Source organism: Ascidiella aspersa, chromosome 3, assembly GCF_963924565.1.
Source record: "Ascidiella aspersa chromosome 3, kaAscAspe10.2, whole genome shotgun sequence".
Classification (NCBI taxonomy): Eukaryota; Metazoa; Chordata; class Ascidiacea; order Phlebobranchia; family Ascidiidae; genus Ascidiella; species Ascidiella aspersa.
The window spans coordinates 18,995,812-19,049,612 of NC_139449.1; the positions used below are offsets into that span (position 1 = coordinate 18,995,812).

General features: G+C 35.9%; 6 protein-coding genes across 6 annotated transcripts; 3 read left to right on the forward strand and 3 right to left on the reverse strand.

Annotated features, from left to right (window-relative positions):
- Positions 1–1,032: 1,032 nt before the first annotated feature.
- Positions 1,033–20,802, forward strand: LOC146160581 (protein diaphanous homolog 2-like). Its single transcript, XM_083383398.1, has 23 exons — positions 1,033–1,195; positions 1,256–1,420; positions 2,227–2,334; positions 4,729–4,880; positions 5,797–5,941; positions 6,357–6,487; positions 6,650–6,932; positions 7,809–7,927; positions 8,287–8,403; positions 8,854–8,931; positions 9,440–9,545; positions 10,927–11,052; positions 11,112–11,802; positions 11,884–12,077; positions 12,213–12,349; positions 12,869–12,971; positions 13,094–13,235; positions 13,404–13,528; positions 15,031–15,195; positions 15,902–16,040; positions 16,168–16,269; positions 16,693–16,896; positions 19,859–20,802. Exons 1-23 carry the CDS (start codon positions 1,157–1,159, stop codon positions 20,122–20,124), a joined length of 3,837 nt encoding a protein of 1,278 aa, XP_083239524.1. The 5' UTR covers positions 1,033–1,156; the 3' UTR covers positions 20,125–20,802.
- Positions 20,803–24,364: 3,562 nt separating this feature from the next.
- Positions 24,365–25,146, reverse strand: LOC146160582 (uncharacterized). Its single transcript, XM_083384558.1, has one exon. The coding sequence runs from the start codon at positions 25,066–25,068 to the stop codon at positions 24,613–24,615; it is 456 nt and encodes a 151-aa protein (XP_083240684.1). The 5' UTR covers positions 25,069–25,146; the 3' UTR covers positions 24,365–24,612.
- A 7,916-nt stretch (positions 25,147–33,062) lies between these two features.
- Positions 33,063–34,601, reverse strand: LOC146160583 (uncharacterized). The gene has a single exon (XM_083383404.1). The coding sequence runs from the start codon at positions 34,585–34,587 to the stop codon at positions 33,229–33,231; it is 1,359 nt and encodes a 452-aa protein (XP_083239530.1). The 5' UTR covers positions 34,588–34,601; the 3' UTR covers positions 33,063–33,228.
- Positions 34,602–34,626: 25 nt separating this feature from the next.
- Positions 34,627–37,303, reverse strand: LOC146160584 (natural resistance-associated macrophage protein 2-like). The gene is made up of 2 exons (XM_083383403.1): positions 36,120–37,303; positions 34,627–36,050 (listed from the first exon to the last, which is right to left on the reverse strand). Exons 1-2 carry the CDS (start codon positions 37,174–37,176, stop codon positions 35,419–35,421), a joined length of 1,689 nt encoding a protein of 562 aa, XP_083239529.1. The 5' UTR covers positions 37,177–37,303; the 3' UTR covers positions 34,627–35,418.
- A 6,146-nt stretch (positions 37,304–43,449) lies between these two features.
- LOC146160585 (ubiquitin-like modifier-activating enzyme ATG7) lies at positions 43,450–46,053 on the forward strand. The gene has a single exon (XM_083383464.1). It carries the CDS (start codon positions 43,688–43,690, stop codon positions 45,716–45,718), a length of 2,031 nt encoding a protein of 676 aa, XP_083239590.1. The 5' UTR covers positions 43,450–43,687; the 3' UTR covers positions 45,719–46,053.
- Positions 45,975–52,992, forward strand: LOC146160586 (mannose-1-phosphate guanylyltransferase regulatory subunit alpha-like). The gene is made up of 10 exons (XM_083383465.1): positions 45,975–46,150; positions 46,234–46,331; positions 46,398–46,501; positions 46,836–47,028; positions 49,023–49,207; positions 49,552–49,689; positions 50,351–50,448; positions 50,918–51,057; positions 51,504–51,675; positions 52,145–52,992. The coding sequence occupies exons 1-10, from the start codon at positions 46,090–46,092 to the stop codon at positions 52,243–52,245; spliced, it is 1,290 nt and encodes a 429-aa protein (XP_083239591.1). The 5' UTR covers positions 45,975–46,089; the 3' UTR covers positions 52,246–52,992.
- The last annotated feature ends 809 nt before the right edge of the window (positions 52,993–53,801 follow it).

Sequence of the window (53,801 nt, forward strand, 5' to 3'; positions counted from 1 at the left end):
TGCACACATAAATTAAATAAAGTTGAGTTGTGCTAGTTTCCCGAACCTCAGGGTGGCCTTTATGGGACCTTAATTACATACCTGTACACCTCAAAATTTGGCCCTGCACACCCAAGATGTCGACAGGAAGTGACAAGAAATCCAGACTGGGCTACATGAGTATAATATTACAAATAAATCAAATTTAATTTCGGTGTAAATGATATTCGTTTATCAAATTATCTGCTTCTTTGATATCATAAATATACATTCTCAACCAGCCAACCTGGGTATAAAGGAAAAGTCATGCCTAAGAACAAATGGTTTGAGTCAACTAATTTTATTCAAAAATAAAATTGATCAGTTTTTATTTGCTTCAGTAAGTGGCAGTGCAACTCTCAGTGGCCTTTAAACTTGTATTTGTTTAACGGAGTGTTGCTCTTCCAGCAGAATATATAATGGATCGACGTTTTGACGTGCTATACAGAACGTCTTCATCAGGATACTGACGTTACATATAAAACAGATGCCTTATAAATCAAAAAGTAACAATTCATGCGATTGAAAACTCGCACCAACGCTCATTGGTGTAAGAGCGCACGATAGCATAACGGAGTGTTGCTCTTCCAGCAGAATATACTATCGCGCGCTCTTACACCAATGTGCGTTGGTGCGAGTTTTTAATCGCATGAATTGTTATTTTTTGATTTATAAGGAATCTGTTTTACATGTAACGTCAGTATCCTGATGAAGACGTTCTGTATAGCACGTTGAAACGTTGATCTATTATATATTCTGCTGGAAGAGAAACACTCCGTTATATTTGCATTTGTTTATTGTATGAGGGATTTTTTTTCAAACTAGGCTTTAAGAATTACTCTTATCGCTTAGGAATTTACTTTGAGTTGCTTGTTTGAATCTGGAAGTTGCTTGCTTGAAATCTTGAATCAGGTACACGTTTCCAAGTCGTATAAAAGGTTGCACTTATCTGTTGAAGATTCAACTTAGTTAAACCTTAACATTACCACATAATGTTTTATAGTTGTAAACAAGAGTTGCTTTAACAGATAACACATTTTATTAAATAGTACAATTATATTGGTAAATATTTAACATTATTACCTGGGCTGTTGTAAAAATATGAGTTGACCATTACCAACGATAAAAAAGACACAGCATGGGAGACGTGACAAGACAAAGAGGAAAATCTAAATTTGTAAGTGCATGTTTTTTTTATTACTATTAAAACATTGATTCTAACTCAACAATTTTACAGTTAGATAGATTTACTTCCACCAACACCAAGGGTAAAAAGCCAAAAAGTGGACAAAGGGGTGGTTTTCCTGCAGGAGAAGAATCCAACGTTGAGAATGTCTTTCCAACAGCAATGGCTGACAAACTCTCTGAGCATGAAGTGCTTACTCTTTTTGAAAAAATGCTGGTATGTAATAAACTTATTGAGGATTTTCTGTGATATAGCTTTGTATTCTCGGTTTTCCATTTATTATAAGTGTACGTAAAAGTTACTTTTGTTTGAGTTATTTGTTGCCCAAACTTTGGAGCATAGTAGTTTTAGTATGTCAACATTGTGCATAGTCTTACACGTTATTCTAAAAGTAAAATATTAAAAATCAAAAACTTAGTTTACCTTTTACACAGACTTGCAAAATAGCAGCTGTGTAGTGTTGTTTATGATATTGTTGTAAAATTAGATCTTTTTTAACTGTCTTTGTCAAATGAATATAAAACGGAGGCTGTGAGCCTGTTTACTAAGCTTCGGTATTGTTTAACTTTTATGTAGACTAATTTTGAATAAAAATATAACACTTTTATTTCAAACAAAACCGTATCCCATAATATCATGATTTTTGGGCAATTTCAACATAAAATGGAATATGTGCATGCCTATTGTTAACTTGGATAGATATTTCAACTAACCTGGTGTAGCAATATTACATGTTTATTTTTGGTTTCTCTAATCAAAAAATTTAAAGGTGGCACTTAAAATGAACTGTTGCAATTTGATGGTGTTTAAGTCAACCTAATAGTTTTTTCGGCAAAGTGTTTTTTAGGCTCTGTGTAAATAACAGAAGCATTTTTAGTAAACAATAGTATTGTCTCTCTGCTCAGGGTTAGTTAAAAATGTCAATGGATCAATGAGTTGTTAGCCACAAACTGTTGGCTAAATCATATTTTGTTAAAATTAATAAAATAATTTATTAGAAATAACTATAAATATTTTAAAAGGATGACATGAATCTGGCTGAAGAGAAAAAGGAGCCACTAAGGAATAAAGAAATGATCATCAAGCGAAACATGGTTGTGCAGTGGCTAAACAAAACCTCCATTGTTAAGGTACAAGTTTTATTTGGTTTGGCCTTCTGGAATGTCAGACTGTCAATTTATACAAACTCTATAAAATGAGCTTTCCATACTACTTGCCTTATCTTTTTATGCTCTTATGCTAAAGAACCCTCTTTTTTGTAAATATATTTGATATCTAGAACTTTAGTCTATAAAAAAGTATATATGTATTAACCAATATTGCAAGTTAGTGTATGTATGTGGATTGTTTTTGTAGATTGTATGTTTTTTTATGACTTTGTGTTTGTACCTGATTAATGCTTGCACATCCTAATTTTTAATGAAAAGAACATTTTTAGTGACAGTCAGTGTGATTTATCTATACTCTAGTGTGGTTCAGTCTTAGCCAATATTCCCCATTATAACCTTCTATTGTATTGTTGTTCTTCCTTTCAATCCACTAACCTCATTGTTTGTTGCATCACAACTTGCATACCAAATATTGTAAACATAATTTTATACCAGGGGTACAACTATTGTTGTGAGTAAATGCAAAAAAGCACTTTTAAGTTTTCTATCTGCATGACTTTTGCGATCAGAGCAGAAATGTAGGGTGTTTGATTAATCTTTCACTCTGACACTTTATGAATATAAATATACAATTTTATTTTATTTTTATATATATTTTTAATTTATTTTTATAATGTAAAAATCTAATAATATTAATATATGAAAAATTGCATACTTGTTTACTGACAATGAAAGACACACACAAACATATGTGTTTAATAACATCTGTGATCTAGCCCCTCGGAAGTTGCTTTATGACCAACGATTACGGCTTCCGTATCAATACTACACCGAAAAGCCATCGCAGACTCGCCGAATCTGTCGATCTATGATGCAAGCAGAGCAAGCCAGAAAAACAACTGGCCTGCAGTGGGGTTCGAACTCACGACCTCCGGACAAGCCGGGACCGTCGCTCTACCAACTGAGCTATGCAGGCTCAGAAAGGAGCGAGTCGAGAAACAAACATGCGCCAATACTTGCACATTTTGTTAGTACAAGCAACTTAACACTGGGGGATCAACAGTCCGTATCAATCAATGAAAGACACACACAAACATATGTGTTTAATAACATCTGTGATCTAGCCCCTCGGAAGTTGCTTTATGACCAACGATTACGGCTTCCGTATCAATAGTACACCGAAAAGCCATCGCAGACTCGCCAAATCTGTCGATCTATGATGCAAGCAGAGCAAGCCAGAAAAACAACTGGCCTGCAGTGAGGTTCGAACTATCGACCTCCGGTCAAGCCGGGACCGTCGCTCTACCAACTGAGCTATGCAGGCTCAGAGAGGCCGTAATCGTTGGTCATAAAGCAACTTCCGAGGGGCTAGATCACAGATGTTATTAAACACATATGTTTGTGTGTGTCTTTCATTGATTGATACGGACTGTTGATCCCCCATTGTGAAGTTGCTTGTACTAAAAAAATGTTCAAGTATTGGCGCATGGTTGTTTCTCGACTCGCTCCTCTCTGAGCCTGCATAGCTCAGTTGGTAGAGCGACGGTCCCGGCTTGACCGGAGGTGGTGAGTTCGAACCTCACTGCAGGCCAGTTGTTTTTCTGGCTTGCTCTGCTTGCATCATAGATCGGCAGATTCGGCGAGTCTGCGGTGGCTTTTCGGTGTACTATTGATACAGAAGCCGTAATCGTTGGTCATAAAGCAACTTCCGAGGGGCTAGATCACAGATGTTATTAAACACATATGTTTGTGTGTGTCTGTCATTGATTGATACGGACTGTTGATCCCCCAGTGTGAAGTTGCTTGTACTAACAAAATGTGCAAGTATTGGCGCATGGTTGTTTCTCAACTCGCTCCTCTCTGAGCCAGCATAGCTCAGTTGGTAGAGCGACGGTCCCGGCTTGACCGGAGGTGGTGAGTTCGAACCTCACTGCAGGCCAGTTGTTTTTCTGGCTTGCTCTGCTTGCATCATAGATCGACAGATTCGGCGAGTCTGCGATGGCTTTTCGTTGTGTACTATTGTTTACTGCAGTTTTATCTATTACACAGCCTCACTATTTTCTTTTTTTAGCCCACATTAAACTGATTAAAATTAATGAATGATTTCTAAAAAAAAGAGAAACAATAGTGATTTCAAGATAAAGTTTATTTCATTATATACTTTGTGCGGACGGGGTTTTGGTTTGACTTATAGCAATATATTAAAACAGTTTTATTAATTCCTACTGTGGCAAGAAATCTGTGTTTGATTAATGTCTGGTTGCAGAATGAGCTGCTGGTTGTTTTAGGAAAAGTGTCCCAGTTGTTTTGCTATAAAGAAAGGAGTTTGTCGGATTTTTGTCATCAATGCTGTAAGCATACTACCTATAGTTGCTCCATTGTGTTAACCTAATATTTTACATCTATTTTTTCTAGGGTGAACAAGTAATGACACCCCAACAATTCATCCACAACATGCAAACCCTTATTAGGAGATTTGGTGATGATATACATAGGAGTGACAGCAGTAAGGAGATTCTTCAAACTCTTGAGTCCCTCCGTGTCTCACTCAACAGCAACCCACTAAGGTATACCCTGCAAAGAAAAAAAATATAAAAAATAACCCTGTTAAAAAACAAACAAAACATTTTTGAATTAATGTTGTTTGCATGGTGCAAGCAGTTTGAAACAAGGTATTTTCGTTTTTTTTCTTTGATAAATTTTCCTGATAATGATGTCATGTTCTTGACACATTTCTATATGTAGCACTCTTCTCAAATTGATTGATATCTCTTTTAATCAAAACGGCTTTAAGAACTATGCTGCCTATGGGAAATTATTTACAAAATTGATGGCCTATGTATCACAATCTTGTTGTAGGGCCAACTGAATGCACCAGTATTTTTTTAACCGTTTTTGTCTATTATTAGGGGTTATTCTCTAAAAGGTCAAATTGTTGTGGTAAAGTAATTTGAGTAAACTCTAGGTTGAATATAGTGTTAAAACGGTGCAACATGTTGGACTGATTGCACAAATACATAATACTGCCCTGCTGATTTTAAGTTTAATTCTAGGTAAACTTAGGTGTGCCAACTGTTGTACTGCATAGTTTTTGGGAAGAAATCAGCAGTGAAGCAAAGCGAATAAAACGTATAAAAAATAGCTGCATGTTACCTTTTTAGTAATAATATTTAACATTTCGCTGTGTTGAGTAGTTCATTATAACAATAATTATTATAAAGGAAGTTTGTTCAACCAAAGTATTTGTGTTGATTTATTACACTAATATGGTAAACATTTTGTTTTACTGTTGCAACACAGTGCTCATTTCGAAGTAGCTTATAAGTCATTCATACATTTTTTTTACAATAAGTGTTTTACTTTTAGAAAATGCAAGTTTGTGGAACCCTCATCTACATGTATATTGTACTGTAAATGCACTTTATCAAATGTACAAAATCGAAAACAGCAGTATGACAATAATCTTTATTTATTTTTTTACAGTTGGGTACAGAACTTTGGTCGTGATGGACTTGACACCTTGTTGAAAATTTTGAATGATCAGTATGACTTTAACCGAAAATCGGAAACTGACAACAAAATAAAGCATGAAATTATACGATGCCTCAAAGCTTTCATGAATAATAAGGTATCCTTATGTTTACAATAATAAGTCTTATATAATACAATTGCTTTGATATTTTATATTGTACTTATTTATAATTAGATGTTTCGCAAATAATTCGAAGATATTACGTATTCATTAACCTTTTTTAAGTCAGGCCGTACCTGTGAGTTTTTTAAATATGTAGCAACTTGGCGAGCGAAAGGAGCGAGATGTTTTCTGTTTACCGGTATTTCTTTTAAATGTCTTGCAAGTTTTTATTACATAGGCTTCGATCTTTAAAGTACTGTATGCTCAATGAGCTAAGTCAAAATACAAAAATGTTAAAAAAATATATTTCCAGTATTTTTGATGATGTTTTTTGTTTGCCTGCATGGCGCACTGGTTAAGAAGTGCTGATTTTAACAAATGCAAACAAAAAGTAAAACTATGTATTTAGTATGGAATCCGGGATATGTTTGACAAAGAGCATGGCATTGTGTCACTGTGTCGAGCGATAGATCCTAGCAACAAAATCATGATGACAGACACAGTCAAGCTGGTGGCTGCCGTATGCTTAATCGAAGATGGGTAAATATTTGATTTCTAAAATATACTAATTTTTATTATATTTTTTGCGTTTGATTTCATATAATTAGCCGCCACAAAACTAGTTAGGTATTTTTGTTTTGATTTAGTTAATTGCCTGAAAAAAATATTTACTTTTTCTAATACTTTATTCTTTTATTTTAGGCACGAAAAAGTACTGGAGGCCTTAACTTTGGTCCATGAAAACAAATTGCAGCAACAACCTAATGTCCACACTGCAGAGCAGAGGGAGCATGCTGTGCTGCCTGTTGGTCCAACACGTTTTGATGCTATCATTGAGGGTCTCCGAAGTGGAGAAAAGGGTCAGCAATTGCGGGTTGCCTGTCTACAGCTGGTCAATGTGCTTGTGTGCACCCCCGACGAGCTAGATTTTAGGATGCATCTAAGAAATGAAATCATGAGGGCAGGCCTTATCCATATATTGGAGGTTTGTCATTTGTCTTTATTTTAAAATTATTTATATTTACTTTAGCTCTTACCAGTACAGTAAATGTATCACAAACACAACCCTAACTGTCTATCTGCTTCCAAATTTAGTGCTTGTTCCTATTACGACATGTTGTTCTTGTTATTGTACAGTAATTGCCCTACGACAATTACAGTCTATGGTGGGTAATTGATTTAAATTGGCCTCTGTGCACATGCTTGTCATCAATTGGTAGTTAACTTGGCTATAAAAAAACAGTTGCCACATGCATGTTAAAATATGATGCCAGTTAAACAAAAGTCATATACTTGTGTCCCTTTTTATACTATCAGTTTAAAGAAATGTATTAAACATATCTTTGGGTAAGTAATACTTGAATCCACTATCCTAAAGTCAATTTTCTCTATTTAACTTGGTGATTCTATAAACAACAGACTTTGTGAAATAAATATGACTGTTTGTTAAAGATGTACCACAATTTATATTTAACTGAAATGTTTAGACAGTCATTGGACGATTGATTCTCTAGCTCACAGGAAGTTACTTGTAAAACATGTTTACGTATCACATTCATGCATTGCTGTGCTATGCTGCACTTCATAAGCACACAGTCTGTGTTTTTCTACCAGTTTCGAAAGTTGCACGATTAAGGCAGCATGATTCAGACTGTGTGGTGAAACAAATATTTAGCAAGATTGATGGATCACACTGACAGCAAATATGCAACTATAATTTTCATTCTATTTCTTTTAAAGATGTCTGGTGAACAGACCCAATTGATTCATCCAACATGTGAAACATGAAACCAGAATGTTTTAGGTTATTTCCTGTCAACACTTTATACATTTTTAGTTGTTAAATTTTGTTCCTCTGAAGGAGCTTAAGCGCAGCCAAAATGAAGAACTTCAGATCCAACTTCGGGTTTTTGAAGAGCACCGAGATGGCGACTTCGATGAGCTTGTGGGCCGATATTATGATGTGAAACAAGAATTTGAATATCCTTTGCATTTTTTTTAATAATTATTCAATTAGCTTTTGTCTGCTATCTGTCTAATATTAATGTAAGAAAATAATCACGAATTGCACATACTAATAATATAAAATGTGTTTTACTTTTCAGTAAAACTTAGTGCATTGCCTATTTGAAGTAGATATTCTCGTTTTCCCCACAATTAGAGGAAAAAAATGAAGTTTTGCTTCTGTCATGTATTTATAAAAAGCATTGTTATTTTGGAAACAAAATATTTGTATATTAAATTATTAGTGTACAGTTCGGTTTACTGTTTTTGTCAGTTATATTCTTGGCGTCAAACAGTTTTTTTCCTTAGCTATATTTTTCGCGCTTTCGTTATACGGAGTCCTCAGACATATTTGAGGTTTTAAAGTATTCCCTGGATGGCACACCAAGTGAACCCTTCTTCCTATCTATACTTCAACACTTTTTAAGCATACGTGATGATGAGTGGGCTAGGTTTGTAACAAACTTTCATTGTCTTGTTCGAAAATGATTTTAACACTAAGCGATATAAATTTTTGAAACCTGGCATGTCAAAATTTCCCCCCCAAGTATTATAAAAAACAATGTTATTTTAAGAATTATTGTTTACTTTGGTTGTTTAAGTATGTTTTTAAAGCAGTATGCCACAATGGTATTTTTACAAGTGAAGCAGTTTCAGTAAAAATATTCTCCATGATGGTAGCTTTTAAACAAACTTTATCTTTTCTTTTTTATTACAAAAAACAGTAGTATTTATGCTACATCAATATTTTTTGTCAACTATATATTCTTTGGGTATTTAGTCACCCCTAGGGTCTGCTTGAATATGTTTTACAATAACATAATCTATTACACTTCATAATATTTTGAATCTATTTATTACTTACTGTAAATAAATACATAAATAAATACCATGTTTGACAGACCCCAATACTACAAACTTATTGAGGAGATGGTCTCTCAAATTATACTACATCGTAGTGGAATGGATCCTGATTTCAGGTATAATAAATACACTCTAGTGGGGTGCAACCCATTTAACCATCAGTTGTTAACATTTCTTAAAACAATGCAAATTTTACAGCCACTGGGATTGTTAGGCCATACACTGAAACATTTCAAGTGAGTGACAGCATATCAAACGGATTAGTGCTGGTATTCTCAGTAGATTTGCAAAAACCGTGACAAATTAAATGTGCAATTAACATATCTTATTCTTATTCAAATAAATGGGACACCAGTCCATTGCTATTTGTCAAAAGTAGAAACGTGTGTGACCTGTAATGAGGCACATATATTTACTCTGTGGGCCACAGGCTGCAGACCTCTGTCATAACCTACTAATAAACTTTTATCCTTGTCTAAGCAAATATAATATAGTGATGTGAACATAGCATTATCAATCCTATTTATTTGCAAAGGTAAGAATTAAACTAAATATAATTTAATGCCATTAAAGTTAATTTCACATGTTGGATGACATTTATTGAAGTTTTGCTTATGCTTTCAGCTACCGCAAGCGCTTTGCTGTTGATGTTGATCCACTTATTGATCAAATGATTGATAAAGCAAAGGTGGAAGAAAGTGAATACAAGGCCAATGAAAGCCAAAAGCAGGTAAATTACTTTCCTAATTACCTTTGCCAAATCTTGTATGCTAAAAAAATGCAGAATAACTACATTGCTTTATTTACCCGATTAAAGGCTATAAGGGTCGTGATTTGTTTCATTTTTGGCCTAAATTTTACCTAAAAACGTTCTAGCTCTTCTGGAGTGGGAGAGCCAACAGGATTTTCAAATTGCTCTCAAAGGTTATTCTATGTCAAATTACCAAGGCCACGCAGTTTAAGATTTTACGTATTTTTAATAAAATACATAGAATAAGTTTCTTTGAAAAAAAGTACATATATATTTATTTTACTCCAAGACTTTCTATATTGGGAGATATGGCCTTTAAGTTTCAAATGAGTCCTCAACTAGCACCAACATCCAACATGCATGCGTTTGAAGTTACAGTGGAAATGTTGCTTAATTAATTGTACGGGTTTTAACTCTCAACAGTTTAGGAAATCATTCAATGAGAATAATAATTTTATTAGGTTTTATTGGACAACCAATATTTCGGTTTTGTCCAAATTGTCTAAAAGAGGTAGTATGTATAACAGTGGCTCTTAAGGGGGGATTTCAGGGCCTTATGTTTACTAATATTACGTTGATATGTTTTGAAGGAACATAAAGGTCTACATTAGTTACAGATCTCACATTAAAATTTGCGGTGGTAAAATATATTGGCTTGCTTCATAGATGCAGCAGCAGAAATCACATTGAAATAAACATGTCATAAAGTTATTTGGCGTTGTATGTCACTTTACTCAACATAAGGTGCACTAGGCAGATATACTAAATTAATAAAAATAACTAAAGCCATGTGTTACACCAGAAAAAGTGTAAGTGGTCCCCGACTTTTTTAAAGCATCAAAAAGGGGCCATGGGTACAAAAAGGTTAGAGAACCACTGCAACAAACTGTTTTACTAAGACAAGCCACTTTGGACAATGAAGCTTGCACAGCTTATCTACCTAGGGAAAATAAAGCACAGCGTGAAGCCAGTCGCTTTCTTGCTTCGCAAGCTGAACAAAGCAAGCGAATATAAATAAATTCTGTATTAAGGTTTTTCTACTGCTAGACAGGAGTCGCAAGCCAAACCACACCAAAAAATAATAATGGCGTAAACAAGATTTGTCCTAAAAATAAATTTCCTCTTCGTATAAATAACGCAACCCAAGGCTGGAATTTTGAATAGATGTTATACCGAATATTGGTAACGATAATATTGTTGTTGTTCAAAGATAAAGCTTGACTATTATTGAGTTAATCTTTTTGCATTTACCCTTGACTCGCAAATAGCACCCTTGACTCGCAAATCCTTAGTTTTTTGTTTTAATCTTTAAGCTGCCTTTACTAAAATAGGAAACTTATTTTAAGTTTTTTTAATAAAGTTGGAACAAGAGCTTATTTCTCGACAAGAAGCAGAGCTAAAGTTAAAAAAGAAAAGCAATGAGGTGACTGAGCTCGAAAAGAAAATAGAAGAACAGAGGTCTAAGATTGCCGAACTAGAGGAGAAGGTAACATTTATTTTCAAGCAACATAATCAACATTATGGAGTTTTTACAATGCATTTCAGATAAAATCTGGAGTGGTAGTAGCTGCAGCTGCTGGTGCTGGAATACCTCCACCACCAGGTGGCATCCCTCCACCACCAGGTGGCATTCCTCCACCACCAGGTGGCATTCCTCCACCACCAGGTGGCATTCCTCCACCGCCAGGTGGCATCCCTCCACCGCCAGGTGGCATCCCTCCTCCGCCAGGTTTCATCCCTCCACCACCGGGTGGCATCCCTCCACCACCGGGTGGCATCCCTCCGCCACCGGGTGGCATCCCTCCACCACCGGGTGGCATCCCTCCACCTCCGGGTGGCATTCCTCCACCACCAGGTGGCATTCCTCCACCACCAGGCGGCGTCCCTCCACCACCAGGGGGCATCCCACGAGCACCTGGTGGCATTCCTGGCCCGCCAGGCTTTTCCAAACCCAGTGGTCCAGTATTGCCTGCCTGTATGGCCCCTAAAAAGAAGTTCAAGCCAGAAACAACTATGAAGCGCTTGAACTGGCAGCAATTAAAGCCCCAGATGATTAATGAGAAAAGTTTTTGGGCAAAGGCAGAGGATGACAAATTTGAGAGCAATGATTTGTTTACTCGCCTTATGGCAACTTTTGGTCAGAAAAAGATACAGAAAAAGGTTGTGGAAACTGATAAGCCACAGAAAAAAACAAAGGAGCTAAAAGTGCTGGATGGAAAATCTGCACAAAATCTTTGTAAGTAGTAGTACCCATAGTTTTTTAATTTGATATACCTTAGAGAATTACTAAATGGTAATAAAATGTTTTTGTTCAAAGCTATTTTCCTTGGAACTTTGAAAGTGCCCTTCTCAGAGGTTAAACAAATGATTCTCACTGTCGATGACAATCTGACAGAGTCTTTAGTTATTAACCTAATGAAGCAACTTCCTGAACCAGACACATTCGAAGCAATTAAAGAGTATAAAGCACAATACGAAGACTTGAATACATCAGAACAGTTTGTTTGTGCTGTAAGTGGATATTCAATAGTAGTTTCATAAATTAATAACAAAACCAAAAACTTGGAAATAAATGCTTTGGGCATCATTTTTAATTCCTGACTAAATAGGCCCCTTTTCAGAAACCTTAATGAGTTATTTTGTCAGCTAAGTGATGTTCCGAGACTTCACACCCGGCTAAAGCACATTCAGTTCATGCGTCAGTTTGATGAGTTGGTTGGAGATATCAAACCTGATATAAGCTCAGTTACTGCTGCCAGTCAAGACATTCTCAAAAGTTCCAAGTATATATCTATCTATACATTGAATTGTTTATAAAAATTGTGTGTAACTAATTTAAATATACCTAAACTTGAATAGGGTTTTTAGCTGGCAGGTGTTTAAACTGTAATACCTAACAACATAAAAAACAAACAAAAACATGATACGAATACCAGGTTGTTGCCAAAACATAATTTTTTTACCCATTTAGTGATTGCAATGCAACACAGTTAACTCTTCTGCAATTCAGTATGTTCTATAAAACATTGTTGTGTTTAGTTGTAGTTTACTACAAGCCTTTATCTAAACTTTCCACTTTCAATTACCCAATGCAGAATTGAATTTAAATCAAATGAGTTTTTGAATATTAGGATCTGATATTCTAGTTTGGACATCCCTTATGTTGACTCTTTTTTTTTTACTTCGACAAACATTCTCTTGAAATCTATCAAATTTTACATTGTTCAGCAAAACATATTTAAATATTCTGTATAATGTTTCTTTAGTTTGGTTCATAATGAATATACCTTTGTCATTTTAAGATTCAAGAAATTCTTAGAGCTAATTCTTTTGGTGGGAAATTATATGAACTCTGGCTCCAGGAATGCACAGACGCTTGCTTTTGATATCAGCTATCTTTCCAAGGTGTGTTTAACCAAAATCTGCATTGCCAAAAAATAAAATATTTTTCGCAATAACTCTTACCAGCTTCATTTTCATCTTGCAGTAATATACCTTGTATTTAAAAAGTTTTATGCACATTGCAGTTAAAAGATACAAAAAATACTGAGAATTCATTTACAATGATGCACTTTCTGGCAAGTATGATCGAGGAACAAAAAGATAAGCGCTACAATGAAGTGTATGGCTTTATTGATGATTTTAAACATGTTCCAAAAGCTAAGCGTGGTAAGGTGTTGGGTTTTGCTAAGTTTAACCCCTAATCTTTCATCTTCTGTGTTTTATCGGGAGTCCTAATTTAATTGAATCTATGTAGATTTAATATAGATTATAGCTTACAGTGATTTTTTTTTCTTTTTTACCTAATTGGAACCAACTGTATTCTTTGTATCACAGTTTCAGACGACCAACTCAAGAAAAACATTTCAGCAATGAAAACGGCTTTGGAAACGCTAAAAAAAGACATTGAAAGTTTTAGCAAAACCAAAAACGAAACTGACAAGTTTTCACAACGCTTGCAAATATCCTTTTATACCTTAATTAGAAGATAGAAAGTATCTGTTAAAGTTAATGACTTATTCACTGCTGAATCTAGTTTTATCACCTTACCTCGAACTGTTGATTCATTAAGTAGTCCAGGGGCATGCAACCTTTCATACCGGCGGGCCAAATGTGTATTCGGATTAGACCACGGGCCACTTGCATATCTTGTCGTCTACCTGTTAGTACAGTGGTTGGCAAACTTTTTGTTGCGGCCCAAAGTAGTCTTTTCAGAGCTACTTAAAGGCCCGCTATGTAAAACCACTACGAAAACAGTGGCGGATTCAGGGGGATGTAATGTTTTAAGGTGAAATATTCTATGGCGCTTAATGGCCAAAACACTGCCATGCTATAATATAAAACATTATCGCGCGAAAAATTTGCGTTTATATAGAGTTAAAGTTGGCAAAAAATATAGTTTTTCAGGCTCACAAGACCACATTTGGCGTGTGGGTCTTTCCAAGCTGAGCCAATTTAAACATTATATGCCACACCAATTGTTAAAATAAAGTGCAATGAATGTACTTTACTACGGTACATGATAACACCAAGCTATTCAAAAATAACTCGCGGTCCACAGCTGGCCTACCACTGTGTTAGTGACTACCACAAAAAAAATTGCTCACACACGTACGTTGAACCGAACAATGCCACCTTAAAAGTGAAAAATTTTCTCAGCTATGGAAACTTATTTGGATTGACATGTTCGCGGTAAAAAACTTCTTTTTAGCTGCTCTGCGCAGAGAAATTTGTTTCTTATTTTACAACTCACATGAACATTGAAATTGAATATAAAACAATTACATTTCAAATGAGCGAAAAAGATCAAACGGACATTTTTAATATGCTGTTTTTACATGGCCATAAGTAGCTATTCGAAAGCATTTCAAGAACAAAAAAATTGCAGCGCTCAGTGCAATTTCGCTTTCACAAGTTGTACACTTTCCGCAACAGCATCCAAAACACGTTTCGTAGTTTTATTTTGTTAGCAGGTCACATTCTATTCTAATATGTTAGCAGGTCACATTCTATTCTAATTCTAACAAACTAAAAATTTACATGCTATATAAGGCGACCTAGACTAAGGAACAGTCAGGAAGTTTCAATATTTTAAAAGTTACCTGTGGTGCGGGCCAAAAACCAAAGCTCACCGCGGGCCACATATTTTGGTTCCGCAGGCCGCAGGTTGCACGCCCTGAAGTAGTCCATTAAACAGGTTGATTTAAGATCTGCTTTTATAATTCTACATATTATTGTGTCTAAAAATAAACACTGTTTTCATACTTTGCAGCATAATGGTTGGAGGTTGTAGTAAGACGTAGTAAGAATATCAAAGCCAATACAGAAATAGGTATTATTTTAAATGTTTCTTAATAACTTTTTATTTGTTTTCAACATTGTTGGGCTTTGATATTCTTACTATGTTTTCATACTGTTTTTTACTATTCCTGTTTGCCTTAACCAACCTATTTGGTAATTTCACTCCTTCTTTGAAAAAGCAAATGACCAGTTTAGTCTTATTGAGGAGATGTATGAAAACATGATAAATGGCTATGACAAACTGTCTGTATTTTTCTCCTTCGATAAAAAGAAGAAAAGTTTGGAGGACTTTTTCACACAAATGGACTGCTTCAGAACTGATTATCTGGTAAAAGTTGGCTTGTCAATATCAAAAATTAAAGTCTTCTTTTGGGGGCTATAATGTTTTATTTTATTAGTTTTGAAGGTATTTAATAATTATTTAGATTACCTTGAGTTCTGCTGTTAGTTGTTTTACTGGCCTAAAATGATGTCTATTCTTCAATATAACATCAAACTTTAAAATTAAATAGTATATTTCCAAATGTCAACTTACACTTCAGATATAAAAAATTATAACTCATACTGCATATAAGATCTAAATAGAGTCCTCTAGTGTTCAGAAGGCAAAGCCAGTTTTCTAGTTTTTTTTTTTGTATAGGTGATGCCAGGTATTTATACAGAACACTTACGACGTGGTGATTTTTAGGATGGCTATGTTTTGCCTGTAGGCCAGACCTGCATAACCCGTTTTGTGACTCTATATGACATGTTAAAATTAATGCACGACTGGGTATTGCTTTAATTTGTAGTGTAAAATTATTAGCTAAATTTACTAAAAACAGGATTTATAGTCCCGACCCTTATTAAGTATTGTGTTTTTTTTTGCATATTTTTTGTAATGTAACTCTTGCAATTTATAAAAGTTGCACTTTATTAATATTTGTTTTGTCACAAGCACTGTAGTGTACCAAATAACATATTAATTCATTTAGTTGCAAAATTGATTTCATAACTACTTTTCGAAAAAAATATTTAATATGTATACCTTTTAGGATGCTGTGAAAGAAAACCAAAGGCGCAAAGAAATGGAGGAAAAACAGCGCAAAGCTAAACTAGCAAAGGAGAAGGCAGAAAGGGACAAGGAAGAAAGGAAAAAGAAGCGACAGCTTGCAGGCGTTGATATTGATGCAGGTTTGTTATTTGTTTTAAATCCAGCTGATATAAATCATTTTTAACTATTTTAAAAAATGTCAGTTCAAGCTCTCAGTCCTAAACAGATAAATATACCAGATATTATTTTCTGCTTGTGTATTGACAGAGGGTGACCAGGAAGGTGTGATGGACAGTTTGTTGGAAGCTTTGTCTTCTGGAAAGGCTTTCAAAAAAGAGGGTAGGAGACGAACCCCTCGTGGTGACAAAGGTATCAAACGTTTAAATAACCCCATATGTTGTAATTTTATGGATTAATTTTAATTATTTTATTGTGCATCAAGTTATGTTTTATAAATATGATTTCACTAGTATAGTTCTGTGCCAATTATAACTTTTGTTTAGCTGAAATTTGTATTAAGGCATTTTGATTTCTTAAATTTTGCAGTTTGTATTAAGCAATCATAATGATGCCATTGCCTTGATTGGCACATTCAGGTGTTCACCTAGTTATTTTTACAGCATGGTTATGGTTGAGTTTACTCCACAGATCCTAGCCTAGTATTTCTGTAGATGATCAAACTACACTGGTAAATAAAAATAAGCTAATCAAATAAAAATCTTAAACAATGCGCTTAATCTAACGTCATACCGCATTGAACATAAGTAACCTGGTGAACATTGGTGATATTAGACGACAGTCGGCGAACGCTGTCCCCTGGGCAAACTGTGGCTCAAATGCGTGCTTATCAGCATGACAGTTTGTCACGTGCCTCACTGGGTGCGTCTCGAAGTATCGACCGTGGAAATGCATCAGCCATGATGCGAGCTATTGCACAGGCGCATGAGACCGAGTCCAATTCTAGATCGAGCAAGCACAGTAGTGGGCCCAGAGCTGGTAAATTTAAAACCCTAGGTAAATTGCTTGGCTTTATAATTAACCCAACGGCTGGCCGATTGGAAATTTACAAGTGCAAGAATTCACACTAAATTCCATCGTCAGTATAATCCTTGACTACCTTCTTGTGTTGGATTTTACTATAATCTCGGTAATTCGTTTTTTAATTTCCCCATACTGTTAGTACAATAAAAAAATCTTTAAATTACTAACAGACTCGTGTTCATAATAATAATAATTGACATGGGATTATATAACTCTACTGCTGTAGTTTGAATTTGCTTAAATATAAGGTGTGGTATAATGTAACTAAGTTGGTAATTCTAGCAAGCAGAGAGCAAATGTCAGCTGTATTGTTCAAGAAAACAACAATTGTTTGTAGTTTAAAACGGGTCTGCCCCAGAACAATTTTGGTTTCGATAAAAAAATGAATTCTTTTAGCCTGCACATCATATCGTTTTTTATTATGTTCTGTTTATAGTGTTTTATTTATTGAATGTGTTTTCATAATCTTTATTGTCAGTCTCTTGGTTATCAACCTTTTATTATTTTGCCATTTTTCACCTTTATGTTTGCCTGTGAAACAGTAAATGCAGTGAAATTTGTAATTGGTGTTGTGTTTTATTAATATTGTTTAGTATCTTGTTTCTAATGAAAAGGTAAATTATGTTGTCAAAATTCACCTTTGCACCCTATAACCCTCTCTTAACTGCTTTAGGCCATGTCTATCGAAAGTAGTAACGCCAACTCATACAATACAAGGTGAGATAGCAAAATTTGCATAGCGTGCATATATAGCCAAATGATGCACTTTCTTTATCAAGTCCACTGCATTGTTTGCATGGTTTAGCAATTTTTTTTCACTTTACCATTCATACATTCTCATTGGCCATGTCACACATTTATCAAAAAACGTTTTGTGGTAAATTATTTTGGCTCTGCAGCTCAGTATGACATTGATTTTTCAGTAAACAACAATCGGGTTCTTTTGTGTATTGCAATCACAAGTAAAAAATTATCCGATATGTTATGATGCTACCAATGTTATACAATTTTCTGAAGTATATTTTTTAAATTAGGTTTAGGTTGTGTGTTTTTTGTTTTATGATTTGGCCTAAAGCTAATTGTTATGTTGGTTTATTTAATTTGTGGCTTGAAGATTTGTTAATATGATGTACTTTGTTAATTTTATGTTTAAAATTTGTTTTGCAGTGAAATTCTAGTTATAAATAATATGCAATTGTGACTGGTTTGTAGGTCTAAGCTCAAAATGCTATGTAAGATGACTTCGTTCATTTTTTTGATTAAACTATATATACTAGTTGGTTGTTACATGAATGCTTTGTTTGTACAGTTTTAAGATATTGCAGTTTATCAAATTAACCCTCTGTATCAGGGATCACAATTTTGTTTTCTAAATGACCCCCTAACTATGAGGCCTAGGGATAATTGCAGGTTGAGTATAGATTTTAGTATTTAACTTGATTTACTTTGTTACCGTAAAATGAACAAAATATAAATAACTGTTTACCAAAAAAATTAATGATTTTTATGAAATTGTGACATTGCATCCAACAACATTTTAACTTTTTTTTTATCTTCATTAAGGCTTGATGTTCCAGGAAACCGTGCGTTACTTGCTACAAATAGTGTCACAACAAAGTGTATTTTTCAGACGTAATTAAATAGTAAAAACTATTAGCGTAATATGCTGCTGACTTTTGTCTGTAATGTCTTATAACTTACAAACAAAGCAACCATCGCAATGCTATGTTTTGCCAACATCAATGTTTATTGGTTTTGCAAACACAAAATTTAACAGGACCTGGAAACAACATTACTCGCACTCGGTCACGGTCCAGAGGATCAAACCCTCCAGCTCCATTCTCACGTCCAACCAACACTGATGAAAGTCTAGAAAATGTCCTGTTAGATGATTCTTCGACGAAGCAGCGACAAAGAAAACCTAGACAAAAAGATACCCCAACACTAACAAATGTGTCACATGCTAATGGCAATGAAACAATAAATATTCGAGTTGTTAAAGCATCTGACATGCCCAGTTTAAATTAAATCCAGCATTATTTTTTATAAACATTGCTGTTGGCGAATTGTGATTGATGGGTCACTGTTATTATAAGACAATTCGAGAATTATCACCCTCAATGTAATCAATTTCAATTCTGTAAAATAATAAGTAAAACCCAAGTACTCATTTATTTATGGTTCAATAAAATTTAGTAATCAGTCAACCTTCAATCGAGAAATATGTCAAAACTACCATGGACATGTCCTTAAACAGTGATCCAAGTGTAATATACTTGCACCATTATTTCTGTGAATATATGCGGTCTTGTGACCTATTTGGATAATTATTTCTCTGACATGTATGTGATTTTTGCAATATTTGTTATGGTTGTTCTTGCTGCTGTTTTACTTCCTAACTTTACTCAACAGCAGTGCTATTTACTGCCAAGTGTCTTCTAATTGTTACATTGTGTATTTTCTGTGTGCAGAAAATGTTTTATTATCAAGCATTGGGCTGAAATGCATACCATTATTTTGTATGCACATAAATGACCCAAACCTAATATCATTTGCTGCAGCCAAATATAACAAAAACGCAAAAATTATTTTGATTTTGTCAGATAGTGTACCAACAAAATAGTTAATTTGGTCATGATGATGATAAAAAGGAATTGACTAATAAAAGCTAAATAAATTCAACTAATAACTTTAATATCTCCCTAACAGTCAAACACACTAAACTAAAACTGCCGTGTATTATCAACATTTCACCAGACTAATGTTTCCGGTTGAATACAACTAACATCAGTTCTAACTGTACATTAAACTAAAATACCGGTACTGTTATTTTTCAGTAATAATCTGTTTACTTTTTGTCTAAATTATAATTAAAGGAGCACCCACACACAAACCCAACACTCTGTTTTCTATAAAGGTGGTGACAAAAGAGCTTTGGAAAGGTCAAGGTCTAGAAAACAACTGAACAGTCCACTGTCTACTGCTGCAGTTGATATTCCAATTGATTCTGTCACAGCAGATGACTTTGGTTCCTCTCCTCAATTTAAATCTGGAAATGCAAACAATTCAAACCGCCGTATCTACTCGTCAATGGAAGAAGCAAGTAGAGGAAAGCAAAGCAGAAGAAATCAAAACCAGGACATGAGCACAGAGGCATTGCTTGCCCAATTAAATGCGCTCTAGTTAAATTCCATCTTGCAAAAAACTACATCTATATACATCATATAGTGTCACTGCTTGGTGGAAATTCTGTATCTAGAGAATCGATTTTTTAAGCAGTGTTTCTTCACTTTCCATAACCATAAAAAACGCATTTTTTTCATTATGTAGTACTTTTGTTGCTCACTTTTTTCTGAGGCACCTTAAACAAGCTTGCCTTTTAGATTGTGATATTGTTTCAAGAATTTTAATTTTGTTTACCCACAAAAAACTCACTTTCATGCTTTCTTTATTGTATTTTTCTTCTTTACAGTTGCAAATCTTGTACAAAAATATGTTTGTATTGCAACCCAAAATGATTCTTGCACTTTTCAATCATCGTTTCCTGACTATTGTGAAAGTTCGAATGTATTTCACCCCAGTGCATTTTAATTAAACCAGCAACGTATGATTTTTTTAATTTTGGCGTCTTGCTAATGAGGGTTGACAGTCATGCAAATTGGTTTCGATTGTTGCCCAATAAAACTGCCATATAGGTAAATTACATAGATGCTTTGATAAGGAGTATATTTTAATAATTATTTTTATATTATAATGCTAATCTTAATTCGCAATGCTGCCTTGTTTTTATTTTGCTAGTGATTACAATAAACATGTGTACTGAAAAACAGAAATGTGTACGGGCAACTCATTTGATGCATAAGCGATACATCGGCCTTGTTGTACACGCCGTAAAACACCCGTGCACCACTAAACTAATTAATTCGGTGATTAGCTATCAATTTACTATCCCGCATACTTTTTGAGACTTGCGGCACACCAACCTGGTTAAAAATACTCAGCGGAACACCTTCACAAATATACATGAAACGACGGTAAACACCTGTGCTATAATATTTTAGGGGCTGTTTATGGATATTAAAATTCGACGTTTTATATTCCCTTTTCTGAAGTTGCGAATTTTCTGTCCTAGAAAGTCATAAACCGCTTAAAGTTCTGGGATTTGTGTTGGTTTATCTCTTACTATGGCAAATCAGAGGTTTTCACCAAAGATAAAAAATGTAGGCCTACAGTGCTAACCAATTTGGGACAAAACTGTCTATAATTTTAAATGGGTTTAGAGCGCATGGATATATCTCCAGGATCTGCTTTGTTTTAAAGGTTGGAAACCATTGCTGTATAGTTTGGACGCTCTTATGGCCTGGTTATTGAATTTTTCAAACTAATTTAAAATTAATAGTTTTTGCCAATGATGGAATAAAGGTTTAAAAAACGTTTACCAGAATTAGGCTAATATTACATAAGGTCAAGGTGCTGCTTGGGTGAATGTTAATTATTGGTATTAATAGTAGGCTACACATATTCAGCACTGCTCTAGAGTCCTTTTATCTCTTACTTTACCCACTGTTGAACTTGAATAGGCTAGCAGCCCTCTCTAACCACCATATATTCTATGGTAGAAATAATACGTGCCAACAAGGGGGTGGGCCAGTGCTTCTCAACCTATGGGTCGCTGACCGCAGTAATTCACATGTTTTTACTAGTTGAGATTGTTTCTGAACATGATCTCTCAATTAGGAAAATTAAGGAAGCAATACAAATAATTTCTAGTAATAGTTATTAAAATCGAAATTATTTATGTTAATGCCTAATTTTTGTTCGCTTACAATAAGCTATTTTTAGTTCGCTTACAAGAAAAAATCAATTGGGTCGCCAAACCTTAGTCGTCATACGTGCACTTAATATTTGGGTCGCTGCGAAAAAAGGTTGAGAAACACTGGGGTAGGCCTAATATAAATCAGTTGTCAATTAAAGTTTTTCATGCAAGCAATGTCGGACTAGAAAAATGTAGCCTGCGTTGAGGTTCCAACTGACATCCTTAATTAACCAAGTCGTGAGTCAAAACCTGACTGCAGGCCAGATTATATGTTTTAGCCAATTTTTATGATACCGTTTTATCCCATAGGCGTCTTCATCGAAAGTTTTCTATCGTTTTATTATGAAAATAAACAGTATTTTTCTAGACTATAGAGTTTTAATAAGGGGCACTGTCAAACTACACTTTTTTAAGGTTTACTTAATTGCTGTGTTATCTCATACTTTCATTTTCAGGGACGGATCCAGGATTTTTGTTTGGGAAGGGCATGTCATTTTTTTTAAATGACATCACAAAGTTAAGTCATGACGTGAGGTCATAAAACAATTAATCTTAAATAGGCTACGCTTGTTGGTCTCGGGCGAACTCGTGCGCAAATTCACCCCATCCGTCAGAAATCAGTGCAGTTCTAAGCAAAAAGGTCTACGACAATCAGTGCATTCAAAGGATCAAAAAGTCCGACTTTTAGACTTTGAGGTCTTGGACAATGCACTAATTTGCATTAACAAATGTGCATAAGAAGATTAAGTTTAACAATACTTGACCCAACCAACCCAAACGCTAACCGCAGCGCCCTAACCCAAATAATGTGCGATAATTTAATAATTATAACGCTTCAGGCCCCAATACCTCAATTTGTGACATAATAATCTTAAATAGGCCTACAATGGACGAGAAACCATCCGAGTTTGGGCTTTATTCCCCAGCATTTAAAGAATTATTAAAATAACGCACATTATTTGGGTTAGGATTCGGGTTAGCGTTAGGGTTTAGGTGGGTCAAGTGTTATTAATCCTATCTCATATTTTTTGTTATCTTTTCTGAACTTTTAATGAATATTTTTAATTTATCTACGCCGGGAGTTTACCTAAAGGTCCAAATCAGTGCATTGCCAGGACCTCAAGGTCTAAAAGTCTAGACTTTTCTGCCAATGTATGCCCTGATTGTCGTAGACCTTTTTGCTTAGAAATGCACTGATTTCTAACGGATCGGGTGGCAAATTGCAGCTAAATTCAGTCTCATCGCGCTAGGCGCGAAAAACAGCGTTTATTTTGTTTAAATTGGCAAAACATTCAATTAAAATCGTACTTGATGCATTAGACACATAAAATAAGTTTGCATATTGCTCGAAATAAAAGCATTAATTTTATAGTTTAATATTTGACAAAAGTTGCACTACATACAGTTTGAGTTCATTCGGCGTAACATGTTATAGTTTGCATAATGTTTTTGGCCTGAATAGATTCCTTTTTTTCTTTTAGTTTACTATACGGAATTTACATTGAACGCCAACTGGAACGTTAGAAACAGGTTTTGGAATAACTTTGGTCGAACCAGAGCTAAACTGTAACTGAACCGGAATGTGAAAAAAATCCTGAACCCGAACCGAACCTGAGAAGTCAAACGGTTCGCCTCCTGTTTAAACTAGATTAACGATAAAATTTATCACGTTTTTAAAAATCATTTTTTTTGATTTAAAAACATTATTTTTCGCCAATTTCGGCTTTTTGTACGTCTTTGCGCAAATCGATTACATTTTTGTTTGTGGTTTTGTATTGTTGTAACACGTCCAAGGATAAAACTAACAAAATATACACACTGTGTGGTGCTCGTAAGGTCTTGAGTCTTGACGCTGTCACGTTTAGACACGACTTCGCGAGGTCGATTTTGACATTTGTTGGACGGTTTACTTTTACCACGGTGTCGTTATCGTATGTCAAAAAAGTGCTCCGCAACGGAACTCAATTTGGAATTTCGGGATGGCAACCTGAATGTTAAATTTAATTAGCTAAACTAGCTGAGGCTGCCGTGGTCGAGAAGTGCAGTAACAAAACACAAACCGGTTAAGATGTAACCAATTTCTGGTCGTAAACAAAAAAAATGCCAAAAATGCAAAATTAAAAGATAAGGCAATATCGAACGATAAAGGGGTTGTACACAACTACACATACATGTTTAAATGGTAGAAATATCTGATAAATGGTTATCGGATTTTGGTGTCAAATTTGTTTTCTTTCCGTATCGCTTCGGCATTGCAATAGGACAACCTTACCCTAACTTTAGTAACTTTGTGGGTTGCATTTGAGCGGCTAGGATTTCAGTATTGCTCACACCAAAGGTTATTTTTTTCCAGAATGTTAATTTCAAGGTGAACCTTTGCCAATCAAGGGGGAAAGTCTTACACTATAAACAATTTGTGCTTTCATTGTTCACTCTTTGCTAAAAATACAACTACTAATACCACTAGTAAAATATTTAAAATAAGCTTTAATGGTACACAGTTGTCTGGTGGGCAGATATTAACTAAATGGCTGTGTCTGAATACTGTACACTGGTAAATAAATAACAACAATAAAAAAATTAACTAATACACTCACACTCAACAGCCTACTTAGCTTATCTTTATTGTTAAACATCAAATATTTTATTCTAATTTTTGCAAACATAGTAAACAGTAGTCAGTTAACTTTACCCAAACGTGATACAGATCACTCTTTTACGCAAATTTAACTTATTTTATATGACATATTTTAGGTCAAATTAAACAAAACAAGGTTCAGAAAGATGTAATAACAAAGGTCACAAATATGACAAAAATCACAATAGTCAACTTTAGCTGTCACAATCCTTTGCTTTTATGCAATGTTATAATTTCTTTTGCATTGTTTCAAGGCATCGTTGAACCCCTCACAAAGAGTGATGTCACCTTGACTCTGGGCACAGTTAAGAAACTGTTGCAACTCCCAGCTGCAGACTTGCGGCTGTTGTTGTTGTTGTTGCTGCTGCTGCTGATATTGATGTGGCGGTGGCTCTTGATAAGTGACATCAGGCCTGCTTTCTTGGCTGCCACCACTACTGCCACCTCCAAACAGAGCACTACTAAGTCCATGTCCGACCACACTTCCAATTGCTACTCCGCCAGCAGTTGCAGCCATCTGGCCCATAATACCGGGCCCCTGACTTTGAGGAGCTGCCATCTGAGTTGGTGGGGCATGGGCAGGCTGGCGCATTGGTGGGGCTGGTGACCTTGACATTCTTTCTGGGGCTGGACGCCTCACAGGAGAAGGGGAGCTGCGCCGACCTCTAGGCATGATTCAGTTCTCAAACAGACAACAAATAATATTACAAAATCTAAATTAAAAAAATGCTTGTGCTTATCTACAAATGCAATCACTTGTTAAGTATTTCATGTTCAACCAGTCTGCATTTCATGCCAAGATCTCAGGTTTGCAGCACAAAATTTTGAGGTGTGCAATGACGTTTTTTTGCACACCTTAGATTGGGAATCCCATCATAATTTACTTGTGTGCTCGAAAATGGCTTTAGAAAAAATATTAGGTCTTAAGTGTGCACCTGCCACAGAATGAAGACGTGATGTTCAACACTTAAAGTTTCTATTCAAAAAACAAACAAAGCAATTTGTCTAAAAACACAAGAGTATCCCCCATAACTGCATGCAGCATCCAAATCATATTCTGCTATGCTCATTTAATTCTGAAAATGAAAAGAGAAAACAAAAGGTAGAGCAATCTTCTCCTAAGATAAGTTTTGCAAGGCATGTTGTCAGTGATTTTTGTTATGACATTTTCCCGAGAAACATAGCCACTATTAAATTTATTGAGAAACTAGATCCTCATCACAATAACCTGTTCCTATATAGAGGCCTTTAGTGTTCCTATATAGAGGCCTTTAGTATTGGGCGTTTACATAATTTGTTGCAGATGAACAAATAAGAACCAATTTATTGCTCTTGAGGCACTCAACTGGAGCAAATTTCACACAAATTTGTGAGTGGGCGAATGGAAAATCCCAACTCAACCACGGGATATGTGTTTGGTGGATGAGGAGCTGTAGTCATTGTGTATGTATTTTGATAGCTGGATCTGTTTTCCAGTGGCTTTAAATCCTTGCTCATTGCTAATATAAACCTGAAATATCTAATTTAATCTGCACTTTTATATTCTGTGAAAAGGCATGCTATTGAAGTTTTTGTTTTTCTTTTGTCACAGGTGTTCAAGACTGTAGTACAGTTCTATAGATCCACCATGACCACGCTACATGGTTCACCTATTTACAGAACAAACTGTACCTTATTTTGGTTCTTACCACACACCAAAAGATGGCGCTGGTTTAGAATCCTATTACAACGCAAGTCATTATTGGGGTTGGGAAAACTGACTCCGACCAATATGTTTTCTGTCAAAATGCCCCTGAAACTATTTCGCACATATTTTATTACTGTCTTCATATTGAAAGCTATTGGGAAGAAATAACATCTTGGATTTCTTCAAAACTTTTTAATTTCATTGCAAAACGACCCTGTAACTCTCCTGTTTGGAACTGGTGTTGACAATGATTTGTTGAATTGCTTACTGTTATGTGCGCGCTTCGTTATATACCGTTCTAAGTATGCAAAGACATTACCGACGCTTTCCATGTTTGTTTGGCGCTGGTCTAGAATCCTACCACAGTTCTAAAGTCAACGCAAAAAATTTGAGTTAGGATGCGGGTTAGCGTTTGGGTGTGGGTGGGTCAAGTAATATTATATTCCTAATTCAATAATAATACTTGACCCACCTTAACCCAAACGCTAACCTGTACCCTAACCCAAATGGTGTTTCGTTGTGGTAGGATTCTAGACCAGCGCCGTTTGTTTTTATGATCAAGTCTGTAAAACACTCTTGAGTATATCTGTGCTTTAAATTCAGAAAATCTCGCAATTCATAAAGTTAAGTGGGCTGGCCTTTAGCCCAACCTGTGGCTTCTTGATAGGTGCTATTTTTTATTCTCGTCCGTCTTTCTATTTTTTTGTTTCAGCGTAATAAAAAAAAGAAAATATTGGGGTTGGGGTGCAGGTTAGTTTGGGTAGGTCAAGTATTATTATTAAAAACAAATATAATAATACTTCACATCCAAACACTAACCCGCACCATAACCCAAACATTGTGCGCTGCTTTCATAATCGTTTCAACGCTGTGGTAGGATTTTAGACCACCTCTCAAAGGCTATAGTCCCGCAGCCAAGGTGAAACTGCGGAGAACCACTGCTTTAAGGTGACACAATTCATTATGTAACTGCATATATACACTTGCCTCTTTCTTCAGATTACGTCATGCTATTGCCACTGTGATTGCGATAGCGTACGACTTGCTGTAATCCTCGTGTAATCGTTACATGCTGATCCAGGGCTGCACCTATAAATTTTCATTTTCCCCTACCAGTACCACACATGTCAGTTTCCCCCCTACGTTTCCCCTACGCTATGGGTTGATAATGACTTTTTGGCGCTCTTTTACTTATGTACGTGAAAATTAATAAAAAAAAAACTTTCTTCAAATGCCGCATACCACAACGCATATTGTTTGGGTTAGGGTTAGCGTTTGGTTGAAGTGGGGCAAGGTATTATTAATAATAAACATAATATTACTTGACCCACCCTCACCCAAACGCTAACCCGCATCTTAAACCAAACAATATGCGTTGTGGTATGCGGTATTATATTGTTTTGTTTTTTTGTATAACTTTTCACGTACATTTTCACGTAAGTAAAAGAGCGCCGACTTTTTTGACATTAGCAGGCTAAAAACCAAAAAAGCAATTGCTGAAAACAGTGCAAACGAAATGGACGTCTTAATATGACGTAAGCCGTAAATGAGGTATTAAAACGCATGCAAAGTCAGGTGGTTAGTAAAGCTAGATCGCTCCAGATAGTTCATAAGTTCAATACGCTGTGTGGTGGATTATGGATAAATTGTCTCACATTATTTCACCGTATGGGATGAAATTTAACAAAAGTCAGTAGTGAATTTTAAATAATAAATTCTAATTTCCGTTATTTTAGTAAATAACTCCATTACATTTATTTTTTACGAAAATTCCTACTTCACCTACAAAGTGCAATTTTCCCCGAGTTATTCCCTACCACCTACTTTAAGCGAAAATACCCTATCGTAGAGGATTGGCCTTCCGTCGTTCAAGTATCCCTAAACGTTTAAAGGTCACACAAGATTCATAGTTGCCATTTTTTTTTCACAGTAATCATCTAGATTTACCAAAAAAATAATCTAAAAACATCTAGATTTTTATGGAGAGATCTAAAAAATAATCTAAAAATGATTTTTGAAAATATTCAATACTTTTGGACAAAAAAATCAACATTAAAAGCTTATAATGCCCTATAAAGTTGCATAAAGGGACTTGCTTGATGCAAAGAGCTTGATGCTTTAGATTTAAGATTTTCTGCTTTATAAAACATTTTACTGAACATGACGAGTTACTGAAATTTCGATTTTATATCTCATCATTTTTTTTTTCAATTTGCAAAAAAAAAAACGTTTGAAATTACTGAAATATTTATCGTCAATAGCGAATCTGTCACTAATTTAGATTATACAATATTTTTTTATAATAATCTAAAAAAAATCTAACATCTAGATTGTATAATCCTACATCTAGATTCAAACCAAAACATCTAAATCTAGATTAAAATAATCTAGAATGGCAACTATGACGAGATTTAACTCATGCGTCACAAATACTAAATTTTTTCTATCAGAACTTTGTGCTGTAAATACAAAACATTAACTGAGATCAAAGAGATAAATACAAATTCAAAATGTTACCCTTGTACTTGGAAAATGTTTAAACAAATCTTGTTTTTACATAGACTCTACGGTACTGTGTGTTTTCGCCACCTAGCTAAACGAATTACGTTTTGGGATACAGTATTTTAACCGTTATACACAACCGCTTCTAAATTTTCGGTAAACATTTACATTAAACGCCTGGCGTAATATCAAAACCAACAAAGAGGCGGTAGCAAGAGAGCGAAAGTATTATGGCATAAAATATGTTTCTTTCGTCCTAAAAGTTGCAATACATGGCGCTACACTGGCTACACGTTCACTAAAGAGTTATTTTATCTCATCAGTAGTGCGATTATATTTTGACCTAAAAATGAGAAATTTTGACAATTGACCTAAAAATTTATTTTTTGACAAAATTTTGACCTATTAGAAAAACATTTATTTAAACCAGTGGTCGGCAACTACCGGTCCGCGAGGAGTTTGTTACCGATCCGTACCAGCTGTTACGGTCCGTAAATAGCTGCAACCTAGGGTAAAATTTTGTTTAAACCCGAACTGTACGTAAAAACCTGAAAAATGTCAAAAACAGTTAAATGTATTTTTATTTAAAATACATTCACCTTCCTTTAAATATACTCCATGGTTGATTGGTATGATTTAAAATTAGAATTATCAAGCTCTCGAGAGGTTCAAAACAACTAGTGTAGCCTACTGTAGCCATAAGAGTTACAAAGCACGTTCACAACATTCAAAAATGCATATTTTTTGTTACAGACTTTAACTTCTAGTACATACAATATATCGAAAAATGGGCTAAAATATTATGTTTTTTTATGTTTAAGCGTGCTCACCGTAAAGCGCAAAAGAATAAATTCGTGCACTGCAAACGATGTTTATAAGCAATGTACAAAATAAACTAATTTAAAATATTGTTATTTAAGCAGGAATTAAGGTTACTAAAAACGTATGTATTTTAATTACTTTCAGCAAGTTTTAGCCTGTATAGTTTTAGTTTTAGACTCTATAAAAATGACCGAAAAAGCCAAAAAGCGTAATGATTTTTCTGACTTCAAACACGGTAAAAAGCCATATTTTTGACTTTTGTTGTCAAAAACACCAATATATTGGCATCCTTGTAGCCTACGTAAATTCTATACTTTTCAAGTGTCGGTCTGTGGTTCGTACTTTTTCATATTGGCAATATTTTTTGTTTAGTTTTTATATAACGTAAATAAAGAAAGCGTCGTGTAGGGCCGTAAGAAATGCTTTATATCCTTAGTTTGACAAGCTGGTAAGAGTGGGAATTGGTAATGATGGTACCATATACAAGTGTAATTTAAGAAAAAAGTAAAGCCTAGCCTAAATGTTTTATTGAATGCGCTGCGGCTGGGTTAAATTAAATTGCTTGGCCGGCCGGATGCCGCCCGCGGGTTTCAGTAAATTCAATAATTCCTATATGGGAGCATCTCTTTACAGCAAAACCAGCATAAAGGTCGCATTAAAAAAGTTGTAATAAGTTTTTTTAGGCCTACTTAACATTTGTTGTTTTTTGTAAGGCCGGTCCGCGACAAAATTTCAATTTTAAACCGGTCCGCAGTGCAAAAAAGGTTGCCGACCCCTGTTAAAAATAACATATATTTTGTTTTAAGTACTGCATTAATGTCTTGGCGTCAACGACACGTTTTCATGTTCTTTTTACTGCAGTGCAAACCGGATGAAAATGCCTAATTGATATTTTTGTCATTTCAAAAAGACAATTACCGGTAACACTATAAAAATACACAAAAACCTAGTAGGCCTATATTAGGCTACCAAATTAGAAAATAGGAAATTGCAAATAACAAGCGAAACAATACAGCAAAATACCGTTCAATACATTTGCCCGGGTCAGAAATACAAAGTATAAAGCTAAAACAAAGTCCGAGCTGAATCTAATGCAATAAACTAGACGTGGGTGGTTAATTATGCCGGTCTCGCGTAGGTTATACCGCAACATTGCTCTAATGAAGATATATGTCGTTGAATATAAATTAAAACTATAACTGAACGAGGATTTTAAAAGCTGACTATAGTTTTTTTAATTTTGTAAACGATTTATGTGTATTTTTAATCGATTTGACTTGAAATAATTTTGACCTCACGTGTATATTTTGACAAAATATTTTTATGACAAGTCAAAAAATAATTGACTTAGTCATCAGATAGTTTTGCATTTCGCGATGATCGCGTCAGAAGTTAAATGAGTTGTAATTTTATGTGAAACAAGTCAACCCACTTTCGTAATCGTGTGACACAAATTACTTGCGTACCATACTACTTACCAACTTTACCATTTTTCATCATTGGCAAAGAACTGCAAATTTGTTTTGTTTAATACGCGTGGAAAGTTGAAAAAATCTCTCTATTAGGAAAATAGGCTATGACCTCTGCCAAACAGTCTATATAGGCTACACAGATCTTGATCAAAATAAAAAAAGTCTAAACCTAATGCAAACAGAAGTGCTTTGAACATTTTTCTCTTAAGTCACATTGAAATACATACTTAGTTATGGGCCACAAAAAAGAACTGCAGCCTTATAGGCAAAAAGTCTCGATACTGGCATTACAAGCTTCCGAATTTTGGCAATGCAAACGTAAAAACCCTAACATTATTAACGCGATATTCGCATAGAAAACAAAATATAGGCCTAATTAAGAGGTTAATTAGCTATGGCCACTTAATCAATGTGTAACTAAATCAAATTGCCATATTCCCGTGTAAGTTTGTTCAAGCCGCGTTTGCCGGTTATTTAAAAAAGAATTGTAAAAATTTAACATGTAAAGGAAAGCTATTATTATAAATATATTTAACTGCTTGTCACTGATTGTGTTTAAAGTGAGTTGACTATATCCACAATAAGACAAGGATACAGCCCGTGTGGAAGTGGTATTTAATTGATTGTGCAACATAAAATGAAAAACCATTTCCAGTGCAAAATCGTTCTTCGAAAGGTTTTAAAAGAGACACTTTTACAAACGGTCCCAACCAAAAAAAAAAAAACGTGACCCGTTTTTAAGTGATATCGTTCATCGTCGAAAATACAAAAAGCACTCGATATGCAGCCAAGAATATATGACATTATAAACGGGAATACGCTGCACTGGATATACACGTGGATATACACGTTCAGTAACCAGAGTAAGTTTGCTAGTGCAGCGTGTTGTAAGGCCAAACTTACAAAAAAACACTACCACCAACCGAACTATAGCCTAATAGGCGCATTTACAGATTACGGTTTGCAAAACATTGTATATGAAATGTCTTAACTTCGCAACGTTTAATTTGATATTTAAGGTCACACTAAACTGCATCCAACTAAGAAAAACTCGTAAACCATAACAAAGCGATTTTTGCAAACTCTGCCTAAATTTTGCGTGGTTAAACGTACTGCAAGAAGCTATATATGCCAGCATAACATTATTTGTTATCAAAGCGTTGAACTTGAATTGCTTTTTTTACCGTAATGAAGATAATTGCGCCAACTAATATTTTCGCACGAGTTTGTTAGAGAACAACATTTCTTTTTAAGAATATTTAATTTATTACGTCAAGTTATGACTGACGTCATCCCTAAAAAAACACTATAGTGGCGGCGGTGAGAAAAATAAAGACTGTCAATGCAGCCGTTCACAGGTAAAAGGTAGTGCGCCCCTGGTCTAATCACATATACCGATTGATTGTAAATCTGTATAATGTATTGTAAAGCATCGTGATATATAAACGAATACCTTAAGGGTGACAACATCGGTTTGTCTGTCATTTGTTACTTAGCGTATATATGTCACTCAGTGAGTTGATTAAAGATATAAATCTTACGGGGGTACCTTCGAGCGACCCGAAATATAGTATTACAGTCGACTAAGACAAAAACATTAAATTCAAAATATGTAAACTCCACGACCCCAAGTTAAAAGCCCTATGTTACGCCAAACATCCAATCTCAAATTCACCAATTATATATACGTTAGGACAGTGAGACCCGGTCACCCGAAAGTTATGTCATTATTGTTTGAACAAACTTAGGCCCAAAGCGTCATAATGAAGATAGCCTGGCAACGATGACGCAGGAGATTTTTCAGTAAGCGAAAAAGTTTGCCAGTAAGCGCATGATTAGGTACCATAAAAACATAAAGAGTTTGTTACAAACAAGGCCGTGGGGAGCCTAAACATATTTAACAAAGTTATTTACCACAAAGGAGGTGCAGAATTTGAACGTTCTGTTTACTTTCGAAGTTTAACAGCATTATAATTTACAAACAAGGCGGGTTCCACAATTTGGCACTAACTGCTGTTCGTATGCGTAACGTTTCAGCGATGACTGATTGTCCAAATGACATTTCATTGCGTCAAGCGTTTTAAGCTTCCTTGTGAGTCTATGGGTTGAGGAACACTATAGTAACAAAGAGATTTGATATTAAAACATCAAGCTGCAAATCTACTCCGGTTAAAATATTCTTACTTAAAGCATGATCACATTAGCTAATTTACTTGGTACAAAAACAAATACTGCTATGTCACTTTCGCAACACAAAGACGAGGTGTAATAATGCAAATAATTGTACAATATAATGCACTGCTAAAAGCGGTTATATTGGTACTGTATACATCTGGTTTTACTTCGTTTGCTACTGCGTATCATCCAACCAGTCGTCTTTTAAATAAAATTCATAAGATTTCGAATAGGACAGGTAGCGAACCCAGCGTTGTATTGGTTGGCTGTCAGGCCCGGTCGCGGCCGAATCGCTGGTATGCACTTTGAAGTTGGAAATATGTAACTTCGATTGGCTAAACATGGGCGCCTCGAACTGTACTGTAACGCTTCCGAGTTCGTGACGCATCACGGGTGACCACTTGGCAATAAAGACTTTGATCGATACTCTGTGGTTGGATTCACCCGGAAACAGCGGGCTTGTTAAGATCATTCGTTGCTCGTGCTTATCGTAAACAAACTCAATGTTGGCAAGACTCGACGTGCCGCTGGCGGTCAGGGTGGCGTGGGGGAGCGGCAGCGTAGCGCAAAAGTTGTTAGCGGGATTCCGTACAGGTAAGCTGCTGTGAATCTTCAGGTTGACCATGAGCATCTTGTCGTTTTTCACCGGCACGACGTTCGTGTAGAGAGTGAACGGCAACGAACAGGACTCGGAGCGTACTTCGGCGCTGTACCGCATTACACACAGGCTGCCAGGCACAAGGGTCGCGCTCAGAGAGGTAGGGTTCGACGTCCTTGCCACTGACTTGGGGTAGCAAGCGTTTTCAAATATCGCATCCTGCTGTAACGAGCTGCATTGGGAAAACACTATCGAGACCTTTGCCGGCATGTTTAGGTAGCTTTTCGCTTCTAATTTGCCTTCGACGTTGTACAGCAAAACCAACCCAGTCGAATCCACTACAACGGACAGGTTCTCTATAAGGTCCACAAAAACCTCGTTTTTGGTTTGTTTACAGCCCTTTCCGAGAACAGGCTTTTTGGTTGCTTCACTTGGAAGTACGCGTTTGTTTGCGTCGCCAATTGCGCCAAAAAGATTCTCGGGCAGAGCGCTCAGAAAGTCAGTAGCTTTACTTCTTGGTATCGCTGCCGAATTACATAAAAGTGTTTTCATTTTTTTGACCTCGATTAGTTTAGGAAACCCAGAGTTCGTGGATTCGCAGACAAGCTCGTAGGCTAGAGCAATATTGGCACGTACACTTTCCGCCGTAACAATACCTAAAAGATCCCTCAAAAGCAGAGAAATACGTTCCAAATAGGCAACTACAATGTAGGCAGAGGCAACTGCTAAATCAGTTACTGCTACGATGTAAACCTTATCGCACAGGATATGAAAATAATAAATGTGTTTGCACAGATGGCATACTGGCAGCACGTAATTGTTTCTTTTTAATTGTAGTACAAATGTTTCGGGGCTCCAATGGCTTTCAGTAGGCAGGAAGTCCTTGCGAAGAATTGCTTCTCCCACATTGCTAACAAAAAATATGCCATTCAGCATGACAAATATCCACCAAATACTATACAGTGTACTGCACAAAGTAATTTTCAAATACTGATGTAAAAAGCAATAGTCACGCAATTTTACTTTCAGCGATTTGGTTTAACAGCAAACAATCAAACATGCCACTGTAAGTTAAAAAATAAGGCATTTGACACTTTTGACTTATTTACTATGACTCAATTTACCTTTTAAAATTGGACATTTAAGGGGAAAATAGGAAGTTTTATTGGGCATTTTAACCAAGTATATTTACAAATATAAAAAGGTATGTTTAACCAAAAGGATCCTGAGTTGGCAAAACACTTCTTTTATTTTCACTGGATTAGAAGTTTATCATTTTAAGCACATAAAAAGTAGTACAACAATATTAATAGAAATATTTCTTTTGCAGGTTTTTTAGTTATAAAACGTTGTGATAATTAGTGAACAGAATCAAAAAAGTTCAGTATATTGGTTTAAATAAGATCTCCAAAACTGAACCATTATAAGACACAATACACTTACTGAGATGGCCACAAAGTGTTTTCAAACAGCCTGAAGTTAATGCATTTGTAATATAATTTTTTTTTTAAATTAGAGAAAAACATTTGTATCTTAACAGTGTAATAATATTGCGATGAGAATTTTTTACATTAACATCAATAAAACTCCACCATGCATTTTGTGTATAGCCAAATACGCTGAAAAGCATTAGCTAGTTATTCACAATTAAGCAGTATGCCAAACAAAACAATAAGAATACATAGTAAAGTAATTTAATGCATAGTAAAGCTTGCTACTTCTAGAGCAAAAGTTTAAATAAACATTTGGCAAAAATATGACAATCAGCTATTCATTTACAAAAGCATTGTCAATTAAATCGTGTTCGTCATCTTGAACATGAGAAATGTGGTGTTTGCGTTTTAATTTAAATAAGGATAAGCACTTATAAGATGATAAACTATCGATTAGAAGCGCAGATAAATAAACAACAAATACAATGTATGCGAGAGCAAGCAGCGAAGCAAGTACAATAAAAACCACATTTGCTAACCCAGATATGTAGACAAAAACAAAATATAGATTTATTCCTAACACTAGAGAAGATATACCAAGTCCAATAACTTTCCAGAACAGACTATTTGCAAATTGACCCATTATGGAGACCATGCTTGTAAATTGCAAAACTGGAATAAGGGCAAATGGAAGTTGCATGCTTTGTAGAACGTTTAACAAATCATTCATTCCAGTTAAGTGGTGAATGTCAGAGAAAAATGCGAGTATGAAGGTTGGGCCTATTGCGATGCTTCTGGTGAGCAGCACTCTTTTAAACCTACTCCAACGCAGATCAAGAAATCCTTCCATCACAAACTGCCCGGAGTATGTTCCAGTCATTGTAGAGCTTTGGCCGGCTGCTAATATTCCAACTGCCCATATGTAATATGCAACTGGACCAAAAATGCACCCTAGAATGATACCACCTTTATAAATATCAACTTCATACATTGTTTGGTTGGTTAGTGGAAACACATCAGCTCCTCCAGGAATACTTGTTGCATACTCACAAGTTGCATTCGAATGTGTAATAAATGATTCAGCAAACACTGAAACCACAAAAAGATTAATAATAAAAGAAACAAATAATGCAACAGACGATTCAATCAGGAAGTAGAAGTTTGCTTCTTTAACCTCTCGTGGCTTTGCCCTATCGACTTCTCTCGATTTTACAAGTGCAGAATGAAGGTACATATTGTGAGGCATTATTACCGCTCCAATTATACCAACAGCCTGTAGTAATTGTCGCGAGCCGCAATTAGAGCAATAAGGCAACAAAGTTCCAACAACTACTTGTGCTTGATCTGGAGCAACTTTTACATATTCATATCCAAATGACACAGCCATGATGGTGATAAGGAAAGCAAAAAATGCTTCCAGTTTTCGCAAGCCGTACTTGTCCAACAACAAAAATGCGAATGCATCACTTGCTGTAATTAACACACCAGCCCACAAGGGAATTTTTCCTCCAGACAAAAGAGAAAATGCAATTGCTGATCCAATTACCTCTTGCATATCCGACCCAACAATCGCAATTTCAATCATGAGCCACAGAATAATTCTTGGCACTTTTCTATACTGTCGGTTACAAACTTCTGCTAAATGTAGGCCAGTTACAACACCTAGTCTTGCCGATAAACGTTGCATTAACAAACCCATTATTGTTGCTAAGAGTAGAAGCCATAAAAGTTGAAACCCAGCCACAGCTCCAGATTGTAAATCTGATTCAATATTCCCTGGATCTAGGTAAGCAATGCTCATCAAAAAACCTGGCCCAGTAAATGCCCACAACTTTTTCCAGCTAAATTTAGGCATGTCAGAATGGAAGGGGCCACATTTAAATGATTCTTCTTCAGACTGCGCATCATTTCGAGGTACAGCTATCCTCTCTTCAAAGTAGGTAGCAACAATTGGCAACCCTACCTCGTTCGATTCAGTTTCGCAAGTTTCGTTATCGACATCAGTATGCTGAACTTTCATTGTTTGAGAAGGCGAATCCTTTCCGCGGCTAGTCTCCAGTGAAATGGTTTCCAGTGGACGATCAGACGGCATCTGGCGAACTTATTAACCATTAACAAAAGCAATTCGTTACGCAAGGAAAATGTTGACGCGACTGCATTAAACAGATCAGGCATAAACTCTTACATAATCATAATTATTCCACGGAAATACCTGCCAGATTGATGCGTAATGACAGCTGCATAGCACCAGCTAGCGGCAAATTTTACAACGCGTTTAGTTCTCTTGGTTCAGAGCAGTGGTCGGCAACCGCCGGTCCGCGGAACGGTGCCGGTTTGCGAGGAGTTCGTTACCGGTCTGCAGCAGGGTTGCCAGATTAAAGTTTTGATTGAAACCCAAACCGTAGCGTAGGGTATACGTAAAAGCCGGAAAAAGGCTAGGAAAAGCCAAAAACAATTAAAATTATTTTATATCCAAATCACATTACCTTTCGTTTAAATAAACTTCATGGTTGATTGGTATGATGTAAAATTACAATTAGTTTTCAGCACTCGTGAGGTGCAAAACAAACCAGTGTGCTGTGGCCATATAAAACATCTTCACAACATCCTAAAATGTATTTTTTGATTGTAATGTAAACTGTAACTACTCGTATGTACAATATATCCAAAAGGGGCCAAAATATCATGTTTTTAATGCTTAATTATGTTTACCCTAAAGTGCAATAATCAAATCATGCAAACAATGTCCCACAATGAAAGGAGTTATTATTTTTATGTTCAGACAGGCAAGTTTTTAAAAACAACGTAGGCCTATGCAGTTTAATTAGTTTATCGAAAAAAGTTGTAATAAATTTCATTTACTGAGCATTTGTTGCCTTTTAAGGCCGGTCCGCGACACAATTTCAGTCTCAAAACCAGTGGCGTAGCCAGCCGAAAATTTTTTGGGGGGCCAAAAAATTGGAATGTTTTATTTAGCTCTTAGCATTGTATCAACTGCCGAAACGAACACAAGTAACAATGCTAGCAAACCGTTTCGAGCAGCAACTGACTGAGTGTTAACGCAATACTCAAAAAACAGTCAATGAGCAAAAACTGTCTGAAAGTAGAAAAAGTACATTAATGTATAGTAAATGTTATATTAACTACATCGTTTGTGACGTAACAATGCATGACAATTGAAGGTGTGGCATGCCTGTGATCAAATGTTGTGGTACTGCTCCTAAATGCTACAAAACAAATTATTAAGAGTAAAATATTTATGAATTTTTTTTTTTTGGGGGGGGGCATGGCCCCTCAGCCCCCCCTGGCTACGCCTATGCTCATAATGGTCCGCAGTGTAAAAAAGGTTGCCGAGCCCTGGTTCAGAGCGTTTGAAATTTACCCAAAATTCGAAGTACACATTTATATCCCATAGATTCCGTTTTTGTTCCTTTTCCAGGTTTATTCCTGAATTTATTAGGTAGCTGAATCTGCAAAGATGAGATGCACAATTTTACAGCGCAAATGGTCGCTTGTGTCTAAATCGTCTGCTCAATTACGCAGTTACTCAGCGTAGGCGTAGAGCAGGGGCGGGCAACATAGGGCCCGCGGGCCGGATCTATCTTACTACGTCAAATGATAGTGATTGTTAGTTATTCTTTGGTGTTTGTTTTGGGTTAAAATTAGAGGACTCTAGCCATCACACAGTTCGGAAAGTTAGAATATGAAACTAACACACAGTACGGAATAAGACCAAAATAGGACTAATATCAAATAGTCGTAACACCGTCTAAATCGGAGTAGTCATAAATCCGTCGGAATAAGACCTAAATGACCAGAATCAGGCCTATAAAACATTTGACCCAACCCCAAACCTCACCCCTAAGTACATCACTTTACTGTGTGTTTAGCTTTATTATGTCGTTTGTGGTAATACTATGGTAGCCTATTATTGATTTTTCTGCTTTAGGTACCGGTATTGTTGATTTTTAGGTCTTATTGTGTGTTCCAAACTTAGATTTAGAGTTTACGTCAATATTATTCCTTGGATTTTGCCGAGAAACGTAAAGTTTAACAAATACTGGATGCCGAAGTACTTTTTCAAGTCGGCAAGAAAAAATTGTTCACAGGTCAATGGAAGTGTTGCCGTGTTTAAAGAGTAGAACATTAACCACCATTATGCGACAAAACATGGAGGCCATGGTAGTACAATTAATATATCGATCAGGAATCAGGCCCGCCAAGTACTTCAGTTTCCCCTATCAGGCCCGCCGACTGGAGAAGTTGCCCGCCACTGGCGTAGGGGTGTAGTAACAGTGGTCATTTAAGATGTTTTATTGAGTATTTCAGACGTTTATTGAGTTGTGTATTTTGGGCTGTGTATTTATCAAATATTTTATGATTTGTCACTTTTCACGCCTTTTACCAAACACTCGCTATCACTCTGAGAACAAAGCATTCGGCTGTTTCACACATGACAAACGTTATATCGTGACCATGGGCGCCCGCACGGGGGGGGCAAGCCCCCCCCGGAATTTCAAAATGCGATTATTAGTATTATTTATAAGTGTAATGTATTACTTAAGAAGTTTAAAAATATTATACATTATCCATTGCCCCCAGTGGCGTATCCAGGGGGGGCGGGATTTCTTGGCCCCTTTTTGTAAGTGATATTATCGTTTTTTGTTCGTTGTCATCGTAACAAATTTTACGAAGCGGCGTGCTTTTTAAGTAATTGGGTCACGCGTTTTAATCTAATGCGAAACCAAAATCGAGCGCAAAACGCCGTTTTTCGTCTTTTGTTTGGTGACAACGCAAAGTCAAACCTTCTTTGTTTAAGTGTGCAATGGACACGACTTATTTTCCCTCAACCAAACCTTGTAATTTAGCTGACTTGGCACACAGCTCGGCGCAGATGTTGCGCCAATCGTGGCATAATAACAGCCGGTAAAAACGATCTTCGTTTAGTATTTCACGTGGTGAAAGACGTTCTTGTAATTTAGCGCTTGTTCCGTTCATGGAACTTGAAAACTGCGCTGCTGATAGTCGAATTATGTATGATTCTACCACAATTAAACACACATATTTCAACGGTCTTTTGTTTTTTGCCTAAAGTTAACAATTGTACACCGTGATTTCGCAGCTGGCGCCTGACAGGATTGTCGACGACGCACGTGCTCGCTTTTGCTGGACGTATTTGGTGTTTCTGGGTTTTTTCTATCACGTCTTGCAATCACCATTCTATGACGTCATACTTTCACTGTTTTAATGACGTCATTATTCATTAACATCAGGCGAAAAAATAGGGGAATTCCCTAAGTTGAAAATTCAGGACCCCTGATTGCCCCCCCTTGAAAATTTTCTGCGGGCGCCCCTGAGTAATAGTGTGGTTGATTGGTCGAGGCAAATTAGTTTAATGAGACGTAATCAATACACTGCTTCAGAGGAAACACCGCTGGCAGCCATCAGTGAAATAAAGTCTATAAAATTCGTCCAAAGTTAGCCTAACTAAAAACATTAACTGATATATAGGTTAACTATAAGATAGTGTAGCGTAAAAGACTGTGAGGACTTTTCCGTAATTAGGTTAGATTTCCATGTATGGGCAACTTGGTATTTCTAGTTTAGAACAGTGGTCGTCAGAATGCGAGCCGCGGCCCAAATGTGAGCCTTTGCGGAATTTTCAGTGGGCCGTTTTTTAATATTGCAGTTTTGTCATTTAGTTGTGGGCCGCGTATATCAGTAGGCCTACTGAGTGCATTCACTGTACTGTATTTTAAAAATTGTGTGGTTAAGAGATTTTTTTTACTTTTGCTCATTGTTGCATCATAGGACCAACGTGCTACGTACCCCCCAAAAAACTATACCCAAAAGATATATGCTACCATAGCATGTTGCGCCGTGTGACTTATAAACGCTACAAAGGTACTTTTTTATTCAATTAGACTATAAACTTTTCGCACTGCACGCACGATTTTTGTAAGATTACCGGTAAGTGTTTTATTACGTTACTTGTTTCACGTAGTGAGCGTTTAAAGGCTCTTAAAAGAGCATTTTCGGCCGCTACGAAAAAGTTTTCCGACCACTGGCGTAGAAATTTAGATCCGGCATTGTAAATAATTCACATACACAGTACACCTTTTACCGGTGCTAATATTAATGTTAGTACGAGGCCACTCATTATGTGTTTCCCAACTTTGACTCCCAAAATGCAAAATTTTAAATCTTCCAAATTTCATGGCATGTTTGCTCATTTTAATGAAGTATTTTTTGACCAAAATGCTACTATGGTTCAAAAGTTACCAATCTGCTTTGTGAACCCAATACGGCACGCCTACTTTTAAAGCAACGTAAGTAATTTTAAGAAAAAATATTAATTAGTTTCACCCACTGAAAAAATCGCCTTAACTTCTTTTGCATATTTCCCTATGTGTTTGATCGAGAACCAAGGGTTTTATTAGGATTATTTGTTTATGACGTCACGCTAAAGCGTAACTTAACGTCATCACTGAAAGTTTTAATGATTACCCAAACTAAAATCCTAATCATTACCTGTCCACAGCCTTGCGCTTTATGAACCAAACTTTCGAATGTAATTTTTACCAAATTATCTGGTAAACTAATTTTTGTAATCGTTTAAGAGCCTATGACGTCTTTGACGTATGGCCTTTTTATCGTGACCAAGATCTTTATTAGTGCATAACGAAAAAGAAATTTACTCCGGTATGTAAACTGGAACACGTCACTGATAAAATTATCGAGGCGTGAAATCACAACATTCGGGTGCATCGAGCTATTTGAAAAATAAAACAATCTAACTAACAATTTCGGGTTTGAAGTTTTAACATTCAGCGCGATAGAATAGACCACGTATCTATGTATATACCCAGTGATTATTATATTTTGTTACAACCAGGGATGTCAACACCAAGTTTTTCCAGCTAGATCTAGGTTTCTTGTTTCTAGGTTTTTTTTCTTTAAAATGAAAAAAATCTTGTTTTTTTTGACAAATAAATGTTTTACAAATATAGTTTTGTCTGTAGAGTAAAGGAAATATTTGGTATTAAAAAACATGTATAAATGTGACAACATTTTTTTAAAAGGTAAAATTGTTTATCACAACACAGTGTAAAAAGAAGTACTAAACATCAATCATATGTATGTATCCTGTCACTCTGTTTTGAAGGTAGACAAAAGGCAAATCAGGACCAAAGTATAATTTTTCTCATAAGACTTTTTTTCCTTAGCGAGACTTTTTATAAGCTAGCAATATTTTAAAGATGTTTTTTGGCTTTATTTAATTATTTTCCTTATGTTTATCTGTCATATATATTTCCAAGCTAAAGATACTACTTATCCTATGTTAAACATATTTTTGGCTAACCAAAATTAGTTTTGCAAAAGACTGAAAGCGTTTATTGAATGAAAAAAATAGTAGATAAAATCATTTAAAGATGCATGGTTGGAGAAATAAAATTTTAAACAATATCTTAGAAAAGGTCACTATGAATAACTACAATAGTTATTTGTTGTATATAAATTATGGTAGGTAACATAAATATACATGCCAGATTGGAAACTTTGGATTTTACGATTTTGCGGCTTGAAATTGCGTGGTTGTGATAATATTTCTGCCCAAATTTGTGCGACTGTAATAACATTATTTATAAACTTTGCACGACTGAAAATGGAGTACTATACTGATAAGATAACCGTTAGCGCGATGAAAATCTTGTCCGTCTGAGCGATTTTCCCCGGCTGACCGAATTTAACATTGATTTTACACAAAATGCGCGACTAGAACCGCGGCTAAGCAGGCCTTACTTCCAACCTGGTATACATGAAGTCAGTGATGACAAATAAATGATGGAATTATTTCATACTTTACATTAGAACTTTAGGTGAAAAGCAAAAAATACTTTAAGATAAAGCAATAAATATGTCTTTTAGGTTTATTCTGCAAAGTCTATGTTTTTTTATTGTGATGTAGGATTTTCTATAAAACTTTGCTCGCAACCCTAACTACGACAAGTTTTGTAAGTGCGCTGCTAAGGCTGTATTTCATGGCACTCTTTAGTGAAAAAAAGTGTGCAATTAGCGTTATATTCAGGAAGCAGTTTAAAATAGTGGTATTTGCTTGGTAGGAAAATTTTTGTTGGAAGATTTTATTTGTTTGTATGTATATAATAAGCTCAATTTTAACTAAGGTAATTATTTAGGTATGTAAAACTTGTGTAACAAGTTTTTAATTCTACTTCCATCAATTTACTTTCTGCATTCCATTGACCCTCTCTTAAATATAACTTTGTAAACTAAGAATTGTCTACTGGATAATACAACTCTCCTATGGTTAAACTTTATATTTAACCTCATTCAATTCTATACATTAATGAAAACAAATACAAAAATAAACATGTATATACATTTGAATAAATTACAGTGTTTGTTTGTCTGAATTATTATTCTTAAATCTACAGCAGCAATTTTAACGAACCCAACTTTGGTATGACGATTGTCAATATAGATGCACTTACTAATTTCTATTATATTACCACAGCTTAAATATTAAAATGGTAGATGGTAACTTAGATATATCTTAAAATTCTAAATCATATCTGCACAATATGAATGACTGTTTGCAATTTTTGCCTTTCGTAAGTTGTGTTGAAACTGGATTTTGGAGCCAACTTGCAGATAAAAAACTGAATGTCTATAAATTGGATGACACTGTCAAAAATATTAATGGGTTTTATACCAACTCTGACATAGATGGGTTTCCATGCAGACATAGTGTTGATTATAGTTCATTTGATGATGAACATACAACACCACCATTGTGCTTTCCCAGTTTTGGCAAACTATACAATAAAAACACTATTGAAGAATTCAAGTCCTGTCCAAAAAATGATCTACTGTATAATGAAGGAAGTTGTATTTGGAATTATATTATTAGTGGTGAAGCAATTACCAGACCTTCGATTCTTGTTAATTATTGTCTTTTATGCTTTGCTGATTTGAAAAAGTACAGATTCTACTATTGGTTTGCTTTTCCAGCTTTTGTACTCCCCCCAACCAAGAAACTGTGTAGTGCCCGCTTGTCCAACATGTCATGTCCTAATTTTATATCCGCCCTGGAAAAAGCTTTCACCCGGCTTGGGCCCAGGAGACCTCCATTTTTTCTCATTTTATGCAGTTACAGCCCTTTTGAAACGGACAGCATAGACAATAAAGCAGAAATACTAGCGATAGATCAATGCAACAATCTTATAAATGAAGATAAATATTTTATTTTTGGTTGTAGTGATCCCAGTACATTGGCTGAATTTCCTGGCTGGCCACTTCGCAATTTTCTTACTCTAATTGCTTACCATTGGTCCAAATTGAAAAAAGAAAATACAGTGGAGGTAATTTGTTACCGAGATCGAACACAAAGGGGTAAGAGAAGCATAGATCACAGCCTTTACCTTAAAGTCAAACTGCCACCAATTACTTCATGTCCAAATGTCACAGGCTGGGAAAGAAACAAGAAAAACAAGCTTGCTCCCAGGTCTGTAAATTTAGCTGAAACCATGGACCCTGTTCGACTAGCCAAGTCGTCAGTAAACCTAAACTTGAAACTTATGAAGTGGCGATTAATGCCATCATTGGACCTTGAAAAATTGTCTTCATGTAAATGTCTTCTGCTGGGGTCAGGGACATTGGGATGTAATGTTGCCCGTGGCCTACTAGGATGGGGCGTTAGTAACATAACTATGGTTGACAATGGAACAGTTTCTTTTTCCAATCCAGTCCGTCAATCACTTTTTCAGTTTTCCGACTGTGGTGCAGGTGGTGGTAGACCAAAGGCTGTTGCTGCTTCAGAGAGATTGAAGTTGATATATCCTGGTGTCGAGTCTACAGGATTAGAGCTGAATATTCCAATGCCAGGTCATCCTATTCACAGCACTGAAGAATTAAGAAAGAAAGTTCTTGCTGATGTTACGCAAATTGAACATTTGATTGATAGCCATGATGTAGTTTTTCTTTTGATGGACACAAGGGAAAGCAGATGGTTACCAACCTTGTTATGTGCTGCTAAAAATAAGTTAGTAATAAATGCTGCTCTTGGCTTTGATTCTTATTTGGTGATGCGACATGGAGTTACTAACACCAGTTGTGATCGCACTCAAAAGCTTGGGTGTTATTTTTGCAATGACGTTGTTGCTCCAGGCAATTCTTTACGCGATAGAACCTTGGATCAACAGTGCACAGTTTCTCGACCTGGAGTATCCATGATTGCTTCAGCCTTGGCTGTGGAATTAATGGCATCAGTCATACAGCATCCAAAGGGTAAGCATTCCATGCCAGACGCTGACATAGGTGAAGAAAAGAAAGACTCAGAGACTTCCCCTCTTGGACCAATTCCTCACCAGATCAGAGGATTTCTTTCCAACAATCAAGTTTTGTACCCTTCCACCCAAGCATTCAGCAAATGTACGGCTTGTTCTAATTTAGTATTAGATACCTACAAAGCAAGAGGGTTTGACTTTTTGTTGGAAGTTTTCAATGCGAATCATAGTTACCTGGAGGACCTGACTGGCCTGACTGAGTTGCACAAACAAACTGCAGAGGCAGAGTGTGACATTTTGGAATTCAGTGATACTGAAAGCATATAGCAATTACCGAATAAATTTTAGTTTTAAATTTGTTTCAATCACTTTAAATAATAGAGTACATGTAAAGCAGTTATGTAAACCATTTAAAATGTTTAAAACAAACACTGCTTTGTATTAAGTATTGACTTTATTATTGACTTATTATTGAAGTCTAGAAATGTCTGTGTAATGCTTTAACAGAATTAAACAAGCTTTCCCTGCAATATTTCTTGTGGTCTATAAATATTATTTATGTTTGATTTTAACTTTAAGAAGTATCATTAGTTCATTACTAAAATTTGTAAATGTTAAAGTCCCGCATAAATAATAATTTGATGATGTTTTTCCCATATTAGTTAGGACAGAAATTTGTTGCTGTTTAACTTAAACAAATGAGGTACCGAAACAGTGTCATGTGGAAGGCGGTCATTCTTATTGGAGGTCCAGAAAAAGGCAAGACGCTAAAATTGTTGATGGAACTTATTGTATTTAATGCAAAAATTCTGCAACACTATCTTTTTTTCTTTATATTTCAGGAACACGCTTCCGTCCCTTGTCATTGGATGTCCCCAAACCGCTTTTTCCTGTGGCTGGATATCCAATGATACAGCATCACATTGAAGCATGTTCCAAAGTAATTCTAGGCTTGTATTTTGGAGAATTTGCGAATACCAAAAGTTACCATCATTTCTTTTTTCAGCTACCAGAAATAAGAGAAATCTTATTGATTGGATTTTTCTCACCCACTGATGATCTAAAAAATTTCATTGACATGGCCAAAAATAAATATGCACTAAACATCAAGTAGGTGACTAATTACTGATGCACACAGGTTAATTTTCAAGGATTATTTTTTACTTATAATCGTATAATTTTGAGTTGACTAGTTAGTAATTGGCAAACATTTTTTTAAACACTTGTGAAAAAATAGTCCATTGTGATTTATCAAATAAATTTCTTTAACGCCACAAGAGTTAGTTTACTCTATTGTTATGGGTTAGCAATTATTTTTAAAGCATTAAAAACCTTAAATTTTGGTGGGAAGGTCAAATGTTATTTGTAAAATCCCTGTTCATTGAAGGTTACAGAATGTCTAATTTGTGAGTTTTTAGATTTGGTGATATATATACATTTTCAGATATCTTCCTGAGTATGAGCCTCTTGGGACAGCTGGTGGCCTCTATCATTTTCGTGACCAAATTTTGGCTGGAAGCCCTCAAGCCTTCTTTGTGTTTAATTCGGATGTTTGCTGCAATTTTCCGTTAAAGGAGATTCTTGCCTTCCACCAGTCCAAAGCACCTGATGATGGCATAACAATTGTTGCTACTGAGGTAATACCATGCTTAATACAGAGACATGTGTTGCAATTTTCAGGTGCTTTGTAAATATTTTTTAAATTTTATTGTCTTTTTTTGCTTTATCGTTCTACATTTAGTCATACTTTGAACCTTTTTTGTTTATTATTATTAACGTTTGATTGGAAGACTTACTTGTTAGTTGTTTTAATTGTACTACATTTAATTGTTGAAAATTAGGTAACTATCTGTATAGCACCAGACCACTGAGATTTTAAGGTTCGACCCCCCCCCCCCTCGCCCCCCCCTTTTCGTAAGTGACATAATCGTTTTTTGTTCGTTTTTTTCAGAGTTTTACTCACCGTCCGAAACTGCGTGTTTTTAAATGTAATTGGGTCACGCGTCTTAAGCTAATGCGAAACCAAAATCAAACGCAAAGCGCCGTTTTTCGTCTTTTGTTTGGTCGACCGTAAACGCTAGATAGTTTTTCTCTTTCGCCTTTCGTTATTAGTTCGGGTTGGCTAATCATCAGCAAGTGTATGTTCGATAATAAATAATATAAATCAAGCGGTTTTCGCTTTTTTCTCTCTGAAAACGTCAGTTAGACGGTGCTGATGTTTCTCGCTGTTTGTTCTCTGTGTTAATATCAGATGTTGGTGTAAGACTGGGGTCGGCAACCAACTGTAATTCATCGGGCCCGTCGCCTCTTTGACAAACTACACACGAGTTAATTTTAAATACTTTTTGACTATTTTAACAACGAAAGTGCGAAAAATTTTCGCGCTTCGCGCGAATGATCTTACTACGTCCCATTTGTTAACGTTTTGATGCTGTATTTTGAACTAGATCAGCGCTTCTTTGCGCCGTGAAATTGCGCCAAGTGCGTCGCGGACAAACCAAAAACGTATTCAAAAATATTTGACATATATTTTTTAACATTTTTCATTTTCGGTAATGTAATAAAAACTTGCAAGAAATTTAAAAGAAACGCCGTTATACCAAAAAAAAAAAATCGCGATCGCTTCGCTCGCCAGGTGCGCCCAAACTTAAAAGGGTTATCAAACGCTGAACTAGATTAACTAACTATTAAAGTTATACCGTTTTTTCGAAATAGTTTTGTATGTCGCGCTAATCGAAAAGACATCCGGGAAAAACGATCTCCGTTTAGTATTGCAGGTGGCGAAAGACGTGCTTGTAATTTAGCCGTACATGGATCTAGCAAAATCAATCACACATATTTCACGGTCTTGGTTTAGTTTTTCGCCTGAAGTTAACGATTGTACACTAAGCGGTTTCGCAGCTGGCGCCTGGCAGGAGTGTCGGCGACGCACGTGTGTGTTTTGCGTCTTAATGTTCGCTTTTGCTGGCCGTTTCGAATGATTTTTTTTCTTGTTTATGACGTCATTACCATCGCTGTTTTATGACGTCCTATCCGTCACTATTTTATGATGTCATTAAGGTCAGACGAAGAATTCCCTAAGTTAAAAACTCGGAACCCCCCCTTTTTGAATTTCTTGATACGCCCCTGGTTAAAAATATCTTGTTCTTGACTCGCCGGTAGTTAAAAAGGGCGGAACGAGGCACACAGGTCATATACATAGTTGTATTGTATACGAATTCACAGGATCTTTGTTGTACAAACCTATAACTGATACAGCGTTGTTTGCACACAACGTGCAAAACAACTTGACCGCTTGCCCCGAAAAAATTGTTTTAAAAAGGTCTCCCGGGCCGCACGATCTTTGTCCGCATGCTTGTTCCACGTGAAAGCCGGATTTAACGGACATTGTGCGTTAGAGGTCGCCACAGAGGCGGGGTCGCTAAACTTATGACACGTCCTTGCTCATTTTTTCTAGCGGCACATTTGTGTTGGAGGTGGGTACAAGGCTAACGAATGACGTCTTTGCGTATCTTTGGAGAAACAGCCACCCGTTGAACCCCCTGCCCACCAAATTTATGCAAAATAAAACAACAATTAAAACGGGCCATACGAAGTATTAAATGGCAAAGTAAGACACTTTTGTTATTAGGCAACGCATCGCGAGTCGATGAGCTACGGTTGTGTAGTAGAGGACGAGGCATCGAGCGAGGCCACACACTATGTAGAGAAACCAGAGACGTTCGTGAGCTCCCTCATCAACTGCGGGGTGTATGTCTTCTCCCCTGGCGTCCTCACACGCTTCATGTCAGACATCATCCGACAGCGACAGGACAGGTTGGGATTTCTTGCGTTTCTTTACAGTCCCAGCCTTTGATAACAGCAAAAGTTAACAAATTTTTAAAGCAGATTAAATAGACCCTTGACTGAGGCAGTTTGCCTGCACGACTGTTTTTTTGTTTTACTATTTAGAAAGCGCAAAACCATTTGCCTTTTGTCTGATAGAAGTAACATAGCCCAATCTAACAATTGCTAAGATTTCGTAACATCACTAATATTGCTATACTTACTTTGTTGAAGATATCTAGTTTTGCTCGTTCCTTAATTACTCCATGTTAAATGCCTTGATTTAGAGTCGTTTGACACCATTTATTTATTAGACCATCTCTGCATTTCTTCAGTTTAGACAATGAAGGAGGCGATTGGAATCGCCCCGGTCGAATTCGACTTGAAACAGAAGTTCTGACGCCGTATGCTGGCAGCGGCAAGATGTTCGTGTACAACACCAAGGCAGTGTGGGGTCAAATCAAGTCTGCTGCGTAAGTACTCCGATGGGTCCGGCTGGTTGTTATTGTGCTAAGTGGCGCTAGCAGCTTTTGGAATTCGAATATTTAGTAAGGGTGCCAAAAATGATAGCACAGCATAATATTATTAAAAAACATACTTGAAAATACAAACATATTTACTCAACTTCAACTAGTCAACGAGAAAATTTATGCTGGCGCCCTTTAAGGTTTTATTACCCCTTTTCGCTATGTCCATATAGGTATAGGTGAGCGGACATTTCAAATTGAATTTTTTGCAAACCTAGTCTATTTAGGGCTTTTACTAGGGCTTTGTTACCTTATTTCATTACAGCCAACAGCTTTTGGCCAATTTTTTGGCTTTTCAAACTTAATCGTTTTGACGTAATCTTCTCGAATGTAGATCGACTCGATCTCAGTTACACATTTTGTGCACGAGTTCAACCCTGCATAAGGTTCCTAAAAAATATAACTTCGACTATGACGTCACGTACACCATACACCATCTCTATAAATACTTATGAACACAATAATCGCCCCTGGTCGCTTCGTTTATTGTAGGTTGTACCACTGGTATCAAGTAATTCTAGACAAATAATTTGTTTTCTATTTTAATTGGTTTTCTTACCTGGTTGAGTTTTTATGTCTGCGACGTTTTTGCAAACCTTTTCCACAGGTCTGCAATTTATGCAAACAAGTTGTACCTTTCCATATACGGACGCACGGAGCCCGGTCGTCTTGCCCAAAAATGTGTGGATGGACCAATTATCAAGGGTTAATATTTTTTAAATTATTTTAATGTTTTGTAAACTTTTGCATTATTTCTTTTATCCGTTAGATTGTTTGTCTTCGATATTCCGTCCTAGAATGTAAAATTGCGAGACATAGCAAAATTGTTACAAGTGTTGTCTGATCTCGACCTTTTGTTTTATGGTATTTGTGCGTGGCAAGCCTTTCTAAAAATTTAACTAAAATGTCAGTCTTTTTAGTTCAATGAAACATGCACACATATGTGTGTTACTGAGATCTATCCCTTCTGAAGTTGCTTTTTGACCAACGATTACGGTTTACGTATAATTAGTACACCAAAAGCCATTGCAGACTCACCAAATCTATTGATCTATGACACAAGCAGGGCAGGCTAGAAAAACAACTAGCCTGCAGTGAGGTTTCAACTCACGACCTCCGGTCAAGCCGGGACCGTCTTTTTAGTTCATAATAATTATGTGCCTTATTTGTTTAGGTGACGTTTTTATCCATGAAACAGCCACAGTTGACTCGACTGCAGTTCTTGGACCAAACGTGACCGTGGGTGAAAATGTGAGAATCGGTGCTGGCGTCCGGGTCTTTAACGCTATTATATTGCCTGGGGCCACTATTAAGGTTGGTTTGTTTTTTGCCATGTCTATTTCGCGCTATGTTAAGCAATAATTGTTTTGCCAAAACACAATACAGTGTAAAGTGATGAAAAGTCGTGTTAAACACATGTACGACGTACGTTATATATACTGTACAGTGTACACTGTACAATACAGGTATAGCAATGTTCTTTTAATTCAACTGATTTAGTAACTTTTTTTGAAAGTTTACACCGATGAGGTTTGATAAGTGTTACGGTTAGGCTTTTACATCTACAAACAAACATTAATATGATATCCTCATTATTTTATCCCAGATTATTAAATGCCACGTGGTTTATCATTATTCCATTAACGGCCGCGCAAGTTACAATATTTACAGTTTAAAAAGCTTTCTTATGATTCTCATTTTAAGACCCTTTGGATACACATACACACTGATTGTAAATAGCTCGATATTTTTTGCCTTAGGATCATTGCTGCATTTTAAACGCGATAATTGGGTGGCGGGGTACGGTGGGTGAGTGGTCTCGAGTAGAGGGGACAGCCCACCAGCCAGACCCCAATGCCCCTTACTCTAAGGTGGTCAGCGGTGGATTGTTTGACGATGAAGGACGTCTCATTCCCTCAATAACAGTTCTAGGTAAGTTGGATGTTGGCGAAAAGATTAACATTTTTTTTCTAGCCTTGCCTTGCTTGTACCACAATCGTGATTAGGCCAACCGATTTCGGTTATACCGTTTACGAAGGTACCCGGTATATTGTTATAAGTATGCCGCAATCGTTGGTCAGTACTACTTCAACAGGACTGACATTATATACTCGATCCGTGAGTCGCTTTAAATATATTTAACACATGTAGTTTGTTTGGTTCGTTTTTACCTACGTTTTATGCAAAAAAATGTCATGCTGTCCAGACCTTAAGTCTAATATGCGATGGGTATATGGAAGACCGATCATAACATCGGTCAAAAAAAAAAAAAGTAATCACAGCCCTCCAATTGAAATTAACCTTTATTTTGAGACCTGAAAAATATATACTACATAAATAAAATCTAAAAAGTGACTCAAACACGAGATTTCGTCAACAAAAATTTATCCATTTATGTCAGGTCGTGAGGTTACGATCGCCTCGGAAATTATCATATTGAACAGCATCGTTCTACCGAGCAAAAATATTCAGCAAGATTCCAAAAACCAGATCATCCTGTGAATGGCGACTGTTCTTGGTTTATTAGAACAAGAAGGGCCAAGTATGAGTAAACTCTACACAGTACCTATTTACTACAAAAATATACCTATTTTACCTTTTTTGAAATATGCATTTACATTGTTATAGCAGTTTATATCCGAATTAATTTTCTAGTTTTCGTTTAAATCACCAGAAAAACGTTTGAAATCACTTTAAGTTTGCAAACTAAGCTTAAATGTCTAACTCACTCTATACTTGTGGAATTCGATTTGTTTGTTATTATTACATCATTACGTTTTCTTTCGGTTAGACATTTTTTGATTTATCTGTAATAATAATTGTTGAATAAAATGTAAAATAATCAAGTCAAAAAAAAATATATAAAAATAAGTATCCAAATTAAGACACTTTATTGCCAACCTGACCACAAAACAATTGTTGTGCTCTTTTGTTTGATGTATTTTTAGTCAAATATTACTATAGTATATTTTGAAGGGGTTTGGTTAAACAATAAAATCTATAAAATACGTTTTGCCCATAATATTTAAAACTTTCTTCAAGACACAACTTCTTCAATCGTTGTACTCGTTTGTTTCCAGCTGTGTAGCAACTTCTTCTAAGCGCCATTCCTTATTATATTTGTTTGTGTTTATGTACAAAGTCATTTACTGAGACAGTATAAAAATGATATAAATTTGCATTGCTTTATTTACGCTTCGAGTAGTGCTAGCTTTTTTGCCTTAGCGAACTATGGAATATATTTCTTGCTTGAAAGTGGTGTATTGTCTTGCAAAAACATAATTCAGGAACGTTAAACAAGAACCGTAACCTCAGTAGTTTATCAGTGGACATTTGTTTTTGAGCGTTCTTTTAGATCAGGGATGGCGAACCACTGCCCCGCGACAGATTTTTAATGACCCACTTGTCTCTCTAGAAATGTCGAAATGTTATCAATCATTTTTATGAACGTATAAATGTAAAAAAAGCAGTTCTTCGTTAGATAGCACTATCTATACTGTTTAAATCCGGGCTGGCAAATTTATGTGTCGTGCAAAAGTGTTTTATAGGGTGATGAGTAGGCCTACATTAACTGCCTTTTAAAAAATGCGTGCAGAAAGCAGACAACTAAAAGCATTTTGTTTATCGCTGTAAAACGTAAAGGGTGGAGATCTTTAAAGGGAAAATAAAAGTTCGCAGACTAAAAGTCCTAAAAAAACCTGGTTAAACATATAAACCATGCTGAAAAGTTTTTTCTAAACTCCAGTAATCCCTTAAAGCAGTGGTTCTCAAACTTTTTTAAAAAAATTACGCAACGGTCCCCCAGCAATTTTTTTAATTGCCCACGGTCCCTTAAAAATATACACAAATTAACACAAAATAACACGTTGTTTTTAATGGTAACAATGGGACGGATGCACTTGCTTCTTTGCTATCAGCTCGGCTATGTTAACCTCTAACGAATCACTTTATTATGGTGAAGCAATCACGAACAGTTTTAAAACCGTGACCGTATGGCCCACAGTGGTAGCGCAGAAAGTTGTAAAAACGTAATTATCATTAGCACAACGCAACACTAT

Bases quoted from the DNA above. Each gene is read 5' to 3' on its own strand.
- LOC146160581 (XM_083383398.1), top strand. From the start codon at position 1,157: ATGGGAGACGTGACAAGACAAAGAGGAAAATCTAAATTT. The intron at 1,196-1,255 runs GTAAGTGCATGT...ACAATTTTACAG, and splicing joins AAAGAGGAAAATCTAAATTT to TTAGATAGATTTACTTCCAC. The intron at 6,933-7,808 runs GTTTGTCATTTG...GTTCCTCTGAAG, and splicing joins GCCTTATCCATATATTGGAG to GAGCTTAAGCGCAGCCAAAA.
- LOC146160582 (XM_083384558.1), bottom strand. From the start codon at position 25,068: ATGCCTAGAGGTCGGCGCAGCTCCCCTTCTCCTGTGAGGCGTCCAGCC.
- LOC146160585 (XM_083383464.1), top strand. From the start codon at position 43,688: ATGAATGACTGTTTGCAATTTTTGCCTTTCGTAAGTTGTGTTGAAACT.
- LOC146160586 (XM_083383465.1), top strand. From the start codon at position 46,090: ATGAGGTACCGAAACAGTGTCATGTGGAAGGCGGTCATTCTTATTGGA. The intron at 49,208-49,551 runs GTTGGGATTTCT...GCATTTCTTCAG, and splicing joins ATCCGACAGCGACAGGACAG to TTTAGACAATGAAGGAGGCG. The intron at 50,449-50,917 runs GTTAATATTTTT...TTATTTGTTTAG, and splicing joins GGATGGACCAATTATCAAGG to GTGACGTTTTTATCCATGAA.
- LOC146160584 (XM_083383403.1), bottom strand. From the start codon at position 37,176: ATGCCGTCTGATCGTCCACTGGAAACCATTTCACTGGAGACTAGCCGC. The intron at 36,051-36,119 runs GTATTCCTGGAG...ATATTTATAAAG, and splicing joins AACTTGTGAGTATGCAACAA to GTGGTATCATTCTAGGGTGC.
- LOC146160583 (XM_083383404.1), bottom strand. From the start codon at position 34,587: ATGCTGAATGGCATATTTTTTGTTAGCAATGTGGGAGAAGCAATTCTT.